The sequence below is a fragment of the Mesocricetus auratus genome, unplaced genomic scaffold, assembly GCF_017639785.1.
Source record: "Mesocricetus auratus isolate SY011 unplaced genomic scaffold, BCM_Maur_2.0 Super-Scaffold_100707, whole genome shotgun sequence".
Lineage (NCBI taxonomy): Eukaryota > Metazoa > Chordata > Mammalia > Rodentia > Cricetidae > Mesocricetus > Mesocricetus auratus.
In genome coordinates this window covers 10536265-10607558 of record NW_024429269.1, presented here as the reverse complement: position 1 = coordinate 10607558, position 71294 = coordinate 10536265, and the positions used below count along the sequence as shown (strand labels likewise).

The 71294-nt window shown below is 47.1% G+C and overlaps 2 protein-coding genes and 1 pseudogene across 3 annotated transcripts; 2 read left to right on the top strand and 1 right to left on the bottom strand.

Moving 5' to 3' along the window:
- The first annotated feature begins 3002 nt into the window (after positions 1-3002).
- Positions 3003-3736, top strand: LOC101839737 (annotated as a pseudogene).
- Positions 3737-11002: 7266 nt separating this feature from the next.
- Lats2 (large tumor suppressor kinase 2) lies at positions 11003-66854 on the bottom strand. 2 transcript variants are annotated; one of them, XM_040740530.1, is made up of 8 exons: positions 66720-66854; positions 53576-54117; positions 23075-23207; positions 20467-21752; positions 18612-19194; positions 17945-18127; positions 15778-15884; positions 11003-13305 (listed from the first exon to the last, which is right to left on the bottom strand). In XM_040740530.1, the coding sequence occupies exons 2-8, from the start codon at positions 53912-53914 to the stop codon at positions 12820-12822; spliced, it is 3117 nt and encodes a 1038-aa protein (XP_040596464.1). In that variant the 5' UTR covers positions 53915-54117; positions 66720-66854; the 3' UTR covers positions 11003-12819. The 2 variants fall into 2 exon arrangements, with proteins under 2 accessions (XP_040596464.1, XP_021085916.2); XM_021230257.2 differs by lacking the exons at positions 53576-54117; positions 66720-66854 and adding an exon at positions 35217-35255.
- Positions 65988-69347, top strand: LOC121137791 (translation initiation factor IF-2-like). The gene is made up of 3 exons (XM_040740502.1): positions 65988-66232; positions 66305-67158; positions 67324-69347. The coding sequence occupies exons 1-3, from the start codon at positions 65988-65990 to the stop codon at positions 67380-67382; spliced, it is 1158 nt and encodes a 385-aa protein (XP_040596436.1). The 3' UTR covers positions 67383-69347.
- The last annotated feature ends 1947 nt before the right edge of the window (positions 69348-71294 follow it).

The following is a 71294-nucleotide window of genomic DNA, read 5'->3' as shown; positions in this document are numbered from 1 at the left end:
GGACTCCAGGGGCCTCCCACTTCCCACCTCGCTTTCTTCCACGAAAGAAAAGAGTTGATTGAATAAGGAAGATGAAGTACAGAAAAAGGAAAGTTAAAAACTAGTACGTCAGCTGGGCGTTGGTGCCGCACACCTTTAATCCCAGCACTCGGGAGGCAGAGGCAGGCGGGTCTCTGTGAGTTCGAGGCCGGGCTGGACCGATAGCCTCCAAAACAATACAGAGAAGCCCTGTCTCGAAAAACCAAAAAAACCTAGTACGACTGGGAAGATGGCTTAGTAAGTATCTGATGCATAAGTATAAAGACCTTAAGTTCCGGTCCCTGTATCTATGCAAAACGCCAGGCACCTTGGCTTGTGACTATGGTCTCCAGCACTTGATGGGGGAGGTAGAGACAGAAGGATCCCCACAGTTTGCTGGAGGCCAGCCTAGCCAACTGGCAATCTACAGGATCAGTTAGGGACCCTGTCTCAAAAACTAAAATGGAGAGTCACTGAGGACATAGAAACTCACAAACTACAAATGGAGCTTCTGGTTTAGGGAAGAGGCAGATGGATCTCTGTGAGATCAAGGCCAGCTTGGTCAACACAGCAGCTTCCAGGCCAGCCAGAGCTAGTAGTGAGACCCAAGCTCAAAAGAAAAGGGAGGGAGGGAGGGAGGAGGAAGAAGAAGAGAGAGAGAGAGAGAGAGAGAGAGAGAGAGAGAGAGAGAGAGAGAGAGAGAGAGAGAAGGTGGGGAGATAGGTGTGGTGGTGCACACTTAGGAGACAGAGGTTGGCAAATCAGTGTGAGTTCAAGACCAGACTGATCTACGTAGTGTGTTTCAGGCCAGCCAGGGCTACATCATGGGAGTCTGTCTCAAAACAAACAAACAAGCACACAAAAACAATAATAAATATGGAAACAATGACAAAAAACAAGTGGCAAAGGATACTTATATGCAATTGAGGGCCTAGAAATAAACCTCTGAATCTATGACCTGTTTACTTACTTAATACTCGAGATGGAACCAGGTTCCTTGAGTATGCAATATCCCAGCCCAGTTTTCTGGTTGTCGTCTTCTTCTTCTTCTTCTTCTTCTTCTTCTTCTTCTTCTTCTTCTTCTTCTTCTTCTTCTTCTTCTTCTTCTTCTTCTTCTTCTTCTTCTTCTTCTTCTTCTTCTTCTTCTTCTTCTTCTTCTTCTTCTTCTTCTTCTTCTTCTTCTTCTTCTTCTTCTTCTTCTTCTTCTTCTTCTTCTTCTTCTTCTAGGTTTTTATTTTCTGAGTGTTTTGCCTGTGTGCATGTATAGCACCACCTGCATGTCTGGTACCCACGGAGGTCAAAAGAGGGCATCCGATCCCCTGTGGGTGTTGGGAGCTGAACCCTGGTCCTCTGTAAGACCAGTCAGTAATCTTTTTTTTATAAATATTTTATTTATTTATTATGTATACAGTCTTCTGCCTACATGCCTGTGGAGGGCACCAGATCTCATTCAAGGTGGTTGTGAACCACCATGTGGCTGCCGGGAATTGAACTCAGGACTTCTGGAAGAACAGTCAGTGCTCTTAACCGCTGAGCCATCTCTTCAGTCCCCCAGTCAATGCTCTTAAGCACTGAGCTGCACTGACAGTCCCACCACTACCCTTTCTTAATTCCCTTCTACTCCCAACTAATCCCCTCCCTCCAAAGATTATTCTTTCCCCATTGGATTGCCTTAGTATTCTGAAAACCAGTTGGGGGCTGGGGAGATGCCTCAGTAGTTAGGAGCACTTGTTCTTCTAGAGGACCTGGCTTCAGAAGAGCTGGGAATGTATCTTACTAGTAGATCCCAGTGCTGCAAAGAAAATGTACATCATTAAAATTAAAAATATTTGTACTTGAAAAGACACCCCAGAGCTGAGCATGGTGGCGCATACCTTTAATCCCAACACTCAGGTTCCAAAACTACACAGAGCCCTGTCTCTAAAAACAAAAACAGAAAACATTAAAAAGAAATAGAAAAAAGAAAGAAAGAGCCTCCAAAGCTACAGAGAAACCCTGTCTCGAAAAAAAAAAAAAAAAAAGCCGGGCGTTGGTGGCGCACGCCTTTAATCCCAGCACTCGGGAGGCAGAGGCAGGCGGATCTCTGTGAGTTCAAGGCCAGGTTGGTCTACAGAGCTAGTTCCAGGACAGCCTCCAAAACAATACAGAGAAACCTTGTCTCGAAAAACCAAAAAGAAAATAAAAAAACCAAAAAAAAAAAAAAGAAAGAAAGAAAGAAAGAGGCACCATTCAGAAACTGAAAATCAAGCTGGGCAGTGGTGGCCCATACCTTTAATTCCAGCACTTGGAGACAGAGGCAGGCAGATCTCTTGAATTCAAGGACAGCCTGAATAACATAGCAAGTTCCAGGACAACTAGATTTACACTGAGAAACTCTGTCTCCAAAAACCAAATAAAGAAATAAAGAAGGGTTTAATAAATGTGGTTAAGAGTACTGGCTGCTCTTCCAAAGGACCTGGGTTCAATTCCCAGCATAGCAATTCACAACTGTTTGTAACTCCAGTTCTGGGGATCTGGCATCCTCACACAGACATACATAAAAAAAATCTTTAAAAAAAGAAATGAAGAATATAAGAGAGAAAGCAAGAAAGAGGGAAATGAAAGATGCTTTAGTGGTTAAGAACACTGGCTGACCTCCCAGAAGGCCATGGTGGCTCACACCCATCCTTAACTCCAGCCCCAGAGAATCCAGTGCCCTTTTCTGACCTCTTCAGGCACTGCATATACATGATGCACATATATGTAGGCAAAAGCCTCTCTCTATGTGTGTGTGTGTGTATGCATATAAACAAAAACCCTGAAAATCAAAATGTCCTAGGAATGGTAAATAATATTTGGAAATGATATTCCTGCACAAGGAATATATACAATCACTCTCACAATTCATGAGTGAAATAAAATTTGATTTAAAAAATAGGTGAAGATCCTCGGACAATCTTCTGAGACGGATAGGAGACTGATGTAGTGTTCTCCTTGTCTATGAAATGCAGTTATCACAGCAGTTGGACCTGTTTGCTGAATGCAGAGTGATCCTTCTGTTATTTAAAGGTGTAAAAACTGCAGGACACTTGAAAAAAGAAGCCATGGAAGGATCTATCAATGGCTCCTTGATAAACCCTAATGTGATCGTCGATCCATTTCAGATGCTTGTGGCAGCAAACAAAGCTGTTCATCTCCACAGACTGGGAAAAATGAAGACAAGGACTCTGTTACTGAAATCATCTTCAACCTCTCCCCAAAGAATAGATTTTAGAGGCTTTGAAGAAATCCGGTATCTCAGAAAGTGACACTTCAGTTCTCATTGTTTACATTGAAAAGGGAGAAAAACAAATACACCAAGAGCACCTAATATCTCAAGTGGAAGACCAGCAGGTACCTTTGGAATGTCTTCCAGAAATAACAAAGCTCTCAGTAGTAAATAAAGATATATAAACTGTCATCACAAAAAGAGTATTGGGGAGCCGGGCGTTGGTAGCGCACGCCTTTAATCCCAGCACTTGGGAGGCAGAGGCAGGCAGATCTCTGTGAGTTCGAGGCCATCCTGGTCTACCAAGGGAGTTCCAGGACAGGCTCCAAGACAATACAGAGAAACCCTGTCTCGAAAAACCAAAAAAAAAAAAAGAGTATTGGGACATTATTGGGCGGTATCATTTGTAGGATGTCAACAAAGGATGATTTAAAAGATGCCCAAAACATAAACAGAAAATCTCAGAGTTAATCACCAGCTGTTTTTTTCTTGGTTATAAAAATTAACATATCACTGAAAAGAGGAAAAATAAACCACTGCTAGCCCTACTTTTTTTCCCTTCTTAAAGAGAGCCCCTGACACTGTTTTTGCCATCGTCTCTAGTCTTCTGTTTGTATCTCAATACATTTTATTTTTGTGCAATTGGAATAAAAAGTACAAGCACTTAAAAAAATAGGTGAGGAATCTGGAGACATTTTCCCATCAAAGATATAAAAATAACTAAAGAGCACAAGAAAAGTAGGTTGTCCTCAGGGCAATGCAAATGAAAAGCCCAAAGATTAACACAGGAAAGAAGATGATATAACTGTCAGTGTGGAGGGGAGAACTCCGTACTGTCCTGAATTCCTGGGGGGAGGGAACGCAGGCTGGGTCAGTTGCTTTGGAAAAACAGTTTGGCAATTTCTCGAAAAGTTAAACACAAACTTACCATTTGAACGAGAAATTCTCCATTGAGGATCCGCCCAAGAGAAATGAAAGCGTGTATATACAACAGCTACTCACAAGCGGCAGTCCTCATAAAAGACTCACAGTGGAAACCATCCAAATGTGCATCTACTGATGACTGAACAAGTAAAATGTGACATATTCAGGTAATGGAACATTGCTTGGTCATAAAAGCACCGAAGTGTTGACAGGTGCTACAGTGGGGACAAGCCTGAGAAACATTTTGCTAAGTGAAAGAAGCCAGACACACGAGCACACACGGCACTTAAGGTTCGATAGAAAATGTCTAGAAGAGGCAAATCCATAGAGCCCAAAAGGAGACCCATAGATTCCTGAGGTGGCCCATAGGGGGGAGAGAGAAAGAGGAGGGGTGATTGCTGGAGGGTACAGGGTTTCTTTGGAAGTGATAAAATTATGATCATCGTACAACTACATACATATGCTAAAATCTACTTAATTATATATTTTTTGTTGTTTTCTTTGGATGGCCTGTATTTCTTAATATTTTGACCTGCTCCGTTTCCGACCTGGGCTGGTTCACCCATCCCTAGGCAACCTAGTGGTCCCCCACTACCAGGAAGTCACCATATCGATGCCGAACTTAGTGCGGACACCCGATCGGCATAGCGCACTACAGCCCAGGACTCCGGACTCAGGACTCAAGCGATCCTCCTGTCTCAGCCTCCCGAGTAGCTGGCACTGCAGGCCTGCACCACTCCGCCCAGCGTTTTAAAATTTTTTAAAATTATTTTTTGTGGATGGGCCTTGGCCTGCCTCTAAGTCTGTGTACCGTGTGCCTGCAATATTTTGGAGGCCACAAGAGGGCAGTAGATCTTCTGAAAATGGTAGAAAAGGGGACTCATGGCAAGTTGTGATAGTGATATTCTGGGATACACCTTTGATCTTCACTGTAGCTCGAATGTAAGGCGTCCCCCACATGTTCCGCAGCTGGAGGCGCTGCGTGGGAAGGCCTTCAGGAGGTGGGCCCTCAGTGCAGGAAGTGGGTGGCTGAGAGCAGGGCCCCAGGTTTTATGCGGGGACACTTCCTGTCTACCCCCAGCTACGAAGGGATGCCTTGTGAAGAGCTGCCTCACGTGTCTGCCACCTTGCCTTCTCCGCCTGGATGGATCTTCTGAATCCATGCGCCAGATACACTGTTCTGGTCGGTTGCTTTGGTGACAGCAGTGAGAAACATCACCAATACATCAATACGGGGGCTTCCTAAATACAGCTCTAACACAGCGACAACTCGCCACATCCCCGCAGACTTTAAAGCGGCACATGCCATTTTGTAGGTAAAGGAGTTGATTCCTGCCTTCCAGCCCCTTGGTGGCAGATGGGGACTGGTCATCTGAAAGACCGAGGCAGGAGTAGGGTTGGGACTTTTCAGCCCTGCCTCCTAGCTCCAGGGAAACAGAGGCACTGAGGGGTATATTAGCCTCCATGGCCAGGACTGAATCAATCATGTTGTCCTGGTCAGTTTTTTATCAACTTGACCCAAGCTAGAGCCCTCTGCGATGAGGAGCCTCAGCTGAGAAACTCCTCCACCTGATTGGCCTGGGGACAACTCTGTAGGGCATTTTCTTGATCAACAATTTATTTGGGAGAGCCCAGTCCTCCAGGAGGTGGTGCTACTCTGGGTGGGTAACCCTGAGGTGATGTGTATGTGTTGTCTCATAGGTTTGTTAAATAAAGCACTGTTGGCCAATAGGGAAGCAAGATAGGCGGGACTAGGAGTCGAGGAGGATTCTGGGAAGCAGAGGCACAGAAGTCAGGATGTGGGACACAGGAGAAAAGGTCTGTACGCTTCTCCAGTAAGAGAAGACCACGTGGAAATACTCAGACTAGCAGTTATGGGTTAATAATTAAGTCAGAGCTAGCCAATAAGGAACCAAGCAAACAGCCAGCAGCTTCATACTTTAGTGTTTCACGTGTTATTGGGGGCTGAGACAGCTCAGGACCCAGGCAGCTGGTGGGAAGACTGCACGTTACACTGAGGGGTGCAGAAAGCTGAGTGCCAGGTGTGGTGGCTCAAGCCTTTAATCCCAGCACTTGGAAGCAGAGGCAAGGGCATCTCTATGAGTTCAAGGCCAGCATGGCCTATGTGGTGAGTTTCAAGACCAGCCAGCTACATTGTGAGACCCTGTTTAAAAAGAAAAAGAAAGCAGGGTGAGCAGGCAATGGGAGTGAGCCAGTAAACTGCGCTCCTCCTGCCTGAATTCCCGCATGATGGACTATGACAGGAGGCTGAAATAAGGTCTTTCCTTCCTGAGTTGCTTTTGGTCATGTCTTTATTGGAGCAATAGAAACCTAATAAAGACACATGCCTTTGAAAAGAAGTCCTCATTAAAACTCTTGAGGCCAGGGTTTGCAGAACTTCTAAGCAGGCAAATGTGCAGTCCTGAAGGGTGGTGACCAGAGGTCATGGAAGCCCAGTCCCCACCTTAAGTGTTTCCTTGTCTATGTGCTTTGTAATATCCTCCTCTATAATAAACCTGGCTAGGTACCACTCAAGATGGGCTATGGAACTCCAATTTATTTATTCATTTAATGAATTCATTTTATTTTTGTTTTTCCAGACAGGGTTTGTTAGCCCTGGTTGTCCTGGAATTCACTCTGCAGATCAGGCTGGCCTCGAACTCACAGAGATCAAGTGCTAGTATTAAAGTCTGGGTCCCACTGTGTAACTCTGGCTGGCCCTGCCCAGTATGGGGCTCTGATTCAGAGCTGCTTGGTCAGGTCAGGTGACATACACAGAACATCTGACCAGCTAAAGTGGAGGCATTCTTGGGGACAGATTGCTCACCCTGAACCTGCCATGACTTCCAGGTAGACTAGCAGGCTGGTTGCTGTGTGCTGGTATAGAAGGGCTGCTTGCTTGATGGAGGGGGATAGCCCCACGCCTTCTGAGGTCACAGAAGGGTGAGGAGAGAGGAAAAAAGCCACTTTGGTCTTCCTGACACACAGGTATAAATCTAAGAACACTGAAAGGTATACAGAAAAAAACACCATCCAGGGCACAGGCATTAAAAATACAGAATAAAGGTCAAAGAAAGTATAGTAGAACATTTCTCAAAACTGAAGGATATGGGTCCTGGGGTTGACAGTTCTGAGTGTTCGGTACCATGAAGAGGTGCGGAGCCAACAACCTCTGTCATGGAACATCCTCATAAAGCATAAAGAGGGGCTGGAGAGATGGCTCAGAGGTTAAGAGCACTGACTGCGTGGCGCACGCCTTTAATCCCAGCACTTGGGAGGCAGAGGCAGGCGGATCTCTGTGAGTTCGAGGGCAGGCTGGACCGACAGCCTCCAAAACAGAGAAACCCTGTCTCGTAAAAAACCAAAAAAAAAAAAAAAAAAAAAAAAAGAGCACTGGCTGCTCTTCCAAAGGTCCTGAGTTCAATTCCCAGCACTCACATGGTGGCTCACAACCATCATTAATGAGACCTGGTGCCTTCTTCTGGCCAGCAGGCATACATGTAGGCGGAATGCTGTATACATAATAAATAAGCAAATAAATAAAACATAAAGATCATCCTAGATGCTTCTAAGAACAAATGAACCACCAGGCCCCAGGAGCACACACCCATAAGCTTGTGTAAGCTTGAGGCCAGCTACATAGTGTGACTGGTTCAAAACCCCAAGCAAACGGAATGGCATTAGATGCCTGTAACGCTGCAAGCAGGGAGAACAGGATGCAGGACGAAGGCTACGTGCTGAATTTTCACTTGAGAATTTTGTGCCCAACCACATTTTCAGTCTGGTGTAAAGGAGGTATTTTCATCATACATTTTTTTTTCCAGGCACAAATCATAAAAGACGGTCTGGCATCTGGCAAAAATAGGACCCAAGCCAGGAAGAGAGACAAAGAAAACGCCAGAGATGACAGCTGTTCATCAGGGTTAGGAAGGAACCTCATCCAGGCTGTAGGAGGTACAAGGCATCTGCGCTCCTGGAAAACAGCCTGGACAAATGCTCTGAGAGCCTGAAACAGGAAACCATGAGGGGTGGGGCACCTCTGCCCCCATAAAAGAGGAAAAATTTCAAACAAAACCAAACCCTTTAAAGGTTTAGACAGTAATGCAAATTAAAAAAATAACGTAACAAGTCTAAAAGGGAAAAATAAACATAACCATAATATATTATTTGGTTCAAAGACTACTTACATATGGTCTTAATGTTATTTGTATTGAAAACTGACCATCAAAAGATTGTGACAGAAATATTGAGAAACAGAAGTTGGAGTAGAGAATATAAGAAAATGCCTGCAATGCAGTCAATAATAGAAAATATTTAAAATAAGAAAATCAACATAAATGGTAAAAAACATGTTAGGGTATGAGTGGTTGTTTGGAGAAATAGCAAGATGATTTTTCTTTCTTTTTGGTTTTCTGAGACAGGGTTTCTCTGTGTAGCCCTGGCTGTTCTGGAACTCACTCTGTAGACCAGGCTGTCCTGGAACTCATGGAGATCTGCCTGCTTTTGCCTCCTGAGTGCTGGGGTTAAAGGTGTGCCACCACTACCTGGCCAGAGATGATTTGTTTTAATAATACTTTTCAAGAAGTCATGTAAAGCTGGGTGTGACAGCATACACCTCTCTCCTCAGTACACAGAAGGCTAAGGTAGGGGCGGCTCAGGAAAAGAAGCTGGAGTGAAGAGATAATCTGTGTAGCCTGAATGAGATGTCCTCCACACTCTGAGCACCTGTTCCCAGTTAGTTAGTGGTGCTTGTCACTAGAGGCAGGCTCTGAGACAAGGCCATTTAGAATAACACTGTTTCATGCTTGCCAGTCAAGATGCAAATCCTCAGTTTCCCACTCCGGTGACCTAGCTTCCACTCCATCATTGTGGACTCTAGCCCTCTGGAACCCTAAGTCCAAATAAACTCTTTCTCCTAAGTCTAAGCCTTGGTCGAGGTGTTTCATCACAATCTGTCTATAGGATGAGGAAAAAAATCTTTGCCAACTACACATTAGATAAATTAATACCAAGGATGTATGATATTAAACACTTAAAAATAAATGAAACAAAAAGCCAAATCATAGACTCAATAAAGGGCTAATAAACAGAATAGACAAGAAACACACTGGTCAACAGATAATTAAAAACAGGGAGACAAATTAAAACAGCTTGAAGTTCGATCTCAAGTCGGAACAGCCATCATTAAGAAAAGAAATATGGCAAGGATGTAGGAGGAGGAATGCTTATTCTTTGGTGGTGGGAATAAAAGCTTGTACAGTCACAGTGAAGATCAGTATAGAGGTTCCTCAAAAAACAAAGTGGAGGCAAGCCTGGCAGGGTGGGGCACGTCTTTAATCCCCGCACTTGGGAGGCAGAGGCAGGTGAATCTCAGTGACTTTGAAACCAGCCTGGTCTACATAGAGTTCATGGGTAGCAAAGACTACATGCTGAGACCCTGCATCAAAACAAACAAGCCAACCCAGAAACTGGATGTCAATATGAGGTTTCTGAAACCTGGATGGACTATTATGCAGTAACAATAAGGAATGGAGAGAGCTGGGCTGTAGCTTAGTGTAGAGTTTGCCTGGCATGCATGAGGCTTGGCTGAATCTCAGCATTGCTAAGAATGAATTTCCATGCTGAGATAGTTGCTAAGGGCCACTGTCATGAAAACAGGTGGAAAAAAAAAAGCACAGTATTCTTTCATAGTATAGTATGTTTCTCCTTATACTGCACTTCTCCCAGGATGCACAACTGTGACCATTTATTGTCTGTAGGGAAATGAAAACAGTAACATTTTCAACCATACTGGATCTATTCAAAAGAAAGATTAACCCAGAGTAAACCAAACACCAACTATTTCCAGCAAAAGGCTGTGACTCTGTCACTCATCGTTTCATTAGTATGACAGATAAAACTGTTTCAGGGGTTGGGGGTTGTTATTTTGTCTTATGGATGTAGAGGTTTCAATCTGTGGTCAGTCTGTTCTGTGTGTGGCCCGAGGCGAGGCTGACGTCTCAGCAAAACAACTCATTCTACTGCGGACAGCAAACAGAGCTAGGAAGGGCGAGGGCATGGTATGCATCCCCAGGGTCCTCCTCCTCCTCCTTACGCCTCCTTTCTACCATCTCCCAACCAGGAAAGAATCCAGCAAGGATTAACCCCCGGTTAAGGTGGAGCCCCTGCCATCCAGTTGCTTCTAACAGCATCAGTAGCTTGAGGAGGTACCAGACTAACAGCTTCAGTAGCTTGAGGAGGTACCAGACTAACAGCTTCAGTAGCTTGAGGGGAACCAAACTAACAGCATCAGGAGCTTGAGGGGAACCACAGTAACAGCATCAGTAGCTTGAGGGGGATCACAGTAACAGCATCAGCAGCTTGAGGGGGTGGGTACCACACTAACAGCATCAGTAGCTTGAGGGGGTGGGTACCACACTAACAGCATCAGCAGCTTGAGGGGGTGGGTACCACACTAACAGCATCAGCAGCTTGAGGGGGTGGGTACTACACTTAAACACTAGCAGTGCCACTCCTCCACAGCTGTAATAATACAGGTACAGTTGGAACTGCTCAAGCTTGATGTGATCACCTATCATCTCTATTTGAATCCCTGTCCACTCAGAAACCCTAAACAGACAAATTTACCCCCATTTTACAGACGACTGTTTACAGATGTCACATAATCTTAGGTTGCTATGGACTCTCTCTCTCTCTGCCCTCTGGTGTCAGAAACCTGGTATCAGGTAAATGTGGGAAGCTCCAACATGTTTATTGTGGAAGACCTTACGGGCTCCAACAACAACAACAACAACAAAAAAACACCAAAGAGACTTGGGTTTAAAGTTTTAATAATAAATTGTGCCAGTAGAAGCTTTCAAAGGCAATGATATATCAATAAATAATAGTTAAATTGAGTTCCTGAGAAAGAACCTACCACATGAAACTATGTCAGAGCGCTGTAAATAACACGGCATTACTACAAAATAGCAAGAATACTGTAAGTCCCAATACAAGCACAGCAGACTTCAGAATATGCCATTCATACAAATGTAAACCAGGACACAGGAATGTTTCTTAGACATAGATAAATTTGTGTTTCTGCCTAGATACATACTAAGTAACGGATACATTATGCTAAGAACCTCAAGGAAAATATGTGGAATAGTATAATGAAAATGTGATGCATTCCATCTTTTCAAAAGCAAAAGAAATTGAATTTATTCAAATATAAATCACTTTAAATAGGAACCATACTAATTTGAAATAAGGAATATTTTGTGTGTTTATCTATAGTTATATATACACCTATATGTCTAAGAAAAAATGTATGGCTTGTTTTTATACTTCAATGTCACTTCGAAGAATCTTTTTTCTTTTTACAAAGTTAGAAAAATTTGTTGTTTAAGCCATATTAAGATTTGACACCTTGCTGGGCGTTGGTGGTGCACGCCTTTAATCCTAGCACTCAGGAGGCAGATGCAGGTGGATCTCTGTGAGTTTGACACCAGCCTGGTCTATAAGAGCTAGTTCAGGACAGCCTCCAAAGCCACAGAGAAACCCTGTCTCAAAAACAAACAAACAAACAGATTTGACACCTCAACATGTGAAAGGACACAGGAGTGACGCATCTCGGCTGGCTGAGGTAACAGGCTTACCCCGCCTTCTGGTGTGGGTACCTGTTAGTGAAAACTTAAGTAGTAGGGTCCCCGCTATGACTTTCCACACACCAAGACTGACAGCATCCCGGACTAGAGAAGTGGACAGAGTGCTATGGTTATGTCCAATGTTTTGGCATAGCTGAATTAATCCCTTTTGATGTGTTTTATATATGACAAACGTTTACATTTGCCTCCCGAAGAACCCAGTCATATCCAAGACACACATGTTAAAAAACAAACCACACTTCAGTTACACATATGCATCTCTTTAGCAGTAAGGGCTACAGTCATCACCCACACAATACATTATCAGCACACTCTCTAGAATACCTCATTTAAAAAGATTCACAGGACCTGCTGTGAAGGGCAAGATACGGTAATTTTACAACAGAAAACCGCTCATGCAGTGCCTTCCACGCCCCAGACGCTGGGATCGCACTTCTTTCTCACTCTTTCTACACTGCACTATGTGAAGGGGACAAAAGCACGGAAGCAGCTTTCAACCACCACATCACCACTTTGAAATGGGGGAGAACTATGAAACAACGCCACTGTGTAGATCAGCGGTCTTCGCGACTTGGGGAAGAGCGCGGTCTTGTCTCTCAGTTATTGCACAGACGTCTTCCCACACGTTCAGTTCTTACTTCTTTAAACGTGGGCAAGTGCTATCAGATAAAACACACACACAAATGGAAGTAACAGCAGCATGATTTGTCAAAGTTAATCCTTATAATTTAGTAAGAAAAAATGGGTCTCCATAAAATAAGTGCTCTTTCCATATTGAACTAAATTTTTAAAAATAATGTTTTAATGCAGTGAAGGTCCTCAAAGGACCAATTCAAAGTCACGGTGACCCTCCCTGTTGCCCACTAACCAGAACTAGAAATGAAATTCCTAAACTTGAGTTTGTCTTTAAAAAAATCTTGTTTGGGATTTTCTTGACAAAGACCAGAGTTTCACCAGATGTGATCAACTGAGGCTACAGGCCGCTTACACGTACACCGGCTGGCAGCTCTCAGCCGCACCCTCCAGCAGCTCTGCATCCCCTGGGTCTGGGCTCTCGGCCGGCTCTGACGGCTTTGGGCACCGGAAAGGGTAGCCGTTGTCGTCGAAGAACCTGCGGAAGGTGAACTCGTAGAAGGCGTGCTCCGGGTGCTTGCTGTTGGGGGATGCCAGAGTGTCCCAGGCCTTGGCGTTCTCCTCACTGGCCTCGTGCCAGGGGCTTTCTTCATCTACCGGGTCAAAATTGGAGGTGTCCATGGGATGGCTGATGGTGGGGACGTAGGGCGCAGGCTGCTTCCGTATGTCACGGGAGAAGTCGATGGCGCTGAAGAATGGGTGCGCCTTGAGGTCGTCCGCCCCATTCCTGCCCAGGCGGCTGTCAGCCGCACAGCACAGCCTGGTGATGAGGTCGCGCGCTTCCGCGCTCAGCTTCACCTGCGCCGGGATGTGCAGCGTGTTCTCCCAGTTGATCACCTGTGGGGAACAGAGAGGGGTTAGAGCTTCCTCAACCCAGCTGCGGCTTCGGACAGCTAAGGGGACAGCTCTCCCAAAAATCTTCAGCGATGGCATTGGCCACCACAGTGCTCACTTGGTATTTACTGAGGTTGGTGGCTGGTCTCTGGGATTTCTTTTCTTTGAGGTAACTGACCCCAGCTGGCCTTGGCCTCACCTGGGTGGTCATTAAGTATGTCTGTCATGAAGCCATGTGCACTGTGGAGAGAAAGAAACCTAACGTTGTCTGCATTCTTCAGGCTTAGGCCCAGAGTGGGACTGGGCAGTGTATCTGAGTGTTGCTAGGCAGGCTTGACCTACAGTGACTATAACTATGAAACGTGACCCAGGTCTTCTCGAATATGACACCAAGATGCCGGCAGGAAAGAAAAAGTATGGTGGAAACTGTAATAGCCAGGCGGTCGGTGGTGGTGCATGCCTTTGATCCCAGCAAAGGTAGCCAGAGACAGGAGGATCTGAGTTCAAGGCCAGCCTGGTCTATAGAGGTAGTTCCAGGAGGAGGAGGGAGGGAGGGAGGGAGGGAGGGAGGGAGAGAAGAGGGGAAAAGAGAAGAAACTTTGATTCAAAATTCAGTTTGACTCTGAACAACACACTTGGTTTTGGTCGTGGCATTTTCTGCTTACTATTTGAACTTCTGAACCACTCACTGATTGGCCTACACAATAGTAAGTCAGGTGTATGATTGGTTAACTTTAAGTGTGTTCACACAGGGCTGTGTAACCATTTCTGGATATTTTCATCTCACATACAAACGTGGTACCTATTAAAAAACTACTCCAGAGATGTGGGATTCTGCACTCCCGTGGCTTATTTTAACTGCCATCTTTCACCTAGCATATCATACTCAAGGTTCATCTCTGCTTGTGTGTAGATTTTCTTCTGATCTACAGTCCTTTATGTATGTGCCCTATGTTTTGACTGTCCATTCACCGGTTGACAGGGGTCCGGTGTCCCTGCCTCCTGGCTACTGTGACTGTGCCTCTGTGCTCACAGCTCAGAGCCTGTTTCAGACCCTGCTCGAGGTTGTTCTAGACTTACACCCAGAAGATGATTCCCTCTTACAACTGCCTAAGAACAACCATATATTTTATATTTAAATATTCATTCATTCATTCTTTTTTTTTTTTTGAGACAGTTTTACCATCTATAGACCAGACTAGCTTTAAACCTGAGACATTCTCCTGTCTCAGCTTCCAGTTTCCTTGGTTCTGAGGTGGCACATTTGGACCACCGTGCTTAGCAGCATCTGCGTTACATTTCACTCCAGGAGTGTACCGGGCTCCATCTTCTATCCATCTTTGCTGCACGTACTAGTGTCTGTCTGCCTTGGCTCCTGAGTGCTGGAGTGCAGGCATGCGCTGCCGTACCCAGTGCGACCTCCTTGTTGGAATAACAGCCGTCCTCATGGGTGGGTGTGGGGCTTTCAATCACGTTTCCCTGGTCATTAGTGATATTAAGCATGTGTTCCTGTGCTCATTTACCATTCGTTTATTTTTATGGAAATGACCAATAGTCTAACCCTTTTTGAAAATTCAGATTGTTTATTGGTGGGGTTCTTTCTCTATGCATTCTATATATTAAGTACTTTACACATGTTTGCTTTGCAGACATAGTCTATTTTATGGGTAGCCTCTTCATTCTTAGTAAGTTTAGTTAGTGAGGTCCTAGTCGCATATCCCTGACTAGCCTGGAACTCCCCACGGAGACCAGTTTGGCCTTGAGGCTCTGCTGCTGAAGTTCTGGGATTACTAGATGTGTGCCGTTGTACATGGCACAGAGTTTGTGACACATGAAATCAGCATACTCCCTAGAATTGTGCTTCTGTAAATCTGCTAGAGCTCAGATTTTTCACTTAACTCTAACTAATTAAGGATTAACACATTCAGAAAGTGGCTGTGAATCTAAAATGAATCACTAAATGATTAATTTAGTAATTTATTCAGTTATTTTCAGTGAGTATTGGGAATGCATACAACTAGCCTGACCACCAAGCTGATAATCACAGGCACCGTGGCAGAGCATCCAAACAAGCACACTGGCTTCTCCAGCCGCAGGGCTGTTGGTTCTCTTTAGGGCGAGTCAGGCAAGGAGCTACCACAGCTGTCCCTCGCCCTTCACTGTGTGCAGTTCCTGCCTTGAAATACCAAGAGGGTGGATGGATGGACAGATGGGTGGACACGCGTGTGCGCATGCGCACGCGCGCGCACACACACACACACACACACACACACACACACAGCAATGGTTTATACAAATACATTAAAACTCAGGTCTAACGTTGTTGTTTTAATATCAAAAATTCAAAAGTATAGTAAAAGACTCTTTCTTTGGAAAACCCCACAACGAATGATAGCCATTTCTAATCTACTCAGAAGAAGAGGTACAAAACTGAGCAAGGACTGTGGAAAAGCACAGGGGGAAACTGAGGCTTACCTTCAGCTGGGTCTCTGTGGGGGTAGGTGCCAAGAAAGGTGGCTGCCCAACCAACATCTCAAAAAGAATCACGCCGACACTCCACCAGTCACAGAGCTGTGTGTACCCTGAAAGACAGTTTTCTCAGCGCTAGATGGAGTATGACATCAGCACTCCACCAATCCCAGAGCTGTATGCACCCTGAAGACAGCATCCCTCAGTCCCACAGCCAGGCTCCCCTTAGGGTGCTACTCCCCTAGACAGACTACGACGGAGTGGGCAGGCTCAGAGGTAGTACTGTGCTACAAAGGAGAGCCTGAACGAATGTACGTCCTCAGGCGGGGGCTCACACAAAGTGCAGACAGGTACCACATGGCCACAGACACCTGAATTTTCTTTTTCGTTCTTTCTTTCTTTCTTTCTTTCTTTCTTTCTTTCTTTCTTTCTTTCTTTCTTTCTTTCTTTCTTTCTTTCTTTTTTTTTTTGGTTTTACGAGACAGGGTTTCTCTGTATCGTTTTGGAGGCTGTCGGTCCAGCCTGGCCTCGAACTCACAGAGATCCTTCTGCCTCTGTCTCCCGAGTGCTGGGATTAAAGGCGTGCACCGCCAACGCCCGGCCGAATTTTCTTATTTTTAATCACTGGTCTTCATAAACACAGAACGCTTTCATCGTAAGAAGACAAAACAGTAATTTAAAATTTTTGTAACTTTGAGTGTGTGTGTGTGTGTGTGTGTGTGTGTGTGTGTGTCCACAAGTGTACTATGGCATATGCTTAGAGATCAGAGGATGCCTTGTAGGAGTCTATTCCCTCCTTCTATCAGGTGGGGCTCAGGGATTGAACTCAGGCTTGGCAGTGCTGTACCCACTGGGTATAGGGCAGGGTTAGAAAGCAGATATAGGGAAATCTATAAATCTGTTTAGGATGATGTTCAAGAACATGGAGTCTATGCAGAGGCCCTTCTCAACAGCAAAACTAAGCTCCCACCTACAAGGAGGCTGTGAACAGGCTCCTTTTCCTCTGATGTCTTCCCACTGTTCCTCCAGGGCCCACGTCTCAGTCAAGCAAAGCTTGCTAGTAGGCTCTCGAACGGGAACAGTCAGTGGACCTTCATTAACTGCTCCTAGAATTGATGGCTGCAGAATCACCCTTGCCAATGGTTCCTGCAGAACAGTACTCACGGCTAGAGGGTGGGACCTCTACTGGGGGACCTCTCCTGGGCACCAGAGTTAGCATTTGCAAGCTCTCAGGAGACACCTTTGTGCACAGGGCAGAGTGGATCAACAGCCTAACCCAGACCACCATAGTGACAGAGAACCTCCTTCTGAACGGTGCTGGACTAGGGCTAAAGGTGCAATGTGAATGGAAGAAGTCTGGATTAGCTGCAAGGTCAAGCTGACAGCCCACTGTCACGACGGACCACAAAAGACACTCGGGGTTCCTTCGGTTCTGAAGCAGACACTGTGTCCAGATATCTATCCAGAAAACAAATTTCACCAACAACTAGTAATCTGATGTCCATTAAGGTTTGCACATATTACTTCCTAGGAGTTTTGGGCCCAAGAGGGAGAATTAATTTGTGTACTAGACATGGAGTAACCCAACCTGGACAAGGGAGAGGTAAACTAGAGCTTGGAAATGATGGGCTACGGAGGGCAGTGGCCCTACAACCCCAAACAGTTTCATCAGCTGACTGTATTTGTTAAGTTAATTAACTCATTTTTATGTGTATGGGCGTTTCTCCTGCATGCATGTGCATGTACCGTGTGTGTAGTGCCTGTGGAGACCAGAAGAGGGCACTGTATCCTCTGCCCCAGAACCATTGTTAGCTGTGAGCAACCATGCAGGTTCTGGGAATTGAACCTATGTCTTCTGAAAGAGCAACCAGTGTTCTTAACCAGTGAGCCATCTCTCCAGCCCCTAACTGACTCTGAAAAAGCCAGTTAGTTGGAGAGCCATTTCCCTGGATCTGAGGTAGAAAGTCCTACAACCCACACTCCTCATGGTGAAAGCAAAGGTCCCTCCAGATCAGAGGTAAGATGACAGAGCCTTGTTGCTAGGGAAATCATCAAGCTTTCAGGTGTCTCTAGGCACAAAAATATAATAGGAATAGTTAAGATTCCGGGACACCTGTCCCTGAAGCTCTTACAAGATCAGGCAGTGAGCTGAGGAGAGAGCAGGCTGGCATACCTTTGCGGAGAAGCACCTCAGGTGCAATGTAATTTGGTGTCCCAACCAGAGAATGAGCCAGACAACGCTGGTGCTGCTTCTGGGCTCTCTGCTCCAGGGTCTTTAGCCTGTCTCCACAACGACAGTTGGAAACATCATCCCAGAGGTCACCAGGCTCCATGCTGTCCTGTCTGATATGGTTCCCTTTACCGGGGAAAAGGTGTGGTGACAGAAAAGAGCAGAAAGGAACATTAATTTTGATACCTAATATTGCAGCAAATCCACAGCTTAAGACAAGCAATTCTGGTCAACTCGTGTCAGCACAAACTCTTCTCCCACTGACAAAACCGGGGCCTTCTGCTTGCCAGTCAGATCCCTTCCACTGAACTACTACTACTCCAGGAGACTTGAGGCTTATTTTTCAGGGTTTCCTCTAATAGGACAGTGTGGAAGTTCTTTAAGAAGTCCCCTAACAAAGAAAATACCCTCACACATATCATACCATTCCTTAGGAGGGGAAGTATGCCACACCAAATCATAGTAACACACCAACAGACCATTTTGAAAAGAGTAGGTGCCATAAGGACTATGTAGCTGCCTGGTGGAACTGTCCCCAGTGTGGATGTGGGAGGTGCACACAGTCGGCCTGAAGCAGTGAGAGGTGTATACAGTAGGCCCAGAGCAGTACCTTTCTGGTAGTACTTGGAATTGTGAGTCCACCTAAATCCGGTGCAGAGGCCAAAATCTGTGAGCTTGATGTGACCGTCCAGGTCGATGAGGATGTTGTCGGGCTTGATGTCCCTGTGGATGAAGCCCATTTTGTGGACACTCTCAATTGCCAGAGTCAACTCTGCAATGTAGAATCGGGCCAGATGCTCAGGGAACACTTCCATCCGGATCAGCAGGCTCATCATATCCCCACCAGGGATGTAGTCCATCACAAAGTACAGGCTGTCCTTGTCCTGGAAAGAGTAGTAGAGTTTGACCACCCACTCATTGTCTGCCTCAGCCAGGATGTCCCGTTCAGCTTTGACGTGGGCCACCTGGTTCCGGTTCAGGACATCTTTCTTCCTCAGAGTCTTCATGGCATACAAGGCATGAGTGTCCACCTTACAGGCAAGGCATACTTCTCCAAAGGCGCCGATGCCCAGAGTTTTGATTTTCACGAACATGGACTTGTCCATTTTTGCTCGCTTCAGTCTGTTGTAGTTGGACTCCTTCTGGTAGAGGATCTTCCTCATCTGCTCCTGTTCAGCCTCGCAGAGTCCGGCCTGCACACAAGGAGAATCAGACTCATGTTATAAGGACCCCACAGCAGCCACGAGGTGTGGCAGGGGGGCCTTGGAACAGCAAGGGCCCCTTCAGGAAGACGAGGTCCACCAGACTACAGGTGAGACACCAGCCAGCCTTGATCTTCATACATCGATATGGGCATCTATCACTGCGTGCAACATCCATCCACATGTATGCAAACATGGAACCCGAAAAAAAGTCTTTCTCTAGGTGATTTTAGGTTCTAAAAACCAGGAAAAACACTACTACTACTACTAGAAAAAAACATCTGTGGAAAACATTCCTGGAACTCATTATCTAGTATTTCAGTAGTTCAAAGAAAATGGGAAAACAGAAAACAAGCAATGAACCTGGACCAACAGGAAATGAGAACACAAACTTAAGTTTTGGAATTTGAAATGACTGGCTTGTGCAATGTAAATTTACTATCACATTTAAATGGAAAACAATGTGATCATAGTTACTTCTCTAGTACTTCACAGAATCAACTGCACAATGTTTAAAACATTACTTACTGGGGCTGGAGAGATGGCTCTGTGGTTAGAAGCACTTCCAGAGGACCCCGATTCAGTCCCCAGCCCCCACATGGTGGCTCACCAATGTATGTAACTCTAGTTCCAGGGGACCCAAAGCTCTCTTCTGGCTTTCATAGGCACAAGCATGGTATACAGATATACATGCAAACGAAAACACTCATACACATGAAAAGAAAATAAATCCAACACCACACACACACACACACACACACACACACACACACACACACACACACACACACACACACACACACCCTCCCTCCTGGGCTAGGCACTGCAGAACATACTTCTATCCCTGGCATCTGAAGCTGGGGCAGGTCTAGGAGAACCCGTTCAATGGGGGCTACAGATGAACTTACGACCTCAAAGAGGCAAACCAAAAGCACTATTCATTAATTTGGATCAATGGACCAGCGATATTATATTGCTCTCTAAATATCTGATTTAGAAAGCTTTAACATTCTTTGAAAATGTTAATAACAGGTAACTTTGAAGTGCTTTCTTCAAAAGTAAGGACACAGCACACTAATCAGCTTGCTGATTTACTTGTTAGCCAGGCTCCTCAGGAGGGAGGCAGAAAGGGGGCCACACCCAGTGGCTTCTCCAAGCGTCTGGCTCATAGCAGAGTTTATGAGCTAGGTGTATGATGACGGTGCCCAGCCGCTACAGCGGACAGGGGAGCTGGGAAAGAGTAAGAAGGAAGTGAGAAATTACTTTGGCCATTTCCTGCTCCAATTGCAGCCTCCGGCTGACCTTCTGCTGGTAGGTTTTGATAACATTCTCCACGTGTTGCTCCATGAAGAACTTGAAGGCGTAGGGGGAGTAGCTCTTGATGCGTGACTCTCTCTTCTCTTCATCCCTGCTATTCTTGCGGACCGGCACTGGTGAGGTCTGGATCTGCTTTTTGTCCCTGCTAGCTTTGTCTCCCTTGGCACCCTTGTGGCTCTTGTCACTCCTGTCCTGCTCGGTGCCCCCGCGCAGACTCTGCTCCACACCGGTACACAGGCTATCTAGGTCTAGGTTGTATTGCTCCGTCTTGCTGGGCAGCAGCAGGTGCTTCGGGTAAGGTGGTGGTGGGCACCTGCGCTCAGAGCCACCGTAGTCCACGTCCAGCGTGTGCTGGCCTGTGCTTCCCTCCTTGGTCTCCAGGCCCTCGGTGGCTGGTGCTGTAGGTGCAGGCACCCAGGCAGGGTGTGAGGGCCCCACGGCTGTTTGTGGCTCAGGCCGCAGCACACGCACGCTCTTCACAGGGTGCAGGATGTGGGCTGCTGTCACTGCAGTGACAGTGTTAGGGGCAGGCAGCGAGGGCTCGGACTGTGGGCTACTGAAGGAGTTGGTCCTGCTGGGCCCGGCCCGAAAGGCCACGTGCTGCCGGGTGGCCTCTAGACCCTGCTTCTGCAGCGAGTCGCGCCGCACCAGTGGGGCTGCAGCCCAGGGCCCTGGGGAACCCAGCTCATACAGGTCGGCATTGAGGCTGTTCCTGGATGGTGCCAGCACGGCCTGCGTGGGGCTGTCGCCAGCGAACGTGGGGCCCCGGGCACCCAACACATGCAGCGGGTGGGCACCGGAAGTCACAGTAGCCGGCTTGTGGTGAGCAGTGGTGTACAGCCCAGCATGGGCAGGGAAGGCTGGAGGGGCGCCTTGGGCTTTGGCCAGGCCAGAGTAGGCATCTGGTGGTGTCTTGTTCTGGAAGGAGGGGCTGCGCTGCACCCCGTATCCTGGCTGCTCCGGGAGAAGGTGAGCCCGACCATAGTGCGCGCCTGGGAAGTGTGCACCTGCGTCCACGGCTGCGCTGTAGCCTTTGGGAGGGTGCGGGTGTCCAGGGGTGTTGTGGGTGCTGACCCCAGGGAAGAGAAAGTCTAAATATTGCCGTGGCATCTCCTCCATTGCACCAGGGCCCTCATAGTTTGCACCACCCAGCTGGTGGTAAGATGGGAATGCTTCCCCCGCAGCCTCAAAACTGGGCCTCCGTGTCACTGGGGTGGGCACCAGGCCCTTTCCTGCGGAGAAAGAGTGAGAAGTCAGCCTAAGAGCACACGGGACTGGTGGGCGGCTAGCCCGGCAGTCCTCACCACCCCTGTCTTTGGGGCTGGGCAAATGTATAAGGTCTTCTACTGAGAGTCCTGACAGGGTGGGTCCTGCCCCGGCAGGAACTGGTCTCTCTAATGTGACATGCAATAGGAGGAAATGGATGGGGCTGAAGGCCAAGAGCATACGGGAAGGCTGCGGGTTGGCAGGGGTATGGTGCCTTAGAGGACACAGCACCCAAGGTCGGTCTCCAGCCATGCGGGGATGACCTAGACAGCCAACTCTGTTTTCTCCATGACATGCAGTTATTTGCAGGAGCTAAATTTACTTACTGCCATGGTTTTGAAAGTCTACTTTCCCTAACAAAGGGCAAAATTGTACCCACTGTCCAAATATTCATTTTCCTTTTACCTATTCTTCAAATTAAAGATTTGCTGGGTTTCTGTCTTTTTTAAGGATAAACAAGGTAATATATACCCAACATTAACTAAGAACAAAACCATGAAACTAGCACAACACACCAAAACCAAGCAGGAAGGCAGTTGCTACAAGGCTGGGCCTGTTTTCCTGCGGCATCACTCTCCAGGACAGACTCCAGAAGGCCAAGAACCCAAGGACAATGGTCAGTCAGCTGGTGAGGGAAACTTCTTTTCTCAAGAAACCAGACTGTATATTCCCTAACAACACAAACACTTCAAAAGCCCGTGAGATGTCGTCTTTCACCAAGGGAAGGCTTTATCCCAGGTCTGCCACAGGATTACATCCTTTATCATAACCCAGGAACCACAGGCCATCTACTCCATCTTGAGAGGACCAGCCCCACAGCCAGGGAAGCAGAGTGGGCACACCTCCTCCCCATCCCTTCCAGAGCTGACAAGGATCTCTCTGTCTTTGGAGAGGAACACCCACCCCCCCACAGCCAGGGAAGCAGAGTGGGCAATCCTCCCTTCCAGAGCTGAACCACTGCTCACAGCTGCAGGCCTTGAAAGCTGCCTGCTATCGAATGTGAGAAACAGTGTATGTTTTGGAACTGATGAGACCCTCTTTTAAAAGATCCTTCCTAGGCTCAATAAAAGGTTTTAAAAACCTCCTCATCGCCCAAAGATGGAAAAATTCAACAGACACAAACCCTTCAGACAGTAACACAGGGGTCAAACAATCAGGTGAGCAGCTGGGTTAAATACCAGGACTTACTACCTGTGGTTCACCCCATTACCCCATGATCAACTTTCATGGGCAGGTCTGACTCCCTGTGTAGGGTCACAATAATTCCCTACTACACAGCCAGCTTCACCTGGGGAGGTCTGCTTGATGACTCGCACAATCTGCTCATTCCTGGGGTCCAAGTAGCCCATCTTGCTGATGTACTCCAAGGCTGCTTCAATACTCCTACTGCCTGTCTGCTTGAGAGCTCTGCCAGCCATCTCCTAGGAAGAAAGCAAGGGATATCATTGATGTCTCGACCACCACCGCTGCTACCACCTTTACAACAAAGCCACTGGTGAAGCCTCTCTGTGGCGCCTGGGGCCCCGACCAGGTGCTACAGATGACCTGGAACCCACACAAGCAGGTGCAACCACACCATGCACCATAAGAGCTTGTGTCAAGAATGTGCAGGGTCTCTGATGGGGGGTCCAGGCTGAAGCACTTTGGCAGTAGGAGATTGGCCTTGATCTCAGCTCATCGTTATGCTAACTCTGGAACCAGTAGAAATGCACTGGGTGGGAGCAGGGAGAAACTGTTGAGGCCATTTTTTGAGATGCTTACTGAATGCTCCTTGTTAGCAATGTCCTCTGTCATCTACAGTAGTTAAGGGATATAGCAGTCTCATGAAGCCCCTAGAGCTCTGTCCACACTGGACACGTCCCTTAAAAGTGTTTGTAAGATGAACACACGGCAGGAGAGGGCAGGAGAAATAGCTGTGAGTTGAAGAGGTGGCTCCTTTTACCCAAGGTAAGACATGGCACGGGACACGCCCTATCAAGGACAGACACATTTGGAGAAGGGGAAGAATCCAATGGACAAAGTTCCTCAGGGATGAGGGCTAGACAGAGAAGAGGCTGTGGATGGGGCACGCCAGGATGGTGGTGGCAACACCCAGGAGCACGTGATGTGACAGGGACCCCGCCTGAAGATGAAGCTGGGGGCAACCGTGGGGTGCAGACTTCAGGCACTCTGGGGAAGAGACAAGAGAGGCAGACGGGGCAGGGCCAGGAAGACAGCTCAGCAGGCAAAGGCAGCAACTGAGGCCTTGGGGGCTGTAGGAGGGCACAGGGAAATGCGGGAAGGCACTGAGGAGGGGCAGAATTGGGAGCCCCCAGCTAGCATGGCAGCAGGGTACACACAGGTGTTCGGTAGCAGGCACTCCGGCTGTGGGACAGAGAAACTCTGTGAAGAGAGCACTGGCCTCCACACCCCTGGCCAGGCCTGACAGCACCTCATCATTTATTCCAGTCTGCTTCCTTAACACTGGGAGAAATCAGCTGGGCAGAGTGGCATGCTGGGACGTTTGAGGCCAGCCTGCTCTACAATGTGAGTTCCAGGACAGCTAGGGTTACACAGAGAAGCCCTGTTTTGGGGTGGGGGGCTGTGAGAAATCTGGCAGGGTCTAAATCTCCACATCACACGGCTTCATCCACCTATTTCAAACAGTGCCTAGAACAAACAAAGTGCCCAATACTAACCATGTGATCACCCAACATTAAATCACGGTCTCTGTCCCTGGCTGTGAGACAGTTGAGTGGTAGAACAAAAAAAAAAAGGGGGGGGGCTTACTGTAAAGTCATTGGCCAGATCTGCGATTCAACATCACTCAAGGCCAAAGGAAGCAGGGATGAGCCTAGATGTGGGTCTGAGGTGCTGCTACACAGAGGAAGAGCAGAAGAGCGGGCGATGCAGGCTGGGAAATGGCTGTGGGACTCTAGGAGGCAGCACTCTGTCTGACAGAAGAGCCAGTGCTCACCATATGGGGCTGCCAGGGGAGAAGGCAGCAGCACTCAGACATGAGGCACTTTCCACCTCACCTGAGGCCGGGTGATGACACCTCACCTTCCCTGCTTCATGGCTAAGCTATGTGATGAGGTCATGTCTACACAACTGTCAAGGACTGGAGGGAAGGCTGCTGTAAGACCGCATCTCTTTTGTTCCTACTAAAAATGTGCCAAGTGGAGCTGCCCCTGACCACAGACATTTGGCACTGAGAGTACAGCTGCTTTGTGTGACCTGACTGTCTCTTCCAGGGTAAGTTATCTGCCTAAGCTCCTTACTTTCAGGACCTGACAACAGCCAGGCAATGGCAGTGAGAGGAAAGAGCTTGTCACCTGTTATGAAGCTAAGCTCCCAGATGTCAAGGTCTGCGAGCACCCTGTGCTTCGGACCTACAGACTTAGCAGGAGGGGTCCAGTGAAACCTCAGGCAGATTTGGAGGGAGTGGCAAGCATGTTTTTAATTGTGAACCCAAGTGACATTCATGAGCCAGCATGTTTATAATAGTTTAATTGACAAAACTGCCCTTTGTATTATCTGTCCATCACCACACGGTTAGCAAATCTGTAGTTTGTACACACCAACTCTCAAATGTGCTCCTGTACATATTCCAAATGATCATGGGCTTTTTTTTTGGGGGGGTTTGAGACAGGGTTTCTCTGTATTGTTTTGGAGGCTGTCCTGGAACTAGCTCTGTAGACCAGGCTGGCCTCGAACTCACAGAGTGCTGGGATTAAAGATGTGCACCACCAATGCCCGGCGATCATGGGCTTTTGTTTTAATTTGTGGTGCTGGGGATGGGACCCCAGGCCTCACATGTGCCGTAAATGCTCCACCCCCAGAGCCTCCCCAACTTGTGTGTTAAGAGCTAAAGGAAGCCCAGACTCTGTTTCTAAGTCCACCAGGAGCACAGGTCTCAACATGCAAGGACATACACACGACATTGTGATGGGGCCTGGTGGGAGGTCTCCAGAGGTGAGTGCAGCTGAGTGCCTGCAGAGCAACTTGGCCTCTCCCCTTGCTTTCTTAGAGCACTGAGCCAGTGTTCTGAACCCTGATCCAGAACTGTCTATGACCACTCCAAAAAACAGTACTGAGCTCAAATATAGAGGCAAGCTACTCAGTGCATATATGCACACTCGTGAACACACACACACACACACACACACCACTCTTTGCAGCCATGTAGCCTTCACAATTTTCTACCTACTCTGAGCACCAGCTTCCTCATCTGGGAAATGAAACTACCTAGGGCTGCTATGGGGATTGAGGGAGATGTTTGCTGCCCTTGTATTCCAGGGTCATTTCAACATCAGCTGCCATACCTATGTGTCTCTGGTAGAAAATATAAAGATGACTTTTGTTGGGTTTTAAGAATCAAATGCCTCTAATACTTCATATTTTATTCTTTTAATCATAATTATATAAGGCCTTCTTTTGCCAGGCCTTAATACCTATCTCTGGTTTTGTCTAGGTTACAAGTCCAGGTTTGGCTCATGGAAATGGCAGAACCTTCCCTCTTGGTCCATATGTGGCTGTTGATAGTGCTGCAGAGAATGCCCATCATAGTTCCACCCCATACTATGGCTACTGCCTGAAGACTGCTCCCTACAGAGACTGATCCACTGAGATTCGCTAAGACTGCTTCCTTGGTCCAGCTGTATACTGTAAACCCCCTCCTTGTTTATCTATACTGTATAACCACATCTTCTTGTTCAGTTGTATGCAACAATTCTGCCTCTGTTCAACTGTATGCAACAGACATGCTACAGTTTCTCTATCTGGGAGCCCAACCCCCGCCCCCCACGACTAGGCTAGGCTGCTTTTCTGTTTCTCTGTCTTTGGCTGGCTGTCATTTCTTCATTCCCTTACCCTGCAGCCTAGTCAGGTCAAGCCCCTGGTTGCTGTTCAAGAGCTCCATCCCTAGGCACCAGGTTCAGCTGCCTCCTGATGCCCTGCTGGATGTCATGTGAGGGGCCGTGCCCAGCTTCAGATTTTCCCTGCAGCAGCTGCACCGTCCCTCACTATCCTCCCTGTCTAAGAACGCCTCACGTTGTCTGCCAGGCTACCCACAAGACAAGACGCAACCAGCTGGGCGGTCCCCAGCATACCGGAAACGCCAGTGATCTCAGACTCCCTGTTGCTGGCTTCCCTACACCAGCAAGGCCTGTGGGACTGCTGGAGGAGCAAATCTGTTCTTACAGGTTCACCCAGCTCACAGACCTGCAGAAGCTGGGCTTACAGTTGCTATACAGTGTAATGGCTTTACTAGCATCCCTTGTGACTGCAAGTTATTTAAATTCAGTGACAACTTATTATGTATGAAGGAAAGAATTTCCTATGCAGCTCCTCTCCCACCCCTTCCTGGTGAGGAAGCATTCTTCAAACGTTAGCAAAGCCATACCCCATGCTTTAACATTCCAACAATGAGGTTTGGCTGACAGACTGGAAATGGAGTGCTCTGGCCCTGCTGGCTCTTCCAGCGCTTGTGTCAGTCTGTGTCTGGGCCTCTCACAGAACTTGCAATTTTCATCTGAGGGTGGGAGACAGTGACTGGGTCTGCAGGCCACAGTGAGTGTTGTTTCAAAGCCTGAGGGTTCCATTTCTTAGAGCGAACAGAGAGAGAAAGGGAAGAGGCGTGTGGCTGCCCAGGCTGGGGTGGAGTGGAGGGATGCCAGAGAGGCTCAAGTAGTGGCTGAGGCCTCCTGCGCCACCCACTGTCCTCCTCAGGCTGACTCTGCCTTTTTCTAAGTGGCTTCCAGGAACCTTCTGGAAGCACAGTGGAACACAGTGTTTCAGAGTATCCCACTGACACTTGTCAGCCCTAACAAGAAACAAAGCCCCAGGGGACCCATGTGAAATTCAGGGTGCCTACCCATCTTCCTCGACTTTGTACTTTCTGGAGGAGCCTAGAGGGCTCAGCATGGGCTCTGAGAACATGCTCAAGCAAAGCCAGAAACACAGGGAAGAAAACAGTCTTGGAGGATTCAATGGGTGGACGAAAAAGGAAAAGGGGGTACTACCTCACACCTGTGCGGCACATGGAACGCGTCAGCCCAGACAGCAGCCGCCAAGCCTGTCGGGGAAGCTGCAGTTCACTCATCTTACTGTTTTTTTCTTTAGCCCTGGGGCCGTATGCTAAACACTGCTGAGGAAAATATATTTCCAAAGGTAACTCAGATGTAGGGAATGAGGAAGAAATCTGTTCTAAATCTAAACGAACGTGAAAAATTGTCAGCCTTGCCAAAGATAAAGAAACACTAGTAAGAAAGCATCTCTGGCTTGTCAGCATCAGAGTAAGATTAGTAATATTTAAAGAAAAAAAGGACTGGTGTAGATTCACAGCCATGGTTTTGAAGGCTGTGGAAACCATAAAACCATTTGCAAGCAAAAAGAAATTTAAGAATAAAAAATGTGAGCTAGGAAAGTTGCTCAGGGTTAGGAGGATCCAGCTGGGCTCACAGCATCACATGGTGGCTCACAACCACTAGCAACTCTAGTTCCAGGGGACCCAATGCCCTCTTCTGACACCCGGTACACATGTGGTGTAAGACACACATGCAGGCAAAACATGCATGCACATAAAACAAATCTGTAAAAAATGGATAAAAATCATTGTGCCGGCGAGATGTCTCAGGAGGAGGAGGTGTAGGCCACCAACACAGCGACCTGAACTAGTAGAAGAGAAAACCAGCTTATGTATGCAGACTGTTTCTGTACATACACCCCAACAATACACTAGATAAATGTAGTTAATTAAAAATTATCAATATTTTTCTCAAAATTTACTTTTAGACTATTTCAAATGAGCCATAGCTAAAAGCCTATCTCCATAATGTCTGTCAAAGTGTATTGTATCTTTGGAGCCATGGGGGAGGAGTTAGAAATTTCTAGTAGTGGAGAAGGCTGATTATTAGTGTACTCTCAGAGTACACACAGCACATTTGTGGAGAAGCCCCCACAATCACAATTCTATCAACAGATACTTGCAGAATACGAATGTGAACAAGGGTGGGAAACTCACTGTCTCCTAGTAAGAAGCAAGGAGGCTTGGGCACAAACTTAATTAGAACATGAGGACAATAAATCTGGCCTAATTTGTTTCATTTTGAAGTAATGGCTTCTTTTCTGGTTAAAGACAAGAACATTTACTTACATCAAATCTCATTGTAATAAAAATAGCCTATGCCATTTTATTTCCTAATTATGGATGGGCAGATCACAAAAATTCTCCAGATTAAAACTGAATCGGAAGAATGCAAGACAAGTAGCCACAAAGATCCTTTCAACTCTATAAACTCCACGACTGAGAGCTGTTTGACGAAACAAAGAAAAAACTCGACCACCACAGATATGAGAACCTAAGGCTTTCGTTGATGGGAACTTACCCACAACCCCTGTCAGCTTTTACACAGCTCCATGCATACGTCAGGGTTTGTGAGTCTGTGTTTCTGTTGTGTCCCTGGCTATGTTAGTGACCAAACACGAGGACCAGCAAGTCCTCTACCCCCCCCCCCCCGTCTGCATAAGTGGGGACTCTTCTATCTGTCCCAACAACAGACTGGCATGAGCAGCTAGTTCTGTGCCAGTTCTGGGCTTCGCCCTCACAAAGCCTGGCTATTTCCATTTCCTCTCCTCGGGTCCATATTGCTATACATCCAGTTGACCCAGGCAGCCTGTCCCAGCTCTGAGCCATGAGGGAGGCTATTGTGTCTGTCCAGCTCCAGCTGGGTAGTTGGACTGAGCTACATGGAAGGTCAGCAGACACCACAGAGAGCAGAAATGGCAGCAGGGCCCAGCAGACCTAGAGTCTCAGCGAAGGTAAATCATTGCTGCTTTTAAGCTACGGGATGGCTTATTACATGGCACTGACGACTGACAATCACTGCTGTCTATGTGTCACCTGGTGATCTTAAATTTTGGCTGATTTGATCTCCTAAATTTTCACCTGGATAAACTCAAACTTGCTCAAACAAATATTTTCATCTGCTGGGCAGTGGTGACACACACCTTTAATCTCAGCACTCGGGAGGCAGAGGCAGGCAGATCTGAGTTTGAGGTCAGCTGGAGTGAATTCCAGGACAGCCAGGGCTACATAGTAAAACCTTGTCTCAAAACATATAAATAAAACAACAGAAAAGTCTAAAATATCTTCTTAAAAAAGTAAATTTATACTATTAACAGATTGTTACCATGGATGAAGTCATTCAGTGATGACTGATGATGGTGCAATCAGCGAGGTTAGAAACTAACTTTCCATTTCAGGGGAAGGGTATTCCTTTCTAGCTCCTATACTCCCCCAGTGAACAGTGCAGAAGTACTTATTCACAGTCTGTGTCTTTATGGGCTCTAAAGTATTTAACTGAGTTAATAATGACCTCAAAGTCATTGTTCTATATTTATTCTTTTTCTTGAAGAGAAAAACAGCCTGTCATTCTCCAGCCCAGTCTCACTTGGATCATTTCTAAAGAGCATGTGGTTTACTCAGGGATGAACATGGACATACATGCAGGCAGCTACTCTAGGCGTAAGAAAGCAGCGCCCCACAACCCCCAGAGGTCCTTGGCAGGAAGTCCTCAGCTCAAACAACTCCAGGTGACACAAACTCACCAGAGATTACACTACAGCCTCCTCTAGCAGGATCAACCTCCTTCCCAATCCTCATCAAGACATCCCTACTTTTAAGGAGGACATCTGGTATTTTATAAGCTAATCAGTATGATTCACCACCTCCCCCCAAAAAACCCAAAAGCAAATATACAAAATCTATGGAGGGTGAGATTGATCACACACCTTACTTTCAGTGGAAATAACCTCTTTAAAAAAAGGAAAGAAATCCATAGGAGACCAGGCCAGAACCATCACTGAGGGACAGAGACAACCGGGCACCCTTGTGCAGCCAGCACTGGAGAGGTACATCCCAGACAGAGGGAAGATAGGTCCACAGAAAAGGAGTGCTGAGGAAAGTTCTAGAAATCACTTGCCAGGTAACAATCTGGCTTTCTTACTACAAGAGAAAACCTAACACCAAATTCGGCAGACAGCAGCCGAGGCAGAGCCCAGCATATTAGGCAGGAGCCAGGCCGCAGGAGGGCTACAAACTACCACCTGAGAGATGTTAAAGGACTGTGCGCAGCTCAGGGAAGGCAAACACCCTGACTCCCACGGTAGGTTCTGAAGAGCCTAGCGCCCGTCCTGCCTGGGCAGACAGCCCACGGCTGGAGAGAACTGTCCTCGTTGCTTGATTCGTCTGTAATCTCCACTGTGAGCTACCGACACTACCTAGACTGGAAACACACTAACCCTGACTAACACAAAGGCAGCTCTCAGCCAGAGCTTGAGGAGAGACTCAAGGGAATTACCTGGGGCTCTGGCTCACACTCTTGTTGGGGACCTCAGCAGTAAAAAGGTGTTTGGTTTCTGCCATGATGTTGAAGGCAGGACATCACAGCAAGGAAGGGAACAAGCCAGCGTGTGCAGTCAGCGATGAGGAGAGACAAACTGCCTGGGGTAGCCAGTGGACAGCCAGGCTCTCTCCGATGTTGTCTGCTTCCCTTGAAGTGGACAAGGGTGGCAGGCTTGCCCTGTGGAGGGATCACCTTTTCCCCTGAGTTCCAGGTGTGGTGGTGAGTCTACATTTAGAGGACTAACCTGCATGTCAGAGTCATGAGAACCGCAATGTCAGGAAACAGATTTCCTTCCCTATGGACTTCAAGCTGAGTAGAAGCCCACACACTCTTCACTTGCAGACAAATGGTGCTCCTGCTCTGACAATCCCACTTACTTGAAAAGGGCATAGAGCTCACCCCCCCCCCGTGTGTGTGTGTGTGTGTGTGTGTGTGTGTGTGTGTGTGTGTGTGTGTATAGAGAGAGAGATACATGAATTCTGTCTTATATCTGCATGTGGAGGACAGAGAACAACCTCAGGTATAAGGTGTCATCTCCTGGAACACCATTCACTGCCCTTTGTTTTGTTTTGAGACAGGGTCCACCATGCAGCCCTGCCTGGCCTCACACTCACAGAGATCCTCCTGCCTCTGACTCCCTAGTGCTGGGATTACAAACATGCCCCCTTCCCCGGCACTCCAGTTCCTTCACTAAAGTGAGAAGCTGATGTCTCTGGTGTCTTTCATTCTTGGGGTAGCAGAGGCCAAGGGAAGGGGCTGATGGGTACCGTCCACTCAAAGCCTCCCTCCCTACGCTTACTTCCAGGTGCAGCGAGTGCCTGGGGCTCTGGAAAGCTGCAGGAAGCAGCAGTCGGCTGTGTTTCCAGACTACACGTGAGAAAGTCACAACACCATGTGGCGTGGGAAAATGTACAAATATTTTAATCATGAAACATGGCAGTGGAAACTCAAATTCTTTTATAGTTTTTTTTTCAATGTTAGGGATGGGAACCATAGCCTTGCACTAAGTAGGCAAGCATTTGACCACTGAGCCCTGCTGTAGGCCCTAGTTAAGTTCTTATGTATGATTTTAAAATGAGAACACCAGTAGGGCTTCTTATTTGTGTTAGATTGAGCCTGTGGAGTTATACTGCCCAGGCTGGTCTTGAACCTATGAGCCACAGCAACTCTTCCATCTCCGCCTCCCTGATGTCTGTTCATCAAAGGTGCAGAATCTCTGAAACAGCTTCCAGTTTTGTTTAAGAATCGCTGAAACTACCTAGTCATGGTTTCTTCTCTTACTCCATTGCTGCCAGTAAAACCTCCAGGCACACCTACCCAACAGTGACCGGGGCACTGAAGATCCTTTACAAGTATTCTGGGCAGGGAACAAACACGCCAGGCCACCAGGCCTGTACAGACAAATCCAGGCAGCTAGAGACCTCGGTGTATGACTAGAGAGATGGAAAGGCAGGTCAGTGGCTTTTTAAATAATGGCCTGAGCCAGTGAGATGGCTCAGCATGGAGATGGGCTACAGTGCACAGACCTGCTGACCAGAATTCAATCCCCAGATCCCACAATGCATCAGGACAGGCCAGCTCCCAAGTTGTTCTGACCACAACATGTACACCGTGACATGTGCCTCAACTCATGGATACAAACACAGAACAGAAAAATTAAAGGGATCTGAAATTGATGCGATACATGCGTGGGAACCAAGGTAAAAAGTACTTTCCTTTAAAATAATAAAGAGGATCAATCATGTGTAGCTCTGCCTACAGCTTTCTCCATGGCAACTGCCACCAATATTTGAATCAGAGCCTCTGTTCTTCATCCAGAGCACACTGCATGCTTTCAGGCTGGAGAAAGGACACACGCACAGGGACAGGGATCCTACGCAGTGACATCAGATGATCAGACGAGGCTCTCCCGAGAGTCCTGTATTATTTCTACATTCAGGAAATAAAGGCAAAGGTGCCGTTAGCACACCCCCGCCCCACGGCATACATACAAGCAAGCACGTCTCTGCTGTTGGAACTCAGGTCTCTCTCTTACCCCTCCGCTCTCCTAACCCATTACTTAAACGCCGTTATCATCCCTTGTCCACATGTGAGTGACCTGACATACTTGTGACTACCAGGTAAATGCCTTTGAATGTACAAACGGACCCCTAACTTCCACCAACTCAAAGGATGAGAATATCCTCAGATGGCATCTGAGGCCAATGGCTCAGATTTTCCTGCTCTGCCTACCTGGTGTTTCCACCAATGGACTTTGAAGGTGCCTTAGTTTATGACTTCCTTTATGCTGTTACTATAAAACACCATTTCCACTTTGGAACACGTATTTGGGGTAAACTAAATTTCTGTTCCAGAGCCATGGTCACTGATTCTGGCTCCAGAATAAATGTATCCTATTCCCTTTGTGGTGGGAGCTGTGTTTCTTTCTGTACCCTCAACTAAAACAAACAACCTGACTGCTCTGTGGAAAGTTACCTGAGAGGGCAGAGGTGGGCAGCTGTTCTGACAGACAGACAGACAGACAGACAGACAGGCAGAGCAGTGGTGTTACTACTGTATCTACCATGGCCAGTCTCCACCCTGAGCTGTAGGTCCAGAGAGTTCTCCTGAGACTCCTGTGGGGGCCCTCAGGAAGGTCTTGCCTAGCTCCAGCTGGTCCAGACATTGGGGTCTCACTGGGTGGCAGAATCCCTCAGAATGACTCAAGACCAAGACATGTTTAGAACCAAAACTGAACATGGTCCCTGATTCTCCTTACTCTAAATTGTGGACATCCGTCTTCCAAACCAAGAGGCTTACTCTCAGTATGAGTAGTCATCTCCAAAGACGGGGAGTCTGAATTTTCAGACCCTGAACAGGGGCTGGAGTTGAGTGGCAGAATGCCTGTCCAAGCAAGGGCAAGACCCTGACTCCAACCCCAGGACCCAAATCCAAACACTCCAAGAAATCAAATGCCAGTAAACAAGGAACTTCATCCCATAAAACACGAGAGGTCTCAATTCCACCAGCAAACATTCAGGATGCCAAGAGTCCCAAGGCTAGGGACTTGCACAGACACACTGAAGAAAGGAGAACTACGCCAAACACACAGACCGAAGTTAAAAACACTCAAAATCGTACAGCCTCAAGATAGCATGTCCACCCTCTTGGTGACTGCCCCACATAAGCAGAGACAGGCAGCAGACTGTGTTCAGCCTCTGTTTGCAGAGAAAACTACACTACCTCAATGTCCACTGGTGCAAGTGCCCCACACACCGTTCACCAGCTGAAATGAAGTAGCACCATCCATCAACACGGGTAAATTGCAGCCACACGATGAAGAAAGCAGATCACGTAATCAGACAGTTTGTCTCTGGAGAGAACAAGCCAGAGAGCAGGTTGGGCGAGCAGCCTCGATGAGGAGCAGCTCTGGGCACACGAGAAGGGCTGTGAAGTCACAGCCCCGGGCACGTGCCACAGAGGTTAAGAGCACTGGCTGCTCTCAGAGAGGACCTAGGTTTGATTCTCAGCAGCCATCTGGAAGCTCACAATGATCTGTAACTCAGTTCCAGGAAATCCGATGCCCTCTCTGACCTCTGCAGGCACACATGTGATGCACATACATTAAGGCACACACGTGATGCACACATGTGATGCACATACATGCAGGCAAAACACACATAGACATAAAACAAACACACACCTTTGAAGCAGGGCTGGGAAGCTAACTCAATCAGAAAGTTGCTGCCTTGCCACCACTAGGGCCTGAATTAGATCTTGGCATTCTTCAAGTACAGCAAGGTGCAGACACACAGACTTGTAATTCCAGCCCAGGGAAGGACAGACAGACAACTGATCCCTGTGCTCACTGGCCCACCGTCTGACCCACCAGAAAGTTTCAGGACAGCGAGGAAACAGTGTCAACAACAATAAAAAGTGGATGGGGCCTGAGGATGACTAAGTTGTCCACTGGCTTCCACATACACAGGTTTGTTCGTGCATACTCGAGCACGCAACACACAGAGTTTCTGAAACATCCATGAGAAGATGTTATATTACTCTTACCACTTTCACAAACACTGGCAACATTACACACCATCAGTCAGCATCAACGGTGCCCTGCAGTGATAGTAAAAAGCTCCTACTGTCCAGTGTTGCGCCTGTCCTGTCAGCTCTGTGGGCCAGAAACTGAGCCTGTGGCCACTGTTCCAGGCCAGTACGACATGCTCAGTCACAAGTGGGAAGGAGGGAGGGGTGTCGGCTCCCCCGACTCAGAATCATGAAGGACTTTGCCCAGGGCCTGCTCCTCTGCCGTCCTCTCCTCCAAGGAGCTCTGCAGAAATGGCTCTTGCAGCGTGGGTCCATCTTCCCTGCTACGTGACTTCTTTCTTCTCACGAATGAAGTCTCAGTACTCACGCTTACCTTAGATGCAATTCAAAACAGAACTTAAAAGAACTCTGAGTTTGGCTTACGGATACAAAAATGCCAACATCCCAAACGTTTCTGATAAGCAACAGTCTGCAATCTTTTCAATAGAACACACTGGTTTTTTTTGTTGCTTGCTTTTTGTTTTTAATGTGCAAGGGAATAAAATTGAGTGACAACTATTTACAACTATAAACAATGATGTCATTAGCAATGAAGCATAGGTGGTACCCTGCTGCACAGGGTCCAGAAGCAGCCGTCCAGGTACGGGGTATGAGATGGCTTGCTCTGCAAGCATGAGGCCTGAGTTCTGATTCCCAGCACCCACATAAAAAGTGGGCGCTGTCACAGGGGCTAAGGGTATGGAGACAGGCGAATCCCGGGTGTTTACTGACTGAACCAGTAGGCCTCAGGTTCAGTGAACAGGAGGAAAAAAAGGTGTGACTAAGACAAAAGGCAGTGTGGGTGCCAGCCAGGAGGCCTGGGCATTCTATGGGACCTCTAACAGTGGAGCCAGTGTTTATTCCTAGAGCACAAATGGACTTTGGGAGCCCATTCCTTATGGAGGGGCAGTATTGCAGCCCAGATACATGAAAGAGGGCCTAAGCCCTCCCCCAAATGATGTGACAGACTTTGATGGTCCCCCATGGAAGGCCTCACTATCCTTGGGGAGTGGGTTGGGGGGGCTGGTGGGGGGCATGGAAGGATGGAAGGGTGAGGGAATGGGGGAATTGATATGTAAAATAAGATTATTTATAAAAAGAAGTTACTTTACATAAAATAAATTGTTTGCATTAAAAAAAAAACACAAAGACAGAGGAAGATAAGAATTCTAAATAGGAACACCCCAAATCACTGGCCTCCAAGAAAACTTTCCAACATAAAGTTGGAACAGACAGTGCATACAAAATGACTCCTTTTGTACAATTAAAAATTACAGCATTAAAAAATGTCAACATGACAACAGTGTTCCCTCAGGCAGTGGCTGTGTGACGATGAATACAGAAATGCACGTTGGTGAAGCATCAAGCAGCCAGGACCCTGGAGGCTTTCTGCCTCTTCCCATGCTGGTGAGGCTCCGTCCTCTTCACCAGTGGTCAGTATGTCAGCTCTGGCTCAGCAGGAATCCGAGTCCCCACATCTCCTACTGGCCTTCCTCAGGCAAACGCTTAGATGCTCATGAAGTCTGCACTGTCACTTTGCTGCGCTGGATCCTACTGGGGTGCAGTTTCTCCTAACAGAGCACTGTGGAGTTTTTGGGTGTGTGATGGGGGAGGGGAGGAGGGAGGACTGGGAATGACACTGGCTGTCTTCCTCTATTGCTGTCCACCTGATTTTGCTGGATCTGGAGCTGGCTAATTCAGCTGGCTGGCCAGGAATCCTGTTTCTACTTCTCCAATGCTGGAATTGCAAGTGCACACTGCATGCCTGGCTTTTTACATAGGTGCTTGAGATTTGAACCCAGGTCCCCATGCATGCTTACCAAGCACTTTACCAACTGATCCATTTCCCAGCTCCCAGACTCATATTTTAATGTGGCCACTGCACTCACATTAAGAGAGGGACAGTCGAGATAAAAGCTCACACTACAAATCTCCAAGTGGACAGCATTTTCTGAGATGGCTCATCCAAACAGCTAAGTGACTCCAGGTGAGAAGTGACAGCAGAATGGCCCACAGTCTCTCCTGCTGCTAGGATCCTTTGCCATGCTCCAGGAATTTTAACACCTGTTGTACTTTTCTCCTGAGTCTGGAAAAATCCAGGGGCAAAATACTAGCTGGCTGTTGTCAAGTTCAAACCAAAACAAAACCAAAGCCAAAAGTACATGACAGAGTGCTCCATTTATTACTGTTCACTAAGTGCCCAATTCTTCGAGATTTCTCATCTAGTGCTGGTCCCAACTTTACCATTATTCTAGGACCCCCCCACTGTAGTTTTGCAGACAGTCAACGAGCAGGTCCTAAGCCCTTCAAAACGTACAAAGCAAACAGCAGAATGAGGGGCCAAAGGATGAGCCATGTTGATGAAGGGCCAGGTGTTGCCTAAACTGTCAACCTGGCCAGCATCCTTGGAAATGAGCATGACAAGCCACATTTCAAAGTGGCAAGAGCTAGGCACCCCAGCACTCAGGAGGCTAAGAAACAATGATTCAGAGTTCAGTTATGCCTGGGCTATACAGGGAAACCCTGTCTTAAACAAACAAAATAAACAGCCAAAACAAAAAAATGTATTAACACTGTACCCAGAAATATGGCACGAGGGGTGGGGCTGCTCTAAGTGTCGGGTTCATCATAAAACAACCAGTTCAAGGAGAGCCATCTTTTCCAGTGAGTGACTTTACAGTTTCAGCTGTATCTCAGACTGAGGTTACAGCTCTGTGGTAGAGCCTCTGCCTTGTATCCAGCTAAATTGCTTTCATACAAAACCACCAATCAAACTGGATACAGCACTTCACACATATAATACCAGCAGTAAAGAGACAGTGGAAAAGAGCCTTGACTACAAACCTTTGACCTTGCATGAAAGAGCAAACACACTAATTAATAATCAAACGCCATGGAGCTCTTTTCTGGTACGTGAGAATACAGCACTGCTAACAGACAGAGTCTGCATACTGCACTCTGAAGTTATTGCCCGCTTAGCTGGGTCAGACCCATCAGACAGGAGGCTGCAGGGACAGCGGGGCTGTGCAGCAGGGCTGCTGGGTGACCAGCAGCTCCTGGGTTGTGTGTTTACCCCAACCCACCTAGGCAGTAATTAATGTGCTTAAGGAAATGACAAACATTGTTTATTCATTCCAAAGTCTGTGGAAAGAGATCAACATTTGTAGACAAGATCCAAAACCCAGCAGTGATGCACGCCTTTAATCCCAGCACTCGGGAGGCAGAGGCAGGTGGATCTCTGTGAGTTTGAGGCCAGCCTGGTCTACAGAGCTTGTGCCACGTTAGGCTCCAAAGCTACAGAGAGAAACCCTGCGTTTTACAACCTTCCCAAACAGTAACTGAGGACTGGTGTTCAAATACATGATCCTACGTGGCACACTTCTCATTTAAATCACCACACACAGATGGCAGCTCTGCTATCTACAGACCAAACATTCCATTCTCATTCAAACCACCACACATGGGCACTTCCAAGATCCAGTGGCTTTTCTTTTCTCAGAGCTGAGTGACAGCAGGAAGGCATTTGGTGATGACCCCAGCTATTCTCTGTGGCCAGCCATTTATACGGAACATTTTAGACACTGAAAGCATCATGCCATTGGGTTAAGCCAACCCCTAAGGGCCTGCTGCTACCATGGCTGCCTTAGCTGAATGTGGACCTAATCAAGCATGAGCGCATGGACCTGAGAGGAAGGGAGTGCTCCTGGACACACTGTGTGCCTGATAATCTCCGCCAGGAAACCACCCACTAGGGAGACAGGCTTCAGAGACATGCACTGATCCTGCAGCCAGGGCAGGCTGAGGTGCAAGCTGAAATTCCAATCTGAGCAATGGAAATAGGCATCATAGTGCCAAGGAAAGGAAGAACAATATGTTGAAAAGAAAAAAAAAAAAAAGAAAAAGGAAAGAATGTTTGCTTGCTGAGTGGTTAAATTTATACATTCAGCCAAACTAAAGCTCCTTTCTCAAAAATGTGCAAATAACAGTAACATTATTCTCTACCTCCAACAATCTACCCTGCTCTAAGATCTTTTAAGAAAACTGAGCTGGTTTTAGAAAGAGGTGCAGACAACACTGCTGCCTGTGGATGCGGCCAGGCCATAAACTCCAAGAGGGCTCCTCAGGCTCCCTCATGACACCTGGCGCTGTATCAGTGACTAGTAACGCACACTATGACATTTTAGGCTTCAACTGGACAGCGTTCTCAGTTTCTATATGTCTAGCTGGCCCTTCATATTTCAGAGTTTGGAATCTGTGGATTCAACCAGTCTTGATCAAGAATATAAAAAACTTGGTGGGGCAGTGGCACACACCTTTAATCCCAGCATTCAAGAGGCAGAGGCAAGCATATCTCTCTGCAGTTAGAAGCTAGTCTGGTCTCCATAATGATGCTCTGTCCCAAATAAATAATTGAGCAGAGCATGGTGGATCTCAGTGAGTTCAAGGTCATTTTGGTCTACAAAGTGAGTTCCAGGACAGCCAGGGCTGTTACATAGACAAACTCTGTCTTGAAAAGACACACACACACACACACACACACACACACACACACACACACAGTGTCCCAAACATAAATGGAAGAAAAGACACCTGGGAAACCGAATATCCATGTGCAGAAGAATGAAACTAGACACCTACCTTTGCTCTGAAAAAAAAAAAAAATCAAAGACCTTAATGGAAGAGCCAAGAGATCAGAGTTGCTAGGATAGAACAGTTTAAGATATAAACACAGGCAAGGATTCCCTGAACAAGACTCAAATAGGTCAAGAAATAATAGAAAGAATTGATGAATGAGACTTTGTGGAATTAAAAGGTTTCTGCATAGCAAAGTATCAAAGTAAAGCAACAGCTTACAGTGTAGAGAAAAATAGCTTTGCTAGCTATACATTTGACAGGAACGTAATTGCTAGGATCTATAAAGACTAACACACACACACAAAAAAAACCCTAAACACCCGCAAAACCAAATCGTCAAAAAAGGAGCAGTGGACGGAAAGTTTTCTGAAGTACAAATGGTAGAGACTTTATATAAAAGGCTCATCATCGGTAGTCATCAAAAGAGTGCAAATGCCTCTCCGGCCCACTCACACCAATCAGAATGGTGCCACGATGAAAACAGACCACAAATGCTGGTGAGGACGCTGAGAAAGGAGGGGGCTGCCATGTAACCTGCTGCGGCTCCCAGGGGCGTTCGTGTGGAATTCTCTGGAAAGCTAGAAACAACCGCTCCGTGATTCAGCCCTGCCGTTCCTGGGTTCCCCTGCAGGAACCTAGGTCACATACAACAGCAGATCTGTGCTTCCTAAAGCACTATTCATAACAGCTACAGAACCAGCCTAACTGCCCGTTGTTGGGGGAAGTCCTGTGCATTTGTCAATAAAGTACTGTTGAGCCAATAGGAAACCTAGATAGAAGGGACTAGGAGTCCAGGAGGACTCTGGGAAGGAGAAACACAGGAGTTCGAGATGTAACCGCCATGGGGTAGGAAGCCCGGAACTATTCTCCGGTAAGAGAAATACTTAGATTAACAATTATGGGGTAATTACTTAAGTCAGAGCTAGCCAGTAAGAAACAAGCAAGGGCAACAGCTTCATAATTAATACAGTGTCTTGTGTGTTATTTGGGGACTACAACTCGGCAGAGCCCAGGCAACTGGTGGGTGATAAACCAAAGCGGCTAGCAAGGAAAGCTTCTTGTAACAGCCTGTCAATAAATAAAGAATAGACAAAGGTAAACAGAGGAGACCACACCAAGTTCAGAAAGATGTCCTGTTTTCTCTTATTTGCAGAATCTGGCCTTAATATTATGGGAACATAAAGGGCTGGGAAGATGATTCACTCCATGCCTGAGGTAGAAGTGTGAGGGCCCGAGCTTGAGTTCCTGGAACCTTGTAGAGCTGTAGCTGCATGTGTGTCTAAGATCCCAGTACTGCTACTTGGGAGATGGGAGAAAGACACAGGCAGCCCCAGACACTTGTATGCATTTGGTATGTGTGTCCGAAGGGAAAATGAAGACTATGACCTCTATACTCATGTACACCCATATTGCCTGCATTCACAGGTACTACAAATGTGCACATACACACTGTACAGACACATATACATATATATATATATATAGATACTAAAATTGAAAAATATGAATATAAGGCATGTAAGTAGAAGGAGAACTTGGGGAACCAGGAGGGGGAGAGAAAAAGGATAATGGAGGACATGATCAAAGTACATGATATACACATACAAAAATGTCACCACGGAACCTATTGTTTTCTACAATGAATATCCTAACTGAAAAAAACTGCTGGGACTTTCTTGTTGTCGCTGAATGCACCAACTTCAGTACTGGGGATGCAGCTCAGTGACAGATCCTGGGTTCAATCCCAGTGCAATAAAACAAGCATTCCTACAGCATTTACATTTACCCTGTATTTAAGCCATTTAGAGATGACTTGAATCTGCAGGACTGCAATTCATGTGCATACTTTGCCACTGTGTAGAGAGATTCCAGCAACCTCAGATTTTAGTATTCGTGAATCCTGGAGCTGATCCCTGTAGGAAACCTTGTAATGGTTGTACCCACAAACTGACCAGCTCAAGATTTACCCCACAGCCTGAAAAACAGGCTTGGGAGTCATCAGTCACCGAAAGCATCCCTTACGAAGGCTCATTTTTGGCACAAGTCTTTAATCCCAGCAGTTGAGAGGCTGAGGCAGGTGTATCTTTGTGAGTTCAAGGCCAGCCTGGGCTACATAACCGACTTTGTATCAAAGCAAAAGAAAAGGAGATGGCTCAGTGGTTAAGGGCACTGACAGCTCTTCTGGAGGACCTGGACTGACTCCTAGCACCCACACGGTGATTCACACAATCTGTAACTTGAGTTCCAGGGGAACTGATGCCCTCTTCTGGCCTCCATCAGCACTGCACACACATACAGGCAAAACAACATACGCATAAAATAAAAATAAATTTTTAAAAAAAGAGGCTTTGGAAAATGCTGCCCCTTCGATGAAGTAGCAAGCTTCTCTTTCTAGCGTCAAATGGAAAGCAACTAAGCCACCTCAATGTCAGCTGTCCCGACTGCTCTCCTTGGCTCCAATTACACAAAAGATGTGGACTCGTTTTCCCTTGGAAAGTTGTTCTTTTTTTTTTTTTTTTTTTTGGCTAACAGATATATAAATTGGTTGACAGACCAAAAAGGCCTCTAAAACCCAGGCATTCTCTGAGGCAAGCATAAAAATAATCAGAATGCAACTAGAACGTAAGCATGTATTAGAAACAAAACAAGTTGTTACAGCCATCTTTCGGCTCTGGAGAGAAGGGCCTTAGCCATAGCAACAGTCATGTGTGGGTGCTGAGGTCAATACCACAGAATTTACTCTTGTCCAGCTGGGGGATGAGAGGAGGCTTTGACAGTAAAGAGAAACTATGCAGGCAGATCAAGTGCTAAGAGGAGGGAGAGAAGGGGAACACACTTCAGCAGAGGCCACCTGGGCTTCAACAGTATGGCTCGGAAGCAAGTCTTCCTCGACAACACCTGCTAGGCTGCATGGTCAGGGAGACCACGTTCACTTGATTCTGATATTCTCTACCAGAGGTCTAAGAACAAGAAGCCAGGGTACACGTGCACTCTCAGAATCCGTCCATTCTGCAACTAGCACAGGGTTTAGGTGTTGGGAATTGAAGGGCTTGAGCTTGAATCCTAGGCCAGCCATCTCTTCTATGCCACCAAAGGGAAGGCGATTCCTTAATACCTATGTGAAACAAGCTTAACTGCCAACCCAACCTCGTGACATCTTTAAAAGTGTGTGTGTGTGTGTGTGTGTGTGTGTGTAAGGACACATGTGGAAAGAGGTCAGGGGACACCTTGCAGAAGTCAGTTTTTCCCTATCGTGTGGGTCCTGGGGATCACATCCGGGTCACCAGACTTGGCCGCAAGCACTTTTCCCTACTGAGCCATCTCACAGCGCCTTCGTCATGCATCCCAAGCATCAGAACCCACGCCTGGTAGAGTGGACGGCAAGTGGCTACGACTATCGTGACGGCTGGAAGGTCTTCAAACATGAACAAGCAAAGGAAACTGTTTTGTGAAATTTACTTTGTATTTTTAGTTGAACTTTTAAGTGTTTTTGTTTGTTTGTTTGTTTGTTTTTCTTTTGTAGCACCCACCAGCTGGAACTCACCATGTGGACCAGGCTGGTCTTGAATTCACAGAGATTCACTGCCTCTGCCTCTCAGGTGCTCATTCTTGTTTTCTGAGACATTATCACTAGACAACCCAGTCTGATCTCAGACTTCAAAGGACTGGGTTACAGATGTGTTCCACCATGCCCACTTTGGATAAGCATTTTTAATCTCTCAAACAAAGCTCTAGTTTCCCTTGGTGATGAAAGTGATGGTTTTTAGAGCAGGCCTCATGATGTGGCCCAGGCTGACCCTGAACCCTAGCTTTTATGTGGTACTGGGGATCCAAACTCGGGTCTTCACCCTTGCACGCCAGCGCTTACCGGTGGAGCCATGTCCCCAGCCCAGGCTCTTGTGCTCTTTGTCACTTAGAGAGTAGTATATGCTTAAGTGTTTATGAGGGTCATCATGCCGCATTTGCTTTTACATGCCTAGATACTACACTTCAGTTGAAGTTTTTGTTTGTTGTTTGTTTTTAAATCTTAGATGGATGAAGCAGAGGGAACACTATTTAAAACCCTAGCTGATGGATACACGGAGCTTCACTGTGCAGATGAACCCTATCAGCATCACCTGAGCTCAGCTGCACAGCTCCGTAGCTTAGGTACTGTGCAGATGAACCCTGACAGCATCACCTCCTAGGCCTCAAATAAATCAACTGTGGACAAACTGGGTTGAGCTGGTAATCCCTTGTAATTCCTAATAGAGAGAATCTACTAGGATTCCACGCAGAGCACTCCCACGAACAGGAACTCAGAGAACTGAGAGGCCAGCCTGCATTGAACCAAACGGCCACAGACCCCGTGGGATGTGGGAGTGTGACTGCACTCCAGGGGAATGACATATGAGGAAAGGCAGAAAGGACACGGTCACACAGCCTGGCGACAGGGTGTAAAGGGCAGACCCATTTGAAGTACCAGAGCTGAACCAGAGAAACAATGCAGTCTGCTAGCGGGATCGGATGGAAGGAGGGAGGACACGGTACCAAATGTGGTGCTGGATGCCACACTGCTGGAAGAGTCATGTCAGGGCAACAGCAGGACAGGACGCACTCAGAGCAGAGCGACAGTGAAAGTGCATGCTGGAGAGGCACTCTGAAAAAAGCCGCCAGCTCTGAGGAAAGCCCCCATTAACACAACGACGGAAGTTAAGAACACTGCCAAAACCAAGCAGGACAGTCAGACCCTAGGAAGAATGCCCAGGACTTTCCTGGGTCAGGGAGAGAATAAGGGGCAAAAAGGACTCACAGAAAGGGCGAGGCACCAGAGAGGGAAGCAGAAATGGCAGAACCTCCTGTCGAGAACGACCCTGAGGCCATCAGGGGCATCTTGAAGAGGGGCAGGCCTCTGCTTCTGGTCCTTCACTCTCCTGGGACCCCAAAGGCAGAGCTGTGAATATGGCAACCAGAAACCATCCTACCAAGACTCACTGGCTCATTCCAGCCACAGGGAGAGGCTGCTGCAGCTTGCCAGAACATTTCCAAAGTAAAACAGAAGACCAGGAAGCAACAGCAAGGCTAAATGAAGGCTAGAGGCGAAGGGGAAGGTGAGAGGGCTGCGCAGCGTTCCTTGAAGCCATCTCTAAGACTCAGAGTGACAGCTGACCAGCGTTCAATCTGCCACATTCCTGCAACTCCTAGACGTCAAACGTCACCAGCCAAGGCTCTTGGGCTGAATAAAAGCTTTCATAAACCAAATGAAATTTTGTCAGATTTACACTGAATGTTTACTTGCTGGCTGGAGTAAAATTTTTTTGTTAATCATTTTTTCTTGTACAAAACAACTTTTATGTCTAACACGTGCCTAATAATTCTAATATCATAGCTAGCCAAATGTATATAGTCTCTGGGTTTGAGGAAATCTTCTTCATGTGACTCCATGGAAAAGGGGACCAGAAGCCTGAGAGCGGGTCAGAGGACAATGACCTTACTATTTAATAAAATACGGCAGATGGCATTGAGTTTTGTCACCATATTCTAACATGGTCCAGCCATGTGACAGCCACCATGCAGGCATTCTATGCAGGAGTATTCACCTCAATAATCTAGAGACAAGATTCTCTCTGGCGATCTGCCGGATGATGCAGTTGTCCCACAGACTCCCAATAGAGCCACCTCCTCTTTCTTCCTGGCTGACAGCACACAGCTTTGTAGCAGCCCGGTGCTGGCAGATAAACTTGTTGCCAAGGAGGCTCTGTAACTCCCAGGTCCTGGCCTGGGGAGAGCTCTTGAAGCAGCAGCTAGTAGAGTGGAAGCCCTTGTTGCCCCACCTACTCCTGGGTAAGATCCTGGTGAGAAAACTGCCACCAATGACAGGAAGACACCTGAGTCCTTACAGCTGTCATGGGCCTCCTCGACAGACAGCACACCCTCCTGCCACGGCAGGCAGTAAGCCCCGGGGCTGGGGATGTATTACCAGCCTTGTGGTGGTCAGCATGCTCAGATGGTACTTCCGCAGTCTGCCTCTGACCTGGGGCATCAGTGAGCACCTTGCTCCTGACTGTGAGGCTGGGCGCTACAGCAGCACTGAGCTGAGCAAGGGACACAGATCAAAAAGCAAGGTTTCCCATACCCCAGCAAAGATAAAAGGAACACCTAACAAAATCTGAGTGTTTTGCCTGCATGAACATCTGTGTGCAATGTGCATGCAGTGCCCGAGGAGGCCAGAAGAGGGAGTCAGAGCCCCTAGGACTGGACTTACAGATGTTGTGAGCTGCCAATGTGGGTGCTGGGAACCAAATCCGGTCCTCTGGAAAAGTGGCCAGTGCTCTTAACTACATCATCTCTCTAGGCCCCCTACTACTCTATATCCACAAAATGGTTTGCTGGCTACACAACCCGTTTTTAATCGTTCCCAAAGGCTGTGTAAATCCAAGGCAGAACTCAGAGCTGTATCCCCAAGACCCTCCTGTCAGGCAGATACAATTCTTGGGATACATTTGTGTTACAGCCTGGGGACCTAGCTGACGACCACATAATTGTGACAGAGAACTGCAGGGTGACAAAATAGGCCTTAAGTAAATCTGTGACTGCTAGCAATCCTCCCATCACCACACACACAGAAAAGGCTAGCCCCTGGACTGAGGGTGGGATTGGAGGAAAGGCTGCTGAAAGTAGAGGCAGGGTCTCAGCAGGGGCTGTGAGGATGGGCTCCGTACACTGGCATCCGCACTGGAGACGGAGAAACATGGCTCCAGGGAGCCGCAGCTTGGCTTCTCCCCAACAAGCAGCTTGACCACTGCCAGCTCTCTTGCACATTTAGATTTAGCACGAGTAGGGTTCCAAAGTCATCTAAGACTTGCACCATCACAAATGTAGCTGACAGAGAGAAAGGGAAGACACCGCCCTTAAGCGTGGTCTGAATAGGGAAGCAGGTCAGCCTGGACACTCTGTGGGAGCTTCTAACAATGTAACAACAGCCAGCATTTAAAGTCAGGACCCGTTCTACTTTCTGTTGCTTGCATACATCCACTACCAGGATCAAACATAAAGGAACAACTCTCCCATTGCTGTTTCTTAGTCTGGGAGAGCAGGGATAGAGGCCTAAGCATAATTTACTTAACTCAGCAATACAGGTAAAACTGTAAAAAAATGTTACTTACACTAGTAATTACATTTCTAAAATTTATACCAAGGAAATCAGTGCTATCCACTCAGATTTATGGAGAAGGATCTCATTCCAGCATTTTTTTGTTTGTCTGCTTTTTGTTTTTTGAGACAGGGCTTCTCTGCATAACCATGGCCATCCTGGAACTCACTCTGTAAACAAAGCTGGTCTCCAGCTCACAGAGGTCCACCTACCTCTGCCTTCCAAATACTAATTAAAGATGTGTGCCATCACCGCCTGACTCTTTCCAGCTTTTTATGATAAAATAAGGGATAGTTACTTGAGCAATGGACTACCATACAGGCCTTAAAGGTCGGGTTTTAATGGTACTGAGTGACATGAAGATGTTCATGTTGAAATGCCTGCCCCTTGACCTGCTCAGGTGCTTCTGTGCTTGCTTGGCTGCAAGTTCCAGAAAGTGGCGGATAGAACAAAGGCGCTGCTTCCTGGGCTAAGGCCTACAGAGCTTCACTGACAGGGATGTCCTTCTCTTATTGGTTGATGAATAAAACACTGTTTGGCCAATAGAGGCAGGAAGATAGGCGGGGCTAGGAGACGAGGAGAATTCTAGGAGACAGGCAGAGAGGTGCCACAAAGAGACACCATGTAGCCGCCAAAGGAGGTCCAGGCATTCTCCAGTAAGCTAAGACCACATGGAAATACATAGATTTATAGAAATGGGCTAACAATTAAGACAGAGCTAGACATTGGCCAATAGTTTTATAATTAATATAGCGTCCGTGTGTTTATTTGGGGCTAAGTGGCTGTGGTACCTAGTGGACAAGAAACTCCAACAACACTTTACCACTTGGCAACAAGCTCAGATAAACAATGTGAAAGAATTACAGGGTAACAAGTGAACAGAGGAATCTAATTTAAATTGGAGGATGGGGAACGGCTCACTTCAAGCACTGGCTGAAGTCAGTCTGGGGTTTATTGGGGAGAGGACAGCACCAGGCAAGTCTGAGAACAGAATCCATGGGACAAGAACAGGACACAAGGGACAGGGTAACCTACAGCTACAAGCTCTCCAGCACCCTTCTGAGGATGGCAGGGAATGTTTCCAGAAGTGGAAAGACCCATGTGTGCTAAGGGAGCTTAGTGAACCACTCCATTCCATGTGAACCGACTTTGCTGTACAAACAAAGCGTGTAGTACACTCATCCACAGCTGAAAAGGTCATACGATACACACTTCTTTAAATTAGGAAAACACTGCCCAATTAAAAACACAAATGTTAAAGAGTGGTCAGATCTGTGTCCATTAAATTACAAGCAATCTGCTTACAGCCACAGAACCCCAAACACATCCAAGCTCCTGTGATCCCCAAAGCTAAGGGCAGGGTTGGGCCTGGCCAGGACTGGGTTGGGAGAACTGCAGACAATCTGGCTATTTTTGTCCTACCCTTTTCTCTATTTATTAACTTCCTTTAGTAGTCAGGGAAAAGACTGCACAGCAGGGACGACAGAGAGATACGAACTCCTGGATCTTCTCAGAGCCATTTTATTTCTTTACTTATTGGGCTTTCTAAGGTGCTAGCGGTAGTGTTTAGGGTCTTGCATATGCTAGGCACATACATACTCTGCCACTGAGCTAGCCTCAAATCCTTTTAAAACATCCTTTTCAAAAAGCATGTGCTTTACCTTTCGGCAGGGCCAAGTTTGATTTGAAAGCCATTAGAAGAAGAAGGTGATGAGGCAAACAGCTGTCCCACCCAAAGCCCATTGTGAGCTGTTTCCTGTCACCAGGGTTGCAAACTGAACCGAGGCCTTCCTCCTTCCTCACTGACTAGTGCTTCAGGAGGGCATTCATGTTGAAAAGTGAATCCCTTTCCAGAAAAAGCAATGGGCTGTCCCTTCCACTGGCCAATACCTGTAACTTGAGAGATTTGCTCGAGTCAGATTCCGCCACAAAGGTAAGCACAGCTTAGCTTCTCCACTCTCTTCCCTGCTCAGGACAGGGTCTCCCTCTGTAGCTCAGGGAGGACTCACGCCCAGCAACGGGTTACAGGTGTGCACACCGCATCCAGCTCTCTATCTGGTTCTTTTCCCATTAGTCAAATGATCTTCACAGGGAAGATCTGCCTTGTGGATTACCAACTATCCCTCCTTATCTGGTGTGGGGGTATGGTCGGGGCTTTTGCCTGGACCTGTGTGCATCACATCTGCTTTGGGAAATATTAACCAGCAGCTGGGAGGACTGTGGGAGAGCTCTCAGAGGAGGGGAAGTGAGACAGCAGTGCTCACAGCCTGCCAACGCAGGCCTCAGTCAGACGCACGGTGAGAGGCCAACCAGGACCATCTCCAATCCACAGGGGCTTCAGGAAAGGCTTGCTGCTAAAACAAACAAGCTCGGTAGATGCCAGGACCCCGCTAGGAAGGTGGGAAGACACAAAATGGTACCTTGAAAATCCCCAAACAGACAGGCAGGGAGTCTGTTCCAGGAGCCAGTCGGGAGCGTGCTGAGGACAAGAGCTGCAGTCAGAGCATGGGGACACCAGCAAGCGCTGCACACTCAGCCAGCAAAACGCCAGAAGAGGAGTGCTGACAGTGCACGCCCTCAGTGGACAGGAGGGGACAAGAGGGAAAAGTCAGGACACATGGGAAACAAGACCGGAAACCAGCAGCCATCTAGCACTGAGCCTAGTGACAGACACGGTGTCCAAGTCACCACCCAGGGAGTCGGGGACTCAAGCCCGGCCACTGGCAAGTACTCTCTGTTGGATCAGCTCAACTCACTATAGTTTTAAACAGGGACTACAGCCCATGTCCCATGGCTGCTGTACAGCTGTGACAAATGACAAGCCCGGAGGACCCCACTGCAAACAGTCCACTCACTCCTAGGGACACAGAGCTGGTACACAGAGCCTCTGCCCCTTTGCTTGTGTGACTGCTGGGGAAATTTCACGTTCTTCCCTTGACGGCTTAGAAATGTCACGAACTGACTTCCTTTGCCCGTTTCCCACAGCACCCCGTTCACCTCTCTCCGGGCCTATTGTCAGGAAGCTGTGGAGGGAAGGCACATCCTGACCACCACCGCCTGCGCTCCTACCCTCCATAAAGAGTCAGTTTGTTTACACTCTCTCTGCCCTGGTTCCATTAAAGATCTGAATTACTTGAGCACATGTGCAGTGGGTTAGATAAATCGCAGCTGACACAGAAATCCGGGACCAAGAACCTGTTAAGGACATGGAGCCACAGACAGTAGGCTGGTTATAGACTGGGCACAAAGCACAGGTCAGATGGGGGACATCAATCCTCAAGGGAAGCACACCCATTTCCCACTCCTCACACCCGAAAGACATTTCTCATTTAGAGTCCCCTAGGGGACACAACCTGAGGAAGGTGCTATTCTAGACAGTCAGGGGCCATGTGTCTGCACTTGGTTCCCTACCCCTCAAGATCTCAGGTTCCAGAACACCCCAGGCTCCCTGAGAATAGAAAGCCAAATAATACCCCTACATTGCTGGGTGCAGAAGCTGTCTACCAACCAGCAACACTCCTGCACCCCCATGCAGGTGCTCTGCCTGTGGCCCAGCAACACCTCTGTACCCCATGTACATGCTCTGTCTATCACCCAACACCTCTGCAGCCCTCCTCACCATGCAGGGCAACACCCTGCACTCCCAAGTGAGTGCTCCACCCATCTGTCACCTACTACAGCGTAGGGAGATAACACAAGTTCCACACAGATGTGGGACAGAGATATGCTACCCACATGTAGCCAAAGCTGCAGAGTGGGATAAGGTAATCAGAACCTCACCCCCAAGGCCTGAATCTCTAGCCCAAGAACAGCTAGCTGCACCTAGAACATTAACCTAGTTACCTACTTATCTCATCAGGCTTCCTGTCACTCATTCACAAAAGTTACGCATATTATGTACACAGTACATCATTTGGCAAACACATTACATTGTTACCCTAACGTCTTTCATTTTTTCCTGATACTTGCATTTAAAAAAGTTTGGTTACAAAAGTACCCATACATGCTAGATGGATGTAATGAATGTATCAAAATTCAGGGGGCTGTAAGTTTATAAACTGTACATGTTTAAGATGTAAATTTACTTTAATATAATGTTTAAAAGAAAACACCCATTTCAAGCAGTCAAATAAATATTTTCAACTAGTCATAGTACAAATAATATAGAAAAATACATGCATGTGTGTGCACGGGTGAGAAGATATTACTTGTGGGGTTCAGTGCAATAGAGCAAACAGGAGGTTCTCTTGAGCTCAGGAGTTCAAGGCCAGCTTGAACACACAACAAGAACCTGGTTCAAAAAGAGATGTGTGTGTGTGTGTGTGTGTGTGTGTGTGTGTGTGTGTGTGTGTGAAAAGCATGGACAATCACCACTAGGCCCCATGGGGAAACATGGTACTATCACTCTGCTGGATACAAAAATGAGCTTTAAGTCAGACTATGGGAGAACAAAGTTGCATCTAAACAATGTGCCTAATGTAACAAGAACCTTTAAAGAAGCAGCTACAGGGTAAGAATGCCCTTCACCTGGTACCCAGAGTCTAACAATGAGCTTCAATCCTCCCATACACGGCTCCCTCCACACTGTTGTCTGTGTTCATACAATGACTTTTCTACCAGAATCCTCTGAAAGCAAAGGTGCAGCTGTTTTAAGTTTTAAAGTAACACTAGACAACAAAGTGGATTATTCGGGAGCATTAAACATGGTAAATGGGAAGCCTTTCTGCTAGCAATTAACATAAATTAGATGTGGGGGCCTTTGCAGGCATCCTGAGCCTCAGCCTCCCTGTATTTGTAACCCACTGTATTAGAGAAGCAGCCAGCTCATTTCTTGCTCTGCAATTAACACTGATGGATTTTACTTTAGTAAGATCCCACCTGTACTTTGGATTGTTTGTTTGACTTGTTTCTTTAACATCTGAAATATAACTCCAAAACCCACCAGACTCTAATTGCCTCTTTTGTCTGCAAGTGATTTATGTTCAAAGAGGATCCTGAGATTTGCTGTTGGCCTGAAAGCCCCCTCTTCACCCTTACTCTCTGTTTCCCCAGGGCTGTGCCTTCCCTACTCTTGAACCACATGTAGTTAGGGAACTGTTAACTCTCACAGCTCCCGCAGCTGCTGTCAGCCTCAACAGCTACAGCACACCCACCATACATTACTCAGTATGTAAGCGAAGCCATGCTCTGCAAGAGACTCCATGAACGGTGCCTGTGAGAGCCAAGTGAAGTCCAGCACATCCCCAAGTGTCAGAGAGGACATCACAAGAGAGTGGGTGTTTCCCAAGCACATCATCTCAGTAGTCAACTCTCTAAATCTGCAGCAACTAACTACAAGAGGAGTGACACTCCCTTTGTAAGTAAAGGTGACATGGCTAGCCTGTGCTATGACTACAATTCAGTCATTAGTGAGATTCCCTTTGTAAGTGAAGGGTGACATGGCTAGCCTGTGCTATGACTACGATCCAGTCATTAGTGAGATTCCCTTTGTAAGTGAAGGGTGACATGGCTAGCCTGTGCTATGACTGTGATCCAGTCATTAAACTATTTCTAAGAAACTAAAAGCATTTAAGCCAACCTGATATTCTTGAAGCAAATCTTACTAATTGTCTAAGGCAGCAAAAAGACTTCACTTATTTCTAGTTCACGCAACTGTGACTTTTACAATGGGACATGGAAATAAGTTGTTGACTTTCACGAGCCATTCCATAACACAGTTACACGTTTGCTAATTACATTTTTCTTATTCCATTTATACTTGGCTGGACACTAGCTCCTTTTCTATGGTCCTGTCCTTCAACTTGGACCCCAAACACGTAGTTCTGAGTTGTATGCTCTCTGCTCACCAGTGGAGACTCCGATTCTGAGTCACTGAGCTGGCAGAGGATGTGACCACGTTTTGATGACTCTCACATTGTCTAGCAATGGTTCTGACTTTCTGAGCATGGTTATATCTTCTGTAACAGTGCACACACTATTTTGCAAAATAGAAGAAGACAGCTGACTATGGAGGCACACTCCTACAATCCCAGTACTAGGGAGGAGCTTGCCGGAGGATCAAGGCCAGCATGAGTTATATGAGACTGTCTCAAAACATATAAATAAGTAAGTAAATGAGAATAAGTATAGGTACAAAATTGTCAAAGAATAAAATTTTAAGAAAACTAAAAGAAGAAAAGCCAGAGATTAGTTAATACATGTTAAATAGCACCCCTACAGGAAGGAAGTAAACGTACAAACCAAAAACAATGTAAGAGAAGTCAGGCTTCCCAAAGAAGCTCAGGAGAATCCCAGGTAGGTCCCAAGGAAAGGAAGGGCTAAGAATAGACTAGAAGATGGTGTAGGTCAGTAGGGAAGCATAAACTTAGCATGCATAGGGCCCTGGGTTTCATACATGTACACACATACCCATGACAGAATGGAAAAGTCACGACGACGAGGAGCAATTTCAAGAAGGAAAAGCGGCTAAGACCCTTGGAGAGAAGGTGGCTATCGGCTCAGGACACAGAAAAGGGCTGTGTGTCAGACAGTTCAAGTTTTCCACAGAGATGCCGGCGCCCGGACCCACCTGATCACATCCCGCGTTCACCAACTCCTGAAGCATCTGCCGGTTTACTTCCGCAGTGGACGATGTGCCCGATTCATTGGCAAAGGGCAGTAGGGAATATCGGATTTCCCTGAGCGCTTTTTGATAAGGTCCAAACTTCGGGGTGGCTCTCATCTGCTGCTGCCTGGAGGCATCTTTGCTTCCCAGGACTTTGGCATCCAGGGAAGTGTCACTGTTTGGTCCCACAGGCAGCCCCTGGGTGGAAGACTTGGATGGCTGCTTCAACCCCTCTCGGATCTCTTGCAATCGCTGCCGGCTATTTCCAGAGTAAGTTGTGGCAGGAAAAGTCTTTGGCCTCATCGTTAGTCCAGTTTCCTTTTACCATAAATACAATCTTCTCAAAGTGTCTTGTTAGTTAAAAAAAGAACAGTCAATAGCGTCAGTTAATTGTAAACATGCTTTTAGAACAACTTCCTTTCAAACATTTTCTGTCCTTCAATTTCTGTAGCTCCTAACGAGAACCTACAATTTTCCAGAGTTTTCATTTTGAAGACCATCACTCTCTGAAATAGAAAATGGGACAAAAATATTCATTTGTGCATTTCACATAATGTTAAAGTTGCTTTCCAGAAATGCATGGTGATTTTGGAACTATTCTACTTAGAAAGTAAGGGAGAAGAACACTGTCTCTCAGAAGTGTTGTTATGATCTAGCTCTGGGGCTGCCCCAAGAAGGCTCATATAACAGGAAGAGCCCACAGCTGAGTGTACCCCCACAAACACCACACGGGACAAGACCGTAGTCTCAACAATTGCCAGCTCATTGTCATGTAATTCTGAAAAACACAGCTTGAGGATTTGGGGATAAACATGCTAAGCAGATTTCTGGCTTATCCCTAATACCAATCAATCCCTGACCCACACCACAGTCCCTGTGGCTTTTTCCCAACATCTTCCCCCACCTGAGGCTACAATCCTTCACATTTTTTGAATAATTCTCTGATGACGCCCTCCCCAATTTTCTGACGAAACAGATCAAAACTCGTCATACTGAAGGGTATCCTCTACTGCAGCTGAAAGTGGTTTGCCCACAGTATCTTGAGAATAAACGTAAGGGGCTGGAAATCTGCCTCAGAGGTTGCTCTTTCAGAGGACCACGGTTCAATTTCCACCACCCACAGGATAGGACACAACCATTTTAGCTCCAGTTCAGGGGATCTGATGCCCTCTTCAGGCACCAGCCACACATGTGGTGCAAACACATACATGCAGGCAAAATATGCATACACAGAAATAAATACACCTTTAAAAAGGGAGAGTGAAAAAAATAAAATAAATAAAATAAAAAGGGAGAGTGAGAGCGTCACAGAGTGTCCCATTCAGTAAAGTCGTGCTTAAGAATCTTCAGCTCTGATAATAAGGAAGAAACAGGCACTTAGGGGACACTAGCCCCAGGATGTGCGCTTGGACTTTTTCTGGACTAACAGCATGTGGTCTGATCTTCTTGATGCTAGTCAGCCACCAGAGCTCTCAGCTGTCCCAAGATCACAAGAAGAATGATACTCCCAGCATGCTGAGCTGTGAGCTGTAGGTTTTGTGGACTGAATGTATTTCCAACTTATGCATTTATCAAGAGGCAACCCAACAACAAACCAAGCAGCACGGATACTCCTAACCGTGAGGCCTCGGCACTCTTCACTGTGCCCCACTCGCTCACAAACTGCCTTCACCAGCAAAGGGGCCCGTGACAGTGGGGACAGGCTCACTCCAGATCACATCAAAGCCCACTGCCCCCTGCCCCCGTCTGTCTTTTGCCCTCCCCCACCAACACCCTCTCACTCCACAGAGCTCAGGTAAGTTGACTTCGAAGGACATACTTTGAGTTTCAATAGAAGAAGAAAAACTGACTCTAAAAGAACAAGAAAGAATCGGGACGTTTAGCTCCAGTAAGTAACCCCATAACCACAAACAAGATTCTGTTTTATAGTCATCTTCATGTGGCGTAAAAATAAGAGTAACTAATATTATCCAGTACTTACTACAGGCTAGGCACTGTCAGAAGTTTATATAAACTAACTTGCATGCTGTTATATAACCACACACAGCATGAAATGCTAGAAATGACATTAAAATGACTGCTTTGTATGGGGACAGCCATCTTTACTGTTGTAACCGTCTACTTTCTTGGTACAACCAAGGAGAATCCATTTAAAAGAACCAGACTAAATTCTCAACGTGAAATCTCTATTTTAATGAATGATTTCTAGTACCCTAAATCACTGAAATGACCGTGTAAGGCAATATAGAGAGTGGGTTATGAGACCCAGACAGCTGAGCCCCTGCGTCCAGGGTGGCCAAGGCTCAGGAGCCTAGAACTCTGCTTAACTGATGTAGAACAGGGCATATTGCAAGCACAGTCATTTCCAGGGACTTCCTGGTCTGGGCATCTGTTTTGAAAGACCTAGATTTATAAAACCATAAGCTCACATTCCAACAAAACTGGAAGGGTTCTTAAGAGCCTGCGGAGCATGTCCGGAGGACCCTGGGAGTGACTCGCACTGCTGGAAACTCAACGGGAATTACTGCTTTTCCACTCAGAATTCACATAAAGTGTGGTGTCTATGCTTTAATTTTCTTCCCTTTCTTTGAAAACTAAAAGAGAACAGACCTGTGTTTGACAAAATGCCCTTGGGGGGAGAAAGGGTCTGCTTGACTCACAATTCCAGGTTACAGCCCATCATTAAGGGAACTTGTCAAATGCAAAGAGGACAAACACATGCATTCCTGCTCACTTACTCTTTATACTGACACAGCCTAGGACCCCCCAGAATGGTGGGGCTACAAGGCTGAATCTTCTGCTTCAAGAATACAATCAAAACTGTCTCCCACAAAACACACCCACAGGCCAAACTGATCAAGCAGCCCCTCAATAAAACTCTTTCCCACATGATTCTATGCTGTGTCAAGTTGACAGTTAAAACTAACACTGCTCCATCTTTACAACAAATGGCAGTGTACGACATGGACCTGATACAATGCATTTCTCCTACTCTAGTCACTATTCTGTACCTAGCCTGTCCACACTACAAACGGGGATGTTGGGGAATATTATTTTAAGGTATGTTATTTTTGTTTATGTTGCACTTGTTTAACTATGTGAAGAAAACACCTGATGGTCTAATAAAGAGCTGAATGGCCAATAGTGAGGCATGAGAGAGAAATATGAGGAGAAATCTGGAAAGAAAAGTTCTGGGAACGAGAGAGGAAGGAGGAGGACTGTAGGGGCCAGGCACTCAGCCAGACACAGAGTAAGAAGGAAAGGAAACGCATATAAGAATAGAGGAAGACAAAAGCCCCAAGGCCAAAGCTAGACGTGATAACTTAAGAAAAGCTGGCAAAAACAAGTCCAGCTAAGGCCTGGCATTCAAAACTAAGAATAAGCCTCTGTGTGTGATGTATTTGGGTGCTGGGTGGTGGGCCCCTCAAAAAGCCAAAAGCGTAAAACATCACACATCAGGGAAAGAAGTGTCTTTTTTTTCTCAAGATTTTAAAATTTACTGTGTATCAATGTTTCGCCTCCATGTATGAATGTGCGCCTGATGCCTGCCTGGAGGTCATAAGACATTAGACTCCCTGGAACTGGAGTTAATGAATGGCTGGGAGACCCATGTGGTCGCCAGGGATGGAATTCTAGTCCTCTCTTAAGCCCTGAGCCATCTCTCCAGCCCCTGGGGGCATCTTGCTATACAGCCAAGGTAAAGCTCCCAGTCCTCCGCCTCAGCCTCCCCACAGCTTAGATTACAGGCAAGGGTAGAATGCCTATTAAGCTTCAGGCACTGTCAGAATGACTAAGAACCTCACCTTCAGCAATTCAGTGAAGTGGGGCAGAGGACAAGCTGAGCAGGAGTTGTAGAGAGAGACAGGCCCCAAAGTAGGGAGCCAGCACAGGATGGGGATGGAGGGAAAGCCAAAGACACCAGCAGTGATAAGGAGTTTGAATGGGGGTGGGGGGTGGGGGTGGAGTGGAATTCCAGCTGGAGGGAAGAATGCAGGCTCCTCTACAGGGAGGACTCAGAGCAGCGAGGACAGGCTTTCCTGGAGACCGGGACCAACCACAGAGGTAGCATGAGTCTCTCTTGAAGAGCCTTTGGCAGATGTCATACCTGGTCTTGGTGCCGAAGCTGGGCTGGGAGCAGGGCCCTGGCCAGGAATCTGGTGGCTGACTGAGTGCAGCACTCCAGTCCACAAACGGTGGGATGCGGAACAGAGAAGGCCTTCCGGACCTGGTCACACCGAGCCAGAGGTCTTGGCTTAAAGGCACAGGTAGCTATCATAAGAGTCTCAGGAATTTAACCAGCCTGTAGGCTACCCATGCACACATGCCATAGGGCCATCAGGCCAGACAGGAGTCATTCCTGGAATTTTCCTTTGGGAAGGCGTGGCCTGTGACAGCCAGACTTTACTACCTACCAAAGAGCCCTGGCAGACTACAGAGAAGGCTAGCCCTTCCACACATCTAGACCAGGGTGAGGACTGTGAGGAAAACAGCCATACAAAGTCCTGTTAGGCTAGAACAAGCTACATTGCCTGACCATCCCATAGCCAAGGCTGGGTCATAGGGCAACAAAAGAGGCCCTGGTGGGCTCAAACCTTCCAAGCTTCCCCTGGAGTTTGTTCCATGACAGAGGCTGCTGAGGCTGGACGGAGAGAAAGGACGGGACCCTGGGCAATCTTTTCCCAGCACACAACATTAGGCTGACCGTATTCACAAGAAGCTCGCATGTTCAGAAGCAGCAGCCGCATCAGACGGCACGCCACCACCACCCATGCCCAGACCCAAGGGACCCATTTTCTTGACTTCCAATACCTAGATCAGTCTGACCAGCTTTTCTACGTCCTACTGTGTGATTATGCAGCCCGTGGCTTCTGTTTCACCACCGTGGGCACGATTCTTGCTCACTCATCCCCGCCCTGTGTGGCAGCAGCCATCACCCATGACTAGGTACTGTTCTCCTGTGCAAATGCACTCTCAGGCCGCACTGGTACAAGCTCAGGGGCTGGAGCAAGGGGCAGGAGTGAGTGATGTGCTCCAAGCCCTTGCCTTCCACATCAACACTTTCTTACCGTTCCTGGTGGCCCACAGTAGCTGATGTGACACCTCTGTGAGAAAAGAAATGACATGCTTCATTTCTATTATGCATCAGCTCTTGCCCTGGGACATTTTCCAAGGCTGGCAGGCACAGCCCTGACCACACACAGTCAACTCTGATACCACCTGTCATAACCTGACACAGAGCGGGACAGGAAGAGTCTAACCAAAAGGATGGTAGAAATGGGACCAACTTCCAGACACTAGAAAAAAGGAATGATCTCAGCACAGGTCATAGAAGAGGTGGTCATGTACACTCTGCAGAAAATGTGCATGATACTACCAAGGAATGTGACTGTTGCTGCCTAGGTTCTCTGAGAGTTGCCCAGAGTCTCCAAGTATGCTGAACACATTCTCAAATGACACGTAGGACCTCTGATCAGTGCACAAACTGAACATTTGTACAAGGTGTCCCTTTCATTGGGAAAGAATGAGCAGCTTCAGACTGTGCAGCTTAAACTTCAAGATGGGAGACGGAGAAAATAACCAAGTATTTAAGCACAAATGTGTTAATGAAAAATGTATAAAACCAAAAAATTCTAGGGCTCTAACATAGGCTACTTTCTGGAAGATAAAGAGAAGTGGCCCAGGCCAATAGCAGCAAGAGGTAGCATTATAGTGTGCCTACAGTGTAAGCAGGCACAGAATTTTACTCAGGTCAGGAGACAGGAAGCAGCCAAAACAACGTGGAAACTGAACAGACACCAAGCTGAACAGAAGCAGGTGTGTGAGTGTCTCCTCTGTCGGTCACACCTCAGGGGGTGAGAAAGTGAACAGACTTCTCTGTGTATGAAAGAGAAGTACAAGGAAAAAAAGCTAGCCCAGATGTAGCCCAAGCTAACCCGCAGCCAAGCACCAGGCTGCACAGGTCTGAGCAGTGGCCCAGTTTCAGCAAGTGACCATGGCACAACAGCCAGGACGGAGTTGATTTTGAGATCCCTTGCAAGTCGACAGCACCAGGTCTTTCCTCCCTTCTAAGTGACACAGGCCTATATGCCACCGAGAACACACAGTTCCAATAATACATGCTGCCTCACTCCCCTAGACTGCCAGCAGGGCCTCCCTGCAGCAACCTAAGGGATCAAAGGCACTTCCACACCTACTCCAATGCAACCCTGCCTATGAGACTGACCAGTGTGTCTCTCTGCAAACAATCTGAGATGGGCAGACGCAATCTTGTCTGTTTACCCCTTCTGCTACTTAACACGTGGCCACATACACCCAGGATATGCCTGATCAGAAGCAATCCCCTAGGGCCTTAGCAGGCAGTACGAGGCTGGATAGGAGAATGCTCCATCCAAGAGAAACCCTTTCTCTAATTATAACTCCAGTGGCCAAAATGGTCAGACATGGTAGTGTACCGCTTTAATCCCAGAGTTAGAGGCAAGTGGATCTCCATGAGTCCTGGGCCAGCCTATTTACATAGTAATTTCCAGGCCAGCCATTACATACTGAGACTGTCTCAAAAAAACAAAACAAAACAAAAAAAATAGCAAAAGAAAAAAAAAGGCTGGGGAAGTTCTCACAAGACTCTTACAAATCATCACATGTCTATGCTGTGAAACAATCTTTGTTCATTGTAGATATGTACTGCTCTCTATTAATAAAAAGCTGATTGGCTGATTGCTCGGCAGGATTTTAGTATTTTAGTGGCAGAGAGAATGCTAGGAAGGAGGAGTGTGGAGTCAGAGGGTCACCAGACAGACAGGAGTAACTGCAAGAACACAAAAACTCCACCTACATGTCCATGTCCTAGTACTCAGTCATAGGAAGGAAGTCCCATTTCAGGCCACAATGTAAATGACCTTAGAGACATAATGTTGAGTGAAGTTAGCTGCTCAGAAAATGAAATACTGGTTGGGAGGTGGTGGCACCCACCTTTGAATACAGCACTGGGGAGGCAGAGGTAGGTGGATCTCTGCAAGTTCGAGGTCAGCCTGGTCTACAGATTGAGATCCAGGACACCAGGGCTATACAGAGAAATCTTGGGAGATGTGGGGAGCATGAAATTCTGTACCATTGTGCTTATGTTACACACCTAGAGGAGGTAAATCCAGAGACAGGAGAGTGGAGATTAATCAGAAGCAAGAGAACAGAAGTGATTGCCTGATGGGTCCGTGAGAAAGTTTTAGATACAAACAAGTGTTGTTTCCTGCAATGACAAGAATATATTTAATGTCACGGGACTAAACTGTACATACTTATAATTACACACACACCTGCTTGCCCACGCACACATGAATAATGGTTCTCTTTCTAAACAATGGTTCCTAAATGAAATACCTGATAGTGGGCGACAAAGTCCCATTCAGGTTGGAGTCTAAACTCCAGGGGCAGCTCTCATACCAAATCTTAGCCCCTCTGTCACTCTAACACAGACACTGAAACACACCAAGGGAGGACATCCACACAGCGTCCCCACATGTTCCACAAACACTGCAATCATACAGTCAGCCAAGGGACTGGAGGTGTGGTTCAGTGTAGAGCACTCACCTAGCAAGCAGGAGGCCCTGACTTCCAATCACAGCAGCTCCTACTGTCACAACCCACTCCTCCCCAAACAAACAAACAAAAGCAAGCCCCACAAAGTTGGGTGTGCAGGCAGGAAGGACAACAAGTTAGTCTTTAGCTACATAGTGAGTTTGCAGACAGCCTGGGCTATTTTTTTTTTTTTTTTTTTTTTTTTTTTTTGGTTTTTCGAGACAGGGTTTCTCTGTGGCTTTGGAGGCTGTCCTGGAACTCGCTCTGTAGACCAGGCTGGTCTCGAACTCACAGAGATCCACCTGCCTCTGCCTCCCGAGTGCTGGGATTAAAGGCGTGCGCCACCACTGCCCTGCAACTGGGCTATTGAGACCTCATCTTAAACAGTTGACCAGGGCAGGGGAAGTCAAGAGTCTTCTGTGCCAGGGTGCAACTGAGCTAAGAAACACCAGTGGTGGCGGCCTGAAGCAGCAGCAGGGCTAAGGGTTTGGTTCTGCCTCCCCTTTCCCACTCATGAAGCTCGGGCAAACACAGGATTTCAGTTACTGCCATAAAGCTACCACTTGGTTTTCACCAGTGTTCTGAGTTTACTCCCTGACTATCCCCAACATTCTGTGAGAAGTGTTGGTCTTAGAAGACCCCGGGACACCCTGTCTTTTAAGAGGTAAAATAGCACCTCCCAGTGTCCTGGGTCCTTGACAGAATCATCTAGAAAGAAGCATGTTTTCAGTGTCATCAAAGAGAAAAAAAATCTGTTCTCAGTTTGGAGACTGCATTTGAATACAGTTGGTTTTCAGTCAAATCCTGAACTTTTAAAAGAATTTTTCCATGGAAATGTTCATCAATCAAATGAAGACTACAGCTGGAGATGAGCTACACTGAGTTATTCCCACACTGTTTGACAAGACCTGACAGATTGGAATTTTTCCTTCATCAATAAGGTTATAAATATGACCCTTAGGAATATCAAATAAAGTAAATCTAGTTTTTGAAAATTGTTTGGCATTAACAACTGTTCTAAATATATCTTAAAGGAAACTAAAACACTGAAACTGAAAATCTGAAACAATTTAGTAACTCCCACTGTAATCCCAGCACTTATATAGGACAAGAAGACTGCTGAAGGATCCAGGCCAGCCTAGTCTACACGGCGAGTTCCAGGCTAGACAGGACTTCCCAATGAGACCCTACTTCAAAGCAAAGCAAACAAAGACCCCAGAACAAACAAAAAATTGTAACAACTTCCTAAACAAAGTCACTGTCCTGCAAAACTGGAGCCCATTCCCGAATCTTCCGCTTAGCTGGTGGCTACCAACAACTGAGCGCTGCATTTAAGCATTCCTCCCGTACGCCCTATCAACCCAGTGCGGTCCTCAGCCCAATCCTGGAGAATGCCAGCACATGTTCTAGAATTCTTGCTCTCCTCATCCTCATGCTCTTCAATCCCACCTAGGCTGCCGTACAGACATCAAACACCAACCAGCAAACCAGCCAAAATCCATACCTGGTAGGATGGTACTAATGACATACACTGGCTCTCTATTTTAGCTTAGTTGGTTTTGTTGTTGTTTTTAATTAAAAACTTTGTTTTGCATTTGTTTGTGTGTGAGTGTATGAGCATCAGAGCACACCTGTGGGGTAGGAGGACAACTTACAGGAGTCAGTCCTCTCTTCCCTTCTACCATGTAGGTTCTGGGGAATCAAACTCAGGTCTGGGCCATCGTGCCAGCCTTGTTTGTGACATGGTCTAACCATGTGGCCCAGGCTGGCCTCAAACTCAGCCCACCTGCCTTAGCACACCTTAGATTGGATTGGCAAATGTGTGCCACCCTGCTATTGGGTCTCTTCATTTGTTCATATGGTTTAGGTTTTTTAGGGGGAAGAGGCATTATTTTAAAACAGTATTTCTTTTTTTAAATGTTTTTTTAGATGTATTTATTTATTATGAATACAACATCCTGCCTCCATGTATGCCTGCATGCCAGAAGAGGGCACCAGATCTCATTATGGATGGTTGTGAGCCACCATGTGGTTGCTGGGAATTGAACTCAGGACCTCTGGAAGAGCAGTCGGTGCTCTTAACCTCTGAGCCATCTCTCTAGCCCCCTAAAACAGTATTTCTTAGACCAAAACCTCCTGTTATTATTTAAATCACATTCCCACTATAAGTAACTATCAAAGATGAAACTAAATCAGGAGTAAAGGCCAGGCCTTAAGTTAGACACTAAATGTCAGAATAGCATACCCCCCCCCCACTGGAAAGCCACAGGCTGAAAGTGTCCTTTCCTAAGGGGGGGTCTCTAAGGAAGGCAGTGACTGTCTTCCTAGAGGTTTAGGAAAACACAGTTTCCCTACTGTTCAATAATCAGCATAGGCCCTGGGGAGCCTATGCAGTGGCCACAGTAGACAAACACGTGCTCCTTCCCTGCACAATCTCTAAGAGGACAGGGCAGGCCGCCCCCAGCAGGGCTCCACATCTCTGAGCCACCTGTGCCTCCTCTGCACCCACCCCTCTCCCAATTCCCTGTGTCCCACTGGAGAGTCAGAATGTACAGTAAACTCCACTGGAGAGTCAGAATGTACAGTAAACTCCACTGGACAGTCAGAATGTACAGTGCACCCCACTGGACAGTCAGAATGTACAGTAAACTCCACTGGAGAGTCAGAATGTACAGTGCACCCCACTGGACAGTCAGAATGTACAGTAAACCCCACTGGACAGTCAGAATGTACAGTGCACCCCAGTGGACAGTCAGAATGTACAGTAAACCCACTGGACAGTCAGAATGTACAGTGCACCCCACTGGACAGTCAGAATGTACAGTGCACCCCAGTGGAGAGTCAGAATGTACAGTAAACTCCACTGGAGAGTCAGAATGTACAGTAAACTCCACTGGAGAGTCAGAATGTACAGTGCATCCCACTGGAGAGTCACAATCGTAGCCGAAGTAGCAGTGTGTGTGTACCTGACTGTTGATGCAAGAGCATGGTTCTTCCAGGTGAGACCACTTAGAGGAACCCTCCAGAGGAAGGAATGTTCTACCCCAACCGGAAGAACCGAAGGGCTCTGGCTGCTGGAGGAGTGTGGAGCTACTCTTGGAGTCTCCAACTTCCGTGCAAAGGCTTGAACACACAAGAGTGAAGAATGTATCCAAGGAGACAGACAATGCTGGGAGTGCTGTCTGGGGGACTTTTAATGTTAAAAAAAAATAGAATAAAACAGGAGAAAAGAGTCAGGAGGTAGGATGCAGTTAATTAGTAATGGAAAGTGCTAGCACTCAGCATTCCTGCTTCAGATAACTGCCAGGAGGCAGAGAGCTTCATATCCAAAACCCAGGCCTACTTCATTCAAAACCAATTTTCATTCAAGGTCTGTGTTACCCCAACTGATTTAGAGATCCATAGGGTCTGCAATGGTATCTGTAGGGTCGACAAAAAAATGTAAACTCCTGCTATGACATATGACAGTTTTCATTCTTCTGCCAGAAAAATCCTATGTATGTCAAATATTGGCACACAAACAAAAAGTACTTGTTAATTAACTTTAGGGGAAAAACCCCCACCACTCTCACAATTAAATCGACAGAGTCTAGACGTTAGCCAACATAAAGCATTTGCCAAGTGAATGGCAAGCATTAAGCAATGCCAAATTTGCTTCCTAATTTTAGCATCACCACCAATTATCTTTACTTCCAACAGTCCTGTTTTGTTATACCTTCGAGATGAAGCAATAAGTCAAGTAACATTAGGCTCCAAAGCACTGAGAGAGCAGTGGAGTAGCATTCAGGGACACTAGCAGCCCAAGCAGATCCTTAAAAACTCGGGCAAAAACCCCGACTCGGGCTGCCCTTTGGAAGGTGGCACAGAACTGATGAAGGAAGGCAGCAGTGCCTCTACCACTGGGTGGTACTTCTCTTAACTCCAGCTGTTTCAGAGAAATCACCGATCGGAGCACGGAGATTTCTGAGACTTTCTACAGTGTCCACAAAGCTGATGCGCTCCTTCTGTGGACAACTGGACAGGACAGCGTAAACACAGTGACTTCATCAACTGCCGTCCTTCAAGCATACTATTTTTAAATAGTATAGAATATTACTTGCAAGTTTCGCACGTTATTACAAGCATGAAATAAATGCATGTTGGTCTGGATTTCCCAATACAAACACGACACCCTTACCCCCGCGTTGCCCTCCCCCACAAAGCTCCCCAATAGCTTTCGTATGCGTTTAGTATGGATTTACCAGTCCCAACCCCTCCACTCCCCACTCCCGTGGGCTTTAAGAGCCTAGGGCAGGCTATTTACAACAGAGCCTTTAAAATAACAAGGCATTTTATTGTAAGCGTGTTCCCCGCCCACCACTGCAAGTCCCTCCCACCAAAGCTGTGATTTGCTAAGGAAAGAAATACCGACAGCTCCAATTTACACTTAACTATTCCAACTAGACTGAAGAGGCTGAAGAATAACTCGGTTCAAAACTTCTGTGGTTCTGTAACTCAGTTTAATAACTGTACAGCAGACTCTCCTGGTATGATAGGAAGCTGACACTTCGAAAGGTGGTAAAAGCTAAGCAATTTCACAGGAACCACGGCGGATTCCTTCAACAATCTTCTCTATTCCTGGATAACGAGGCAAAATTTTACGAGAGGCTGAATACTGTAATGCCTCGTTAATTACAGTTAAGTTAAAACAGGCTTTCTAAGCAGCGTCTACATTCCTGAACTGGAAGATTTTTGTTAATGCCTTATTACAACAGTTGCGGGGGTTGGGGGTGTGCAATCCTAAAAAGTGGCCTAGAGCTCAAAAATGGGAAGCATCATTTGCAGACCTAAGCCGGGGTTAAACGGAAACTACGGCGCAAGGCTTCGTACAAATCCCCTAATAAGCAGCCACATTACGGACCCGCAGGAAAAGTTTAAAGAAGTAAAAAAGTCCTCCCTTAAACTTTTAGTCAACAAGTTCTGCACGTCCAGGTCTCCTCCGTTCACCCATAGGCGTTTGTTGTCACCCGGCGGCCTAGAGCACGAGGCCGGGAGCCGAGGTCGCCCCGGGTGAGACCCGGGCCCCGCAGGAGGCTCAGGTGTGGGTGACCCGGGCTGGGGCGCAGCGAACTCGGGCCGCAGAGTCGCGACAGGGAGGAGCAGCGGAGGCCGGCCCCGGAGAAGTCGGCTCCGGAGAGGCGTTACGCAACGACCCCGCAGCGACCGCCGGACGGCGCGGCCCGGGACCGGACACCGGGCGGGGACCGCGCCGCCGAGGGCCCGGGAGACAGCGCGCAAGGCCGCGAGCGCGCGTGGTGGACGGCGCGGCGCCCGGAGGCCCAGGCTGGGCGGGGTCGGCGCCGCGGGACGCGGGGTCTCAGCCTCCGGACGCCGCCGCCGAGCACAACAAAGCCGCCCCAACGCCGCCACCCACTGCCCCGCACCCGCCCGGCACCGGCGCGACGGACGCTCCGCGGCCCGCAGGGCGGCTCGACCGCGGGGCCAGGCGGGCGGAGCCCGGTCCCGACGAACTTCCCGGCCGCGGCCCCAGCCTCACCTCCGGGAGCGCTCTACACCCTCGGCGGCGTCCTGGCCCGCGGCTCCGGGACCTCGCGCGCCGGGAGACCGGGCGCCGGTGGCGGCAGTGGTTGCTGACCCCGTAGGGTCGGGGGAGCCCGGGGAAGCGGCGGCGGCGCTGGCGGCGGAGGCTCCATCTTCCCGGGGCGCTCACGCCGCGGTTCCGACGCGCAGACCCGAGCGGGACATTCGCTACATTGTTGGCATTCCACGGGCGTCACGTGACCCCTCCTCCCGCGTCACTCCCGGCCGCATACCAGCCCGGGCGGGGCGCCCGCGGCCTTGCTCCCCGGCGCCCGCTCCGCCCCGCCGGCCGCTTCCTGCACCTCCCGGCCGGGCCGCCACCTGCCCTGCGGTGGAAGTCCGCGGCCCGGGAGCGCCGGTTCTCCCCAGCGCCTCGTACCAGTCGGTTAAAAAAAGTAAGTTCACGGGCCCCGGTGCAAGCCACGAAAAGTAGAGTCAGCCCTTGAGACCCGAGCATCGAATAAAAAACCAGGACGCCTGACAATCTCAGCTTAATAGGACGCAATTTAACCGCCCCCTCCCCGGGCACGTTTTATGGAAAGCGCCTTATTGTTCTATAGAACGGAACAGTACAAACCAACCAGCGAGACTGGCGTTTACACTTCGGCCACTCCTTTAGCCTCCATTTGGGGATTTGGTCCAGGGACAGACGCTGAGAAGAAATAACAGCGTGGAAGCCAAGTCCTCCATCTACTATTGGCTCGCTAACATCACACTTCCCACCACCTACGGTCTGTGGTAAGTGATGGTGAGGACTAATGGTTTTAAAAGTCAACCTGGTTTCCTCTGTAATTAACAATCGTGACATTTGAAGTTTCAATTCCGGAAGAAACAATAACGAAGATCATTTGTTCCAGCTTTTATTTATTTATTTATTTATTTATTTATTTATTTATTTATTTTGTACTGGGGAAGGAACTCAAGCTCTCTCTCCTGTGCTAAATTCAGGCTGTCTTACCAGAGGAACCCTTGTCCGGACAGTTTTACAGCTGCCTCACCAGCCTTTAGTCCTGAACTGTACCCCCAACACCACAAAAAAAAAAAAAAAAGAAAGAAAGAAAGAAAAAGAAAAAGAAAAGAAAAATCCCTTAGGTCTTCTTCCAGATAATCTCTCCAGAGTTCTCATTTCTCCATCCTTTGAACTTTCATAAGCAAGCATCCTGCAGCATTTTTTTTTTTTTGGTCCATCTGACCCTGTGTGCTTATACTGACATCTTGCACGGTGATGGGAACCCAGTGCATCTCCAACAATTTATCTTGTAAAAGAGGAACCCGATTTTCTGGCGGTGGTGGTGCACGCCTTTAATCCCAGCACTCGGGAGGCAGAGGCTGGCGGATCTCTGTGAGTTCGAGACCAACCTGGTCTAAAGAGCAGTACAGAGAAACCCTGTCTCGAACCAGTCCCCCCCAAATGAGCCCGACTGGCTGGCACTCACCTGTGTATTTCCTCCCTCAGCACCAAGCACACTGGCATCCTTCACTGTGTTTAAATTCTTGCCTCTTGCTCTTTAAAGGTGTAAGAAACTTTGATCAAGCCAGCTGTTAGTGTGTCACACCTATCATCCCAGCACTAGGAGGCAGAGGCTGGCGCACCTGAGTTTAAGACCAGCCTGATATACATAGAGTTCTAAAACAACCATGGCTACACAGAGAAACCTGTCTCAAAAACAACAAAACAAACCAAAGAAAGAAAAATTTCAGTCAAATGAAAAATGCTTTTATGGTGTTTAGATTATAAACGCCCCTCAAAGGTACTTGTATTCAGAGGGGCCGTGATAGTACATGCCTTTTTTAATCCCAACACTGGGGAGACAGAGGAAGGTAGATCTTTGAGTTTGAGGCCAGCCTGATCTACAGAATGAGTTCCAAGACATCCAGGAATACACAAGAGAACCCCAAGTACATGTATTGTAGATTTGACTTCCAACCTGAAGCCTATTGGGAGTATAGTGGAAGTTAAACCATAGTATGGGACCCCTTACTGTTTTGATTCCAGTGTGGCTGTATGGTGAGCAGCGTTATAGTATCAAGAGAGCAAAGGCAGCCAGCCACAGGAACAGACTTCTGAAGCTAGGCACCTTCATCTCCTAATACAAATGGTCTCTTTGGAAATACCTAACCTGTTTTTTGCACTTAGGACTGGAGAGATGGCTTAGCAGTTCAAAGCACTTGCTATACAGTTCTGGCATCTACATTGGAAACCTCACAAATGCTTGTAACTCCAGTGCCAAGGGATCCGATGCCTTGTTTTGGCATCTGCAAATTATGTACACACATACACACATGTATATGCATGAAACATACACACAAATAAATATGAAGTAAATCTTAAAACTTTTCTTGCAGTTGCAGTGACTATTAGACTGATTATAATAGTGAAAAGTCAAGAACAACTTAAGTGTGCAACATCAGAGAAGGACCAACATTCACATGGTGGTATATGTACAGGAATTAAGAAATCGGCTTCGTTTTTTTCAAAGTATAAATGAGAATTCAGAACCAATGTGGAACAAAGAAAAACAATTTGCAGAACTGTATACATTATGGTACCATATTCACAAATAAACAGAGCCTTTGGAACCTATACTAATCTCATATTTTGTGTGAGTAAACTCTTACATACCAAATTCATGACATCTGTGACCTATATAGAAGGAGCAGAAATTGGACTGAGAGAAAAATCTTCAACCTAATCTATAGTGCATGCTTGCTTTAATTAAAAAGACGAAGGTGGGGGCTGGAGAGATGGCTCAGTGGTTAAGAGCACTGACTGCTCTTGCGGAGTTTGACCAGGGTTCCATTCCCAGCACCCACATGGCAGCTCACAGCTGTCTGTGTCTAGCACCCTTGCTCAAACTATACATGCAGGCAAAAAGGCAATGCACATGAAAATAAATTTATCTTTTACATGTGATTTTTACGTTTACGCATGAGTGTTCTGCTTGCATGTGGGTGTGTGCAGCACATGTGTGCCTGGTACACATGGAGGCCAGAAAAGGGCATTGGATCCCTTGGAACTAGGAGGACTGTGAGTCACAAAGGTGGTAGTACACTATTTAGGCCTTTAATTTTTAAAATATCTTAAAATACATGTATTTGAGACTAGAGACAAATTGAGAACAAATGGCAAAATAGTCAATCAAATCAGGCTTTGTGGTGTGGGCCCATGTCCCAGCACTCATGAGATGGAGGCAGGAGGACCAGAAGGTCTTTTATGCTATGTAGTGAGTTCTAGTCCAGCTTTGAGGCCAGAGAGATCCTATCTTTAAAATAATATTAATAATTATATGAAGTAAGTCTCTGAATATAGTGATTCTAGGTGATTTTTGTAATGGCTTTTGATATATTGATAGTAGGATAGCCCACAAAGAATATTTTTAAATTAGCAAACTATATATACTCACACGATGTATGTAGCCGAGGAGAGACAGAGAACACAAAGGCAGTGGGGCCCAACATCATCTTTAGTGACAAAATGATCATGTACAAACCGATACATTATTTGTGTGCCGTGTTATAGCCTTTTCTCACCCAGTGATGTTCTGGTGCTTCCCGGTTATCTCATTCAGTCTTCAAAGTAGGCCTGTCATCAACCCTTTCTGATAGAAAACAACAGTCTCCAAGTGCAGAGAGCCAAGTAATTTGCCCAGGATCAAAGAGCTGGGATTTGAATCTCAGGAGCCCTAGCTGCAGCAGAGCTCAGGAGCACTGAATTACTAGGCTGTCTTCAGAAGGAGTCATGATTACAATGTACCAAATGAACCCCTTTATGCTTTCAGTGTTGTTACTTTGTTGTTGCATTGCTAGAGGTAGAAGCCAGGGCCTCACCGGTGCTAAGCAGGCCCTCTGCCACTAAGCTATAGCCCAGCAGTGCCTGAAGACAGGAGGAGTGTGTCTGAGAGATGTGTGCTAGGGAGGAGAGGAGCGCAAAAGCCCAGGTCCCTAGCAGCAGTCATAGACCTGGCTAACACTGGCAGTCCACTCTCCAGTGAGGCTCCTCAAGTTAGGACAGTTTAGGTGTCCGTCCAAGCAGAATATCCCCTAAGACTCACACCCTGCTCATGTTGTCTCTGAGTGAAAAAAAAAATCTGATGATTCACTCAGGCTCTTCATAGGGTAGGTGTTAGGAGAGCAGGCGCTGGTCTTCAGACATGTTTGTCTCCGTATTTGTGGCCAGTGTGATGGAGACTCATGAAACTTGGTTCTCTCAGGACAGTCATAGAAATGCAGAGCAGAAGCAGATCGCGAAAAGACCCGGATGACCGGGAAGGAGGCATGCCACACGGATCCTTTTCACTTTGGAGTTGCTTTAGCCCCATATGTTTTGTCTCATTAACCAGGCCACAGCTTCCCCCACAACAGGAAACGGTAAAGACTCTCTTAACTGACAAGCACAACAGATACGCTTTAAAGCCATCTTTAGTATGCCAAATATCAAAGTTTAAAGCATTAACCATTTCTGGTCAAGACCCAAAATCATAGCACTCCAGATGCTGGAGAAGGGAGCTTGAGACACCCAGGCCAGCTTAGA

Excerpts from the sequence above, each read along its gene's own strand:
- Lats2 (XM_040740530.1), bottom strand. The coding sequence starts at position 53,914 with ATGAGGCCAAAGACTTTTCCTGCCACAACTTACTCTGGAAATAGCCGG. Across the intron at positions 15,885-17,944 it reads TGAGGTGCTTCTCCGCAAAG|GGTACACACAGCTCTGTGAC; the intron begins GTATGCCAGCCT and ends ACTGTCTTTCAG. Across the intron at positions 13,306-15,777 it reads CCACAGAGACCCAGCTGAAG|GTGATCAACTGGGAGAACAC; the intron begins GTAAGCCTCAGT and ends TGTTCCCCACAG.
- LOC121137791 (XM_040740502.1), top strand. The coding sequence starts at position 65,988 with ATGGGAAGCATCATTTGCAGACCTAAGCCGGGGTTAAACGGAAACTAC. Across the intron at positions 66,233-66,304 it reads GGGAGCCGAGGTCGCCCCGG|AGTCGCGACAGGGAGGAGCA; the intron begins GTGAGACCCGGG and ends CTCGGGCCGCAG. Across the intron at positions 67,159-67,323 it reads GTACCAGTCGGTTAAAAAAA|AACGGAACAGTACAAACCAA; the intron begins GTAAGTTCACGG and ends ATTGTTCTATAG.